General features: G+C 42.2%; 4 protein-coding genes and 2 long non-coding RNA genes across 7 annotated transcripts; 3 read left to right on the plus strand and 3 right to left on the minus strand.

Moving 5' to 3' along the window:
• Positions 1-243: 243 nt before the first annotated feature.
• Positions 244-17494, minus strand: med23 (mediator complex subunit 23). Of its 2 annotated transcripts, XM_030405928.1 has the most exons (31): positions 17309-17494; positions 16260-16291; positions 15971-16058; positions 15534-15658; positions 15081-15192; positions 14712-14810; positions 14522-14623; positions 14304-14373; positions 13938-14050; positions 13751-13846; positions 13018-13035; positions 8639-8845; positions 7890-8033; positions 7593-7738; positions 7206-7451; positions 6946-7088; positions 6225-6399; positions 5904-6067; positions 5666-5790; positions 5364-5569; positions 4443-4623; positions 4183-4353; positions 3860-4076; positions 3659-3768; positions 3342-3468; positions 2837-3002; positions 2597-2669; positions 2293-2507; positions 2068-2188; positions 1469-1600; positions 244-898 (listed from the first exon to the last, which is right to left on the minus strand). In XM_030405928.1, the coding sequence occupies exons 1-31, from the start codon at positions 17357-17359 to the stop codon at positions 677-679; spliced, it is 4197 nt and encodes a 1398-aa protein (XP_030261788.1). In that variant the 5' UTR covers positions 17360-17494; the 3' UTR covers positions 244-676. The 2 variants fall into 2 exon arrangements, with proteins under 2 accessions (XP_030261788.1, XP_030261789.1); XM_030405929.1 differs by lacking the exon at positions 13018-13035.
• Positions 17495-18942: 1448 nt separating this feature from the next.
• On the plus strand, positions 18943-27209 carry il20ra (interleukin 20 receptor, alpha). The gene is made up of 8 exons (XM_030405044.1): positions 18943-19046; positions 19135-19289; positions 20653-20776; positions 21130-21335; positions 21815-21990; positions 22102-22246; positions 22426-22562; positions 24027-27209. Exons 2-8 carry the CDS (start codon positions 19241-19243, stop codon positions 25170-25172), a joined length of 1983 nt encoding a protein of 660 aa, XP_030260904.1. The 5' UTR covers positions 18943-19046; positions 19135-19240; the 3' UTR covers positions 25173-27209.
• Positions 22398-28407, minus strand: LOC115573937 (uncharacterized). The gene is made up of 3 exons (XR_003982384.1): positions 28281-28407; positions 27388-27440; positions 22398-22526 (listed from the first exon to the last, which is right to left on the minus strand). It is a non-coding gene; the product is annotated as an uncharacterized LOC115573937 (long non-coding RNA).
• A 14-nt stretch (positions 28408-28421) lies between these two features.
• On the plus strand, positions 28422-44441 carry ehd3 (EH-domain containing 3). Its single transcript, XM_030405045.1, has 8 exons — positions 28422-29705; positions 33199-33375; positions 34103-34200; positions 38951-39092; positions 39240-39339; positions 39519-39689; positions 41238-41402; positions 41505-44441. Exons 1-8 carry the CDS (start codon positions 29479-29481, stop codon positions 42030-42032), a joined length of 1608 nt encoding a protein of 535 aa, XP_030260905.1. The 5' UTR covers positions 28422-29478; the 3' UTR covers positions 42033-44441.
• Positions 44442-55368: 10927 nt separating this feature from the next.
• Positions 55369-56372, plus strand: LOC115573652 (C-C motif chemokine 5). Its single transcript, XM_030404532.1, has 3 exons — positions 55369-55628; positions 55772-55883; positions 55983-56372. The coding sequence occupies exons 1-3, from the start codon at positions 55535-55537 to the stop codon at positions 56113-56115; spliced, it is 339 nt and encodes a 112-aa protein (XP_030260392.1). The 5' UTR covers positions 55369-55534; the 3' UTR covers positions 56116-56372.
• Positions 56373-63755: 7383 nt separating this feature from the next.
• Positions 63756-64204, minus strand: LOC115573653 (uncharacterized). Its single transcript, XR_003982319.1, has 2 exons — positions 64110-64204; positions 63756-64016 (listed from the first exon to the last, which is right to left on the minus strand). It is a non-coding gene; the product is annotated as an uncharacterized LOC115573653 (long non-coding RNA).
• Positions 64205-70821: the final 6617 nt, after the last annotated feature.

A 70821-nucleotide genomic window follows, 5' to 3' on the forward strand; every position in this document is an offset into this window, starting at 1 on the left:
GAAAAAGGTGTTTCTTCAGCGTGTGAGATGAGTATAAGCTGGCCTGACAGAGACGCTGTCGCGCTCACACCACAGGATATCACGACTCCAGAGCAACACGGAAAACCAGCCAAGGAGAGACACCTGTTATAAAAATGGTTAACAGATTTTGGGTGGATTAGTTCAGGGATGACAGGTGTTTTGAAAAACGCTAACCGGGAATGACGGAGGCTGAAGAACCATCAATAAAGAGCTGAACCCAGATTACCAAAATCTTTTTTTAATGAAGAGTCATAATGTACAATATAAAAATTGACTACAAACAGAAAAATAAAACAGATGGCATGATAGCAATGAGAAATTCTGTGTATTTGTGACCTTGAACGCGGCAGAGCGAGAGATTCTCCACTTCAAAGACTTCTGAATGTATCAGTACCTCTGAATTCTGTTCATGATTCATTTTGAGAGTTTCCTGGAGAGCAAAACAAATTTTTACACACTCATGAACAAGATTCAGTCTCATCTCTCAAAGTATCATCTCCATGGTTATTGTTTATGAAAGTATAATAGGCATAATTAATCCAAGTCAAGCAGAACAACGTCATGGCATAAATGTTTCAAAAACACAAAATATAACAGTCTGTGATGTGGTCACATGTAAAAGTCAAGTTGTCACGACTGTGGTGAGATAAGTCGCCTACATAGGTGTGTGTGTGTGCTGTGTGGAGGAGGGCGAGGCGGCGGCGGAGGATGATGAGAGCGAGGAGGTGGACGGCTGAGGGGTGGAGGAGGAGGAGGTGGAGGAGGAGGCGGAGGTGGCGGTGGCAGCCAGCGATGAAGTCTCTACGATGCTGCTGTGTGTGATGAAGCGCAGGCGCAGCTTCATGGCCGGACGTAAAGTCATGATGATTTTCTCCACCTGGGGAGAAAAAGAAACAGAGACAAGATGATGACAACGGGTAGAAGTGAGGGAGAGAGAGAAACTACATCAGTTCAGGGAAGAACAACATGATTCTGTTCTGGTGTTTGTAACCAAGTCAACACAAATCACATTCTGTAACATCACTTAATTTAATCACAGCTCCCGAATTGTAAAACATATAGCTCAGGTAAAGTCTACTGTCAGTGTTCAAAAACTGCTTTGTCTGTTAAATTAATTACTTGAAAAGTCATTTTTAAGTACACTTGTCTGAGCCTCAAGCACAAAGTAGAGCCACAGCTTCATCATCTCTAATTAACTCTGGTGTCAGGTCTGGACCTGGTGGGGAGTTGTCTTACTGCACAGGAGGTGACAGATTCAAACTATAAATGGAAACTGGGAACAGAAAACTGTCTCCCGAAAAGGCTGCCGGTTCATAAATGTCATCCGACTCTGAAGTCTTTGTGGCGTAGGTCTCCATTCGTCTCCATTTTTAGTTTCATGTCAGTTTGTTATTTTGCTGTACGAGCTTGTTGCCGTCTACTGTAGTTTAATAGAAGACAGCCTCACCTGCTCCTTCACGCTGTCTCCAGTGTACATGTATTTGATGTGATAGAGGAAGTCACAGATTGGATCCATGTAGCTGAGATGTTGGGAGTGCTGGTCCACCGCCTGGAGCATCTCGTAGAAGGCCACACCGATCTGAAATACACAAAGTAAAAACTTAACACAAAAAAATAAATCTTAAGATCTTTAGCTGCACTTGTTATTAGAACTTAAGCCAAGGCAATATCACACTAGTATCCAACCCTAATATTGCAATATTTGATAATACCTAACGCAGATCCAAGACTTTTACAGCTGCAAAAATTGGTTGACAATTTGTTTTGTCAAATAAAATAATCTATTTTGATAATCTATAATTTGTTTTTTTCAATTTTCAGGCAAAAGTCTCAAACATTTGCTGGTTACAGCTTCTTTAATGTAAAGATTTGCCACTTTTCTTTGTCATTCCTGACAGTAACTGAGGAGTGTTTAAGTGAGTGTAAGGACAAAATAACCAATTTGAAGACGTAACTGTGGACGTTTGGATAATAATCAGTAGATCGATAGATAAATAATCATTACTTTTGCCATCTAATAATCTATGGTCAAACTTCTCTGCGTACCTCCAACATGCATCGGGTCCTCTCCTGCTGGAAGCGCTGCAGGAACGGCCCCACCAGGTGATACACGTAGAGTAACTGGAACTCTGTCTGGACGACGGGCTTCAGCGTCTCTGACAGGAATCTACACACACACACACACACACACAGCCACACATTTATGATGACACCAGAGCCACAAAGAGCACATGAAGAGTGAAAAAGGAGCATAAAAAGAAACTTCCTTACTTGGGGATAAGAGACAGCTGTCCGATGGAGGAGTGGTGCCAGACAGCGTGCGCTAATGCGAGCACATAGCTGCAGTTCATTTCACTGTAGCTCTGGTGGCAGGCTGTGAAGTCCAGCAAGGCGAAGGGACAACCTGCCCACTCTGTCTCAGACGTCAGCGCCGGAGAGCTGATCACAGACACAATGCGGTCGTGGAGAACGATCCAGTAGGGCTCCTGGAAGTGGGTCATAGTGAACAAAATCAATGCTTATTCATCAAAACAGTAAAAGAATGTGATGATCTCCTAAGGACTGTTTCTCTTACAGGAAGTGCAGTAATCACAAGCCCAATGGCATTCATCCAAGCTATGATGCTCTCCCTGGGGACCAGAGGTTGGCTGAAAGGTGAAAGAAAACATTGTGTGACTCATCAATAATATAAACTCTTATAACGCCAGAACACACATGCAAAAAGTACGACAAAAATCACACAACGCTCAAAGCAATCTTTTCTCAATCAGAGCCGTTAACAGTCTAAAGATGGTTAAGCATTTGTCTGTCGCACCTCTTCAACACAACGTTGAGCAAAGCATTCCCGACATCTTTTCCCGGCACGGCCAAAGCCATCAGCTCCACACAGGTGACGTGCAGGGCGTGGGCTGCAGGGTTGGGGAACTCATTGAACCTCCAGTCACAGTTGGGGAAGGGGCCGGGTGACTTGCCAGCCATGGGTGAGAGAGAGAGAGTTAAGGAGGTCTACAGGTCACTGGAGGAGGGGCATGAATGAATAAAACACTTCCATCTGGTTTTCAGTAACTCTTCCCTATGCAACAGCTACATTGCCTGCAATAAAATAACCTTAAATTGAATTAACTACAGATGTAAAAGCTATTTCTACGTCCCTTTAAAGCAAAGAGGCACTTGGGGAAACTACAAGTATTGGCAGCAAGGTAAATATATTATTCAGGTGCCCCAGAGGCCTGTGACTTTTTATTAGCCAGTATTAGGGTCAGTTAGAGAGAACAGTAAAGGATTAAATCCGCCAACAGAGGGAGATTAATGAAGGATATTGTCCACCAGGCGTCCAATCAGCTTGCAGTAGTAGGTGTCATCAGGGATCCATACATTGTCCTCTCTTGGGTTCATGCCAAACTTCAGGTAGGTTTCACTCAGGCACCAGCCTGGGGTACGGTTGTCCTTAAAAAGAAAAAGAATGTAAATAAAACAAATAAAATAATACAAAATAATGAAAAAGTTGTAATTCAATTTAACGTTGCTACCCTTGCTGGTAAACAAGGCTTGTAAAATGTAGTATTTAATCTAATATCTGCATAAATTTAAGTTGTGACATAATGTCTGTGTGTTTCTTTCTTCTTCCTCTGCCTACCTTCAGTGACGACATGATGGCGTGCACAAGCTTCCTCTTCAGATTGGTTCTGTCTCTCAGATGTCGCTCGTAGTAGTGAAGTGTGTTGTAGAGGTAGGTGACTGGGCGGTCTGCACACAAACACATACATCATTTTTACATCAGTGCGCACAAACAATAGTCTTGACATTTCATTCACGCAGTCCTTTTTTTAAGACTCACCATGGAACTTGTACAAGCCTCCAAGATGATCGAGGAGCGTTTCCAGAGACTTGGAGACAGGGAGGAGCTCCAGGAAGCGGTGGATGACGATATCAAAGACGGGCAGGAAGCGCAGGCACACGTTGCCGAAGTAGATGGGCAGGTACTGAGGCTGGAGCTGCATGGGGGGGTTGACTTGGTCTGCAAGGCCCTCAAAGTACAGCTTCTCTGGGTATTTCTGTTAAAAAGAAAATCAGCAGAATACTGAATGTTCTGACCCGGATCAGATTGAGGTGTTTTAAAAATGAGATGGATGATTAGGGAAGGTTCTGTTACATGTGTACCTTGTGGTAGCTCATGTGTTTGGTGTGCCAGTCGCTCTGCAGCCAGTGCTCAGGAGCGTTCTCCTTGACAAAATCATTAACTCGGTTCCTGAAGTCGTTGGGCTTCAGCAGCAGCAGCTGGATTATGAAGTAACAGACTTGAGCCTCGTTGCCCTCGTGGCTGCGCATCGCCTGGATGAAGATGAGAGGAAAAGAGAAATGAGACAACTAGACCGTGTCAAACAGCAGACATGTTTCTCTGTATGCAAGTATCTCCTCACCAGACACAGGATGAGTCTGTCCAGGGTGACGATGTTGTATTTCCAGACCATGTCGTTGAGAATTTCAATGCACTTGTTTAGCTGCTGCCCGCCGGCAGATGTCGAGAACTCGTAAACAAGGAAATCTGCAAATGTTCGCACGTGAGCCACCAGTGCACGAGCCCCGATACGCTCCAAGACCCTGAGGGACAGAAACATCAGAAACACTGTTTTCTCCCGCTGGATTAATTAACTACAAATGTTATTTAGAGACTCGGGAATGCCCCACCTCGGGCTAATTAGTGGAAAAGTTAAAATGCCAGAACATCAGTGATGAGACACATTATTAACACATGCTTCATAAATACACACCCAGGAGTGTCACTGACTGTTACTGGTACTGTAAGAAAAATTAATTTGTAAGTCAATTCATACAGATTTGTTTTTAAGTGGACGTTTGACAATCTTGTTTCTGGTGATGAGCATGAAACCTAATTACTTCCAGTGGTGTTCAAAGATAAAACATGAAAAGGAACATGTTCTAAAGACACTGTTTGCACAATATCTGTGACTAGAGCTGCAGCAATTAACTGATTAGTTGACAACTAGTAAATCAATCAACTATATTGATAACCAATTTATCTTCTTTTAATTTTTTCCTTTATCAGAAAATAAAGTCAAAATACTCTGACAGCAGATTCTTAAATGAATATTTTCTAGTTTCTTTACTCCACTATAACAGTAAACTGAATATCTTTGTGTTGTGGATGTAACGAGACATTGGAGGACATCATGTTAGGCTGTAGGAAATACTGCTCAACATTTTATAGACCAAACAACTAATAAAATTAATCGAGAAAGTGATCGACAGAGTAATCAACAATAAAAACAATTGCTGGTTGCAAAGGTATATCTGTAGGACATAAAATAATGACGTCAAACCTGAAGCCTATCTGGTTTATGTGGTCCGTCTCCAGCAGCATCTTCCACAGCAGACAGAGGAACAGTGGGGGTGATCCCTGCATGGAAAAGTGGGTAATGATGTCATTCTCATTGGCCATGGACTTCCACTTTCTGTACTCCTCTTCCACGTTCTTCTTCAGGTTGAATCGAGACTCTTGAGGAACGTTGTTCTGTTTGAAGAACGCCTGAGGACAAGAGGGAGGTGATGGTTGTTAAGACTGGATGAATGCATCTGATTTGAATCCGTCAGTCTTATTCATGCCTCAGTGGCCACAGCGCACCTGTAGTGGAGCAGGGAAGCAGGAGAGTGTGTGTGATGCCCAGTTATGAGGCGTGAAGTTCATGATGGTTTGGAGGATGTCTTTACACCAAGTCCCATGGATGGAGTCGGACCCCGTGAAAAAATCTACACAGAAGAACACATAATGAAGAGAAAAAACAAGATACGAGGGAAAGCTAAAAGTAAAAGACAAAGACAGAGAGCAACTACGAATAAAAGAAAAGATTTGAGAGTGCTACCAGTGACGTGTGTGGCTCTGGCCAGGGTGAGGATCAAGGCTCGGTTCAGCTCCTCAGATTCAGCTGACAGAACCGTCTTTGGGTCGTTGAGGAAGCGCGTGAACTGTGGCTGCACTTCAGAGCTCCCTAAGGCTGTGATCAACCGCAGAGCTGTGCTCTCAACACTGGAGGAGGAGACATAGACAGCAAGATTGTCATTATGAAGATTTTCCCTTTGAGTTCTTTTTTTATCACCATCAGTGGAGGTGGACACAATATAAACAGTGTGTGTACAATGTGAGGATGATGTTGGATTTAGGTGACAGTGTTCTTCCACATTACCACAGATGCAGCTGATTCTGGTTGGTCTGAGGTACAGCCGCCAGACTGTGCAGATGACTTAGCAGCTGGACTCTGTAGTGTGGCTGGATGTGGTGCATCCTGTAGCTGAACATCTCCAGTAATGTGTGAAGGATTCCCCACGCGTGACACTTAAACACATTGGGCAGCAGCTGGCCTGAACAGACAGACAGAGTCACACTATTCAATATGTGTTCACTGCCCTGAAGGGAGATGAATTCATGAATAACTCAAATGTTCTGAGTCAATCTGCTCAAAATGCAACACAGAGGAGGAGCAGTGATGACTGAATATAAATTGGACTAAGAGATGCTGACAGACGTGCCAGATTTCTTTCTTGATCATGCTCATGTTCAGAAAGGCGCGTTTTAGAGACTTAAAAGCATAACTGAGATTATCCTGCTGCCACCTCAAATGTAGCTGAAGCAAGAACTTAAAAGTGAATAAATACTTATAAATGTGCATAGTAATGCATGTCAATCATGGTACACTGAGGAAAAAATATTAAATGGTAAAATATTATCATTAGTTGGGCTTCTAATAAAAACTTCACAGATTTTTTGATTGTTTTTCTAAAGGTTAGTCTAGCCTGTTTTACACTGGTTCAAACTATGACCTGTTAACTGTATAATTAAGACAAAGTGGTTAATTAAACCTTTTTTTCTTTGCATTCTGAGTAAATGAACATGTTTCAGTGACTCACTGATGAATCCTTTGATGCCCAGTGACTCAATCTCCATGTAGACCAACAGTCTGCTGTATGTTTCTACCAGTGCAGGGGCCAGGGCAATGCTGGATTTGGCCTGGGCCAGCTTTATTACCCGCGTGGCAATACTGTGGATCAGACTGGAGGCAGACAGACAAACAGAGTGGGACACAGAGAAGTTTAAAGTCATTGTCTATCATTCTTAAAATCATCAACGTATACATATTTAAACTCAATTTATTCATCTGCACATCTACCTCATCTTTGCGTGCACTGTGAGTGAATCCAGCAGGTTCATAGGCAGCGGGGTGACAGATCCTGATGCCATACAGTTGGTGCCGGGCAGGTTGATCCTCATTGATCCGTTCCCATAGATGGTCTCCACCAGGACGCCCATTGGCAGAGTGAAGCACTCTGAGTTGGTGCTGTAGGCGTTGCACAGCAGGGCGATCTTGTAATCGGACATCCCCAGAGTCTTGTTACGCAGCGACTGCTGGAGAAACCTAAGACATGGTAGGGAGATTAGCAGAAAGGCGTTGTATGAATGTACAGTTGTTGGGAAGCACTTGCATGTGGAGGTGCGCAGTTTTAAGGTATTTATTGATCTATAGCCCATATTGGTCCGGTTGTTTAAAGATGCATACTCATGGTGTAGTTTCAGAGAATGTGGTATTGGTATCTGGAGTTTGGAGTTGTCGTTCTGAGCTTTGCGGTTCAGGTGGATCCAGATGCAGGTCATGGCGAAGGAATGAGTCGACTGGGGCTTGTTAATGTCTGGAACTGGAATACACTGGAGCGAGAGAGAAATCAAAAATAAATGTGATGGAGCTGCTGCCAACAAAAAGATACACAGTACAAAAGGCAAGAAATAACAGAATAAAACGGGGCACCGGTAATAATGATCGTAGTAAAACCAAAATAATTTCTTGGCAGATGTGCACCTCTTTTTCTGGGTAAAGCAGGTCAAAGAGCTTCATGACAGGCAGGAAGTCGGCTAAGGCGTTCTTCTGAATGCTTCCCGATATAAACTGCAGCAGGACCCACATCAGGTGGTCTCTACCTTTAATGAGACCTCTACCTGCAAGCTAGAGAGAAAGAGAAAGACGTCAACAACAAGGGACACATCAGCTGACACTTCTTTTATAATTCAAACACTCACAAAATATTTACTTTTGTATTTGCCTTGTTAATTAAGCTTTATTTGTTGTTTTTGCTGCTGCGTGGTTTTGCAGTGAAAATGTATTTCCGATTAGCAGTTACCGTTTGTGGATGTGATATTCATTGTATTTACACATGTTGGGAGAGGCAGATGCATCACATGGATTTTATGACTTCTGAGTATGTGTGACTGTAATTAAATCAATTCTATACTTATCTTAAGAAGGGTGAAATAATTCAGTAATAACTCTGGAGCCAGGGTAGAAAACGTAAATCTTTACTTGAGAAATCGTTTCTCCGCCTTGGTGTCGTGGGATTGATAAGCTACCTCCTTTAATTAAGGTCAAAATCTCCAGACAGTTCTGACATCTGTAACAGTTTTTTTTGTTCCTATTTTCTTAATGTCAGATACTGAATACCTGTTTCCATTGATAAAGGTTGGTGGAGTGTGAACAAACCAAATCAAATCGGACCTAAATTACCTTTTATTTGATATTTAACTCTTCCCTCCTCTACATCTCCTTCCTCTTACCTTCTGATGCAACGACAGCACCATGTGAGGGAAGCTTGCAAACTGAAACAACACAAAGAAGATGAGCTGGGAGGAGAGGTGCTGCCACAGCAACTGGCTTGTGCCCCCGATATCGGCGTCAAAGTGTTCCTCGGTCTCGGAGCGCTCCATGGCGTACACCACGAGGTCCACCAGCTGCTCCTCTAACACCGGGCAACGCTGCTTTTGCTGGCAGGGGAGGAGGGGAGTGTTAAAGACAAAAAAAAGAGGGCAGGAGAGAGAAGTTAAACGGAGAAAGGGAGGGAAAGACGTCCACGGACAGACAGACAGAAAGAGAAGGGGTAGAGGAAATGAGGAGAGACAGCGGGAAAGGAAGGGAGAAATGAGAAGAAGATCATCGTTAAGTAACTTCACATACACATTTTCATGTCAAAAGATTCTCCAACAGTTGTCACACTTCAAAATCTTTTCACCCCTTGCATGCAGGACAGCAACTCCCTCCTGCTTCTGTCAGCTGGGTAAACATTCCTCTGGCCCCATGTCCGAATTAACTTCAGCTCCCAATGTCCTCGTTATTCTACAGTGATGTTACTATGCAAGAACAACTGCTAAACTTTAGAGTCCACGCAACTCCAATAATTTGCCTCATCGAAATTTGAACACAGTGAGGTTTTTGTCTAATCTTCTGCTAAAGTTCCAGTTGACGCAAAAGGTTGCAGCAACTTCACATGACGGTATTTCACAAAAGAAGGATCATGTGCTTTTTATGACATCTGAGCCTCAAGATCATCAGCGGATTAGCACTGAATTCATAAGCTCATCCTAAAAAAGTGATGAATATAACACTACAGTTGAAAGTTAGCTGGCTGGCTGATACCAACATACTTATAGAAATGGTGATGAGTGGTCATTGTCCTGACTAAATAAACCAGTAACTTAAATTACACTGTAATAATGTTGATGCATATAACATATAGTCAAGTCAAGCTCAGCCAGACGTCTAGTAAAAGCACTACCTGTTTTCTGAAATTATCCTATCATGTAGGAAATCATTTATAATTTAACATATGTGAAGCTCATTTGGGTCACCAGCCAGACTTCCATGTGTAAAAGGAATACTGATGAAAGACGGGAGCAGAGAGGGAAGAAGGGGAGGGGATCAAGAGAAAGCATGAAAATTTGCAGGGAAGGCAGGTTATCAAGATCCTGGGAATGATTGCGTAGACGTTATTAAACCAATGGACTGAAACATTCACAGAAATATTTCAGACCATATCATTGACTATTAACTGACATAATGTCATAACAAAACAAGACGGTGTTCATTTAAAAAATTTGGAATGACTGAGAACTGCTAATACTGACATTTCCTGTTAACCCATGGTGAGAAACTTATCTTCACCCATCAGTGACAGAGCAGGAGTGTCAATCTCTGCAATGGTTACAACGAAGGACTTAAAAGTGCGTTTTTCTTTTCACATAGCATAGCAAGGAACAGCACAGCACAGCACAGAGCAGTTCAATATGTCACAGCACAGCACAGCACTTAACACCAAACCAAACGGTGCAACGTGTTCCTGCATGCAGGCTAACGGGTCTGGAAAGGTGGGGAGGTGGTGTGACTGGGAAGAAGAAGAAGAAGAGGAACTGCGAGGCTGTCTGTCACCTCTCTTCCTCTGCCACCAAACACACATTTGCACTCTCACAGACAATCACGCACACGAAAAGAGTGAGGGCAAGAGAAAAACAAAGAAAAAGAGAGAGAAAGAGGAAGGATCCACAGGCACATCATTCATACTGTACAAAAAAAATAAGCCCATTGGCGAACCTAGTTATATATCCCAACCAGAATAAACCACAGAGAGACAGATCTACTATTCCATATAAATGTGAGTTCATGTATTTTAATGCAATTTTCACAGCAGTACATCTGGTAGCAATTTATTGTCTCTCGGCCCGCATTTATTTCAAAATGAGTACCGAACTGATTGTGATCACTGTGAGTCATCAGTTGTTATCAAGTAAACATGTCACTTATCTGCCACTGACATTTCAGGCTCTGTATTAAATTAAAGAATATATTGGACTAAGTCGTTGTTTCTGTAGAATCAATATTAAATCTTAATTATTACTTGATTGTGTGCAGTAAGTGTGTTGTATGAGTAGCCCGGAACAACATGACATGTTGATGACAAGTTACCCAAACACTAAACATCTAATTTGGGGCCTGTTGAATAACTTTGCTCATTCAGTAATTGGCATAAATAAACCAGATGTAAAATAATTGGAAATTAAGATGTTTATTGTGCACTGCAGCACAGAACCACCATAGATAAATATCTATTAAAGGTGCAAACTGGAGAAAAAAAAAAGAAGTCAACAACCACGCGCATCATCAACCAATGAAAACCACAGCACAAAGGTCAGACTACACTCATCCAGTCAGACAGCCAATCAGAAACACTCAGCAGACCTGGGCAAAACACTGTTCAATATAGAAAAACAAAGAAAATAAGCGTAACGCTCATTTGGCTTTCTAATCCACACTTTGCCATGTCTTCTTAATTCTGTGACCTGCTCGTGCTCATGCCATTTAAATCTGCACGCTGCTGTTCAAAATTTTATAATTACAAAAATATCATTCCATCTCTCTAACCTGGAGAGACTCTGGAGAATGATTAGGTTTATATAAGGATGAAAGTGAAGTTAGCAGAGCATGAACATTGCAAATTACAAGCCGCTTATTGAAGAAGCTGATACCACTTTGGATGTTAATTGACTGGATGGCACAAGTTGCATAGGAATACGGTTCACTAACATACTGCAGCATCGTAGCACAGAAAGTTTGTTTAGACTGAAAGTAGAAGACATGACAATCAGAAAATTGTTAAGGTCCACCAGCTTACAATGCCTACCTTTGCAAATAAGTTTGTTTATAATGAAAAACAGGCCTGCAGACTTCCTAATATACTGTTTGTTACAGTGTACTTGTTCAGTTTGGTTGATTGTGGTGTCCTGACAAGCCTGACCACTATTTAGTCAACATGGAGTAGTTTTGCCCAGGTCAACGCAACAGAAAGCAGCGTAAAAGATCAGACACGAGAGGACCTCACTAACAACAGGCAAGGACCAGACTACATTCACACATGCAGTGCAGCAGGACTTGAAATGTCGACAGCAGGGTTTAAATTCAGAAATATTTCATGGGAGCCTGTCAGCTGGGACCACAGACGCATGTACTGAATGGCTGGGACTTTCTTATAATGAAAACTGCAGTGTTGAGAATCTGTAACCAGCTCAGTCTGGACGACAGACTGTTATGTCATTATCAGTTGGCTCAGTTTAATTAAGGGTTGTAAATTTAAATCTCATTAAATGATGGAAACTAGGCCACAGCACTGCGAATATTCAATATAGCAAATGAGGTGTGTTAAACATGAACATAACAAGCAATTCCAATAATGCAGAAACATTACTGAGTATACATTTTATGCAGTAAGGCATCAACAACTCTCTCTCTATGAGCATTAGTGGTGATGAGTTAGTAATAGCTAATGCCTTGTTTTCATTTATAAAAGGCACTGTCATTATAGGCCATTAATTCTATTTTGGAGGAATCAGTGTTTTCCACTGAATTTTGCATTTTTAAACAAAAAAAATATACAAGTTCTTCTTATTTTCAGACCGTTATTAATGTCATGTATGTGTATAAATAGTTGGAAAAGCTAGAGAAACTAATAAATAATCAACACTTGATAATAAAACACTGCAACCATAAGTCATTTAGTTATTTTTGATGCTCTCCACATTGATTTCACATTCATCTGGTTTAGCTGGGTGCTGCGCCTAAGCCTTCTAATGGAAAGGAAAACCCCTGAGTTATGACTTGCATTTCCCAGAATATCGTCTTATATAAAGATACTGAATATCAACAGAAAATATTGGACATCTGTGGCTTTGGTCAATACACTTTTTATTGCTAGTGAATTTATTCTGCTGCATTAAAGACAGAGATAAGGCAGCGTATGACGCAAAACTGGAAGAACAGGAAACAATTTATTTGCACTCCAACCTATTATCTGAACAATTCATCTACGTTTAATGATCCGCAAACAGCCCACCTTCCCACCGAATGTTGATCTGCATGTCAGTCTGTGTGCCTACCCAGTATTTATCTGGCCACATCTGTCTCTGTCAACTAAGTGCATCTCTATGAAGCCCTGCTGTGACCATTTCAAGCTCTGTAGCATTTCTCTTTACTCCATTTAAGTGTTCTTTTCTTTTCTTTTTTTCATGTCCAGTTTTCAATATTTATGACATCAGAGTGCCTAAAAAGCTAAGCGTCCAATGGGCTGGTTAGTTAGGAGGTCGGGCGACCAGGAGGAGGAACAACGACATACCTGGGCAATGTTCAGAGTCTAGAGAGCGCATGGCAGAGAGACGGACAAACACAACACACAACCAGAGAGAGAAGGGAGAGAGAAACAAAGAAAGAAGGAAACAGAGAGGGGGGAAAAAGGAGAGACAGAGAGAGAGAAAGTGGTGACTAAGGAGCTAGGTTGTTCACTGTCTGTTCAGCACAGTTAGCATCAACTCAGCCGATTCAAAACAGACAAGATGGAGTCTGGGTGATTTGTTCAAAATCAGAGCTCTGGTCTGTGTAGATTATTCTGTTAGTGACATGAGAGCTGGTCAAACTGTGTCTCTGGTGCTCAGCGAGCTGGGCTGAGTTGAAACTGCATGAACCCAACAGGGAAAACTAACACCAGTGCATTATGGGTCAAGCACACAGCATAGGTTGCTTTATATATGGTTGTATATAGCTGTGTTACCAGGGCAACAAAGGAGGGGAGGGGAAAATGAGAAAAAAAAGGTGGGGAAGAAGAAGGGAAAACAAGAAATTAACAAAAAGAAGGAACTATGAAGAAAAGGATGACGTAAAGATGAAGAAAACAAGCGGCAGAGAGGATACAAGAACGAGGGAAGAAGGAAGAGCAAGAGCAGGCAGGGTAAGAAGGGATAGATAGGAATTAAAAAGAAAAGGAAGCATGAAGGGGAGAGGAGAAGTTAGGGGCAGGTGGAGGGCCTGGTGCAGAAGCAAAGGAGCAAAAGAAGAAGAAGAGATTGTCATACCTGTTTGTTGAGTCCTAACATGTTGCACACCATTTCTCTCGAATATGGTTGCTCTAACACGTAGCGCAGCAAGCCCGTCTGTGGCTCAAACAGGTCCTACATAGTGAAAAATATACAGTTTAATACTCTGTGTTTGTACGAGTGTGTGTGAAAATGATTGCGTAATACATTTATTTTAATATTGTACCTTGTCAAATGGCAGCATGCCCTTCAGAGGGAAGCGTAGAGTAGTGGGGTCTAATTTCCAGGAGTTACAGATGGCCCCGCTGTTATTCACTACTGGTAACAAGCTGCACCGACCTGCACACATTCACACAGGAAATAACTTCAAATTACTGCAAATTAACGACTTTCATTTTGGGGTTGGGTTGATCTTTAGAGTTGGAAACTTTCTAATGTTGTTCCCAGATTTCCCTTCATCCCCTCCTGGTTTCAAAAAGGAAGAGGAGAAACAGTTTGCCAATAACAGGAACCCTTGAAAACAACACAAGTATAAAAACTATTTTTTTCAATCAATGTTTTATCAGTTTGAATGTGCTAATGTTTCTCTTACCACAGATGGAGTTGATTCTGGCCGTGGGTCTGAAACTGTCCTCAAAGTCTGATATCAAACTGCCAAGAAGCTACAGACAGACACCGAATGACGGAGAGAAAAAGAGGGAGAGAAAGCAAGGATGGATAAGGTCGGGGATAAAACAAAAATATTTATTGGATACAGATGACACGACTGCGCACACACCACACATTTAAACACAAGAACCCCACACTTACCCAGTGCGATAACTGTCCTTCTGGATATAGTTTTCTGATTTCAGTGACAGCAAAGTAGGCAGGCAGGAGGCAGGCATTCCTGTCCAGGATATATTCTACTACCTGGAATACATACAGAGCAAAACATTAGAGTGATAGACTTGGTCTGCTTACAGATGTGTAAAGTAGTGAAAGATGGACAGAAAAATACCTCTCTGGCAGCCAGAAGCTGCTGGACGATAGCTGAGCTGACAGTGTTAGGAATGGTTTGAATTTTATCCAGTACAGGTTTCAACAGATCTCGAACACCCTGAAACAGACACACACTTTAACATGAAAACAAATCTGACGATGGAAGACTTCAATTTCAACAGGGGTCTGTTAAAAAACGTATTTTAAAAAGCCAATAAGTGTCTTTTTTGGGATTACATAGTGGAACTTTGAGAAGCACTCAAAAGTAAACATATATTGATCACCTTAAAAAAAAAAAAAGATAAAGGTACTAGAGGAAATTATCATCCAAAAGCTTCTTATCATTGAGCTTGTTGATGAATGCTGTGCTTGTGTGTTTGTGTGAGACCTTGTAGTCCACTCCTCCGATGATCTTGCGAATCAGTCTGAATGTTAACGCCCACAGTTGGGTCCTCTCCCACTCCAAACTATCTGAGCTTATCAGAGCCACACACACCATCCTTCAGACACATATGAAGAGATTCATTATAAAGGCATGATGACAAGAACCAGACATAATAGAAAAGAGTTTAACAGATTACCTGCAAAGACATGTTAACAAGACTAAGGTACCATATAAATGACAAGTAATACTTTCAATTTAAGAATTATTATAATCCATATAGAAGATCTGTTTTAACTGCACCTTCAAAGGTAAGAGACAGTGACACTGAGGCTTGAACAGGTATCTCAATTAATTGTAACCAATGAATGGGATTAATAGACTCTGTCAAGCCCCAGAATATAACTGAAGGTGTGCTTAACTCTCTAGGTGTGTACAAGTCTGTGTGTGTGTTTATACCTTGGCGTTAACAGACTGGTCTCAACCGCCATTGCTAGACAGTCATAGAGGAAGGAGATCCTTTTTGGACTGTGCTGGCTGTGTATAAACCGCACTATCCACTGTACACACTGTTCATGAGAGTCCTGCAGAAAGATACAAAGACAGTTAAAAAACAGAGTTAATAACTCATCCTTGGTGTAATCATTGATTCAGAATTATACTTTCACACTCAGGTGACTAAAGAGGTGCAATACTGCTTTGCACAACTGAGACAGCTAACCAAGAGTAGGTTATTTTTTTATTTATTTATTTATTTATTTTTTTTACAGTAAAGCGATTTGTAACTCTGTTTTTAAAGGTGCCATATAAATGAATGTATCATTATTATTATTTTCATTTTCATTATGATCAGTTTAATTATGTGTGAGTGTGTCTGTCTCTGCGTCTTTACAGACCTGTGGTAGTGTCCCCCAGTAATGCCTGAAGGCTCCGAGGCAGCTGATCAGTTTGGTCCTCTCATCCTCTGGAGTGTCCATAAACATCCTAATAAACACAACACACGTCATCTTAGCCTGCAGTGCTTTCAGATTACACAGTACACATCACACTGTACATTTTGACACATTATTGTTGACATATTATACATAAAGTGTTTGTCAAATCTACAATGAGTCAGACCCCTTTTAACTGCATGATAACAAAACAACAGGAGGTGTGTGTTGTGGATGTCTGGAGACAACTTACCCAGCAAAGGCCTCTTCTATCATCTCAGTTTTCTGCGTAGAAGAAGGCAAAATAAAATTTTGAAAGGGAATATGTGAAAGGGCATACAATATGTTGACCATGACCTCAACCAAGGCAAAACTGGTGTTGTTAACATTAGTTGTTAACAAAGAATTCTTGTTTTTATAAGGCAAGATTTTACAAAGAAGACATGACATTTCAGAGCAAGGTATATTCAACGATATTCAATTTAAATGTGTAGATTTACAAAATTATAATGCACAATAAAGTTTAGTGAAATAATAATTCTGAGCCTGAGGGCAGTAACGTTTAATCAACAACTCAAATAATCAGGAACATCTCATATTCATTTTTTTAATCTTTCCTTTGAAGGCTGCTCGAACAGCTTTCTGTTTCTCTAGGTAATATTAGTAAACCCAAGAATAACAATTCTCACTGCTACAGAACAACACCTGATGTTTCTACAGATTAAAGTGCCTTGCTCAGGGGCACTTCGGCAGGGTGGATGTCTGCACTCAAACCCCCAGCTGACAGGGGGTTTGAGTGCAGATGCAGTTCTATAAGTATGTTATTCAAACATAGTTATACAGCGATTTCTACTTTTATCTAGTGCTATTGCTCCCTCTTGATGCCTTTTCACCTTTAACTTGCAAATGAAACAAAAATACTAAGTTACAGAGGAGATGTGGATTGTGTGTTAACACTTCATGTGAAAATCTAATTTCAAATGTGACACGCCATTATAATGACTCACATTGTAAAGGAAAAATATGCAAGTAAATACTTTCAGTTGCAGACATAAAACAGAGTCTAAAACCTTCCAACTGTTTTGAAATATTAGGGCTACGTAGTCATTAAACCCGTAAATCTTTAGAGTAAGCTTTAACGTAACTGCATTTAGAAATAAAAGCTGCCTAGCTGTGTTGTTTGAATTCACATTTGTAACACCACTTCGGGTTCATGTTAAAATGTATTGAAAAGCGCTAACACTGTCGGAAAATGCTAACTAATACTAGATTTAAACCCCGTTAATAAAGATGCAAAATTACCACAACATCCTCAAAGATGCTCTGGAGCTGCGTTTCCATCGAGAGCGCCATGTTTGCATCAAAAAGTGTCCGTTTTTAGCGAAACATCACTCGAATCAATGAGGTTGACTACTGCTTCCAATGGGCGCAGACAGCGCTAACAACAAGCTACTTGCTAACAGGCACCCGGAATGAAACCGCCGAGATAAGCGCAACTGCAAAAACAGCCCGGAGACACAACAGAGACACACGGTGCGTAGTTCCGCTTCATTTTATCACTATATTATGCTTCGGTGATCAAAGCATATGATAATTATTTTATGTAATCGAAGGTTATCACAAAAATATACAACTTAACAAAACGACACAAATCTGTGTTATTCGAAATCTTTGGTGTAATATAGGCGAAGTGAGACAATGAGAGTAGTTGTCCGCCAGATGTCACTGTCGAAGATATTAATGAAACCACTCTGTACTCTGTGTGATGCTGTTCTCTAATTATTCCTGTCGTGTTTTTTATATTGCATTTTAGGAATGCCAGTGAAATTATTTGTGATTAAGGTGTGGCAGGGACAGTTTTCTGTCTAACCTGGAACCTGGAGAGTTGTGAAACACAGGCAGGTTTTACAGATAACTCATTAACCTGCTTCTTGGAACAGGTCCGAGAAGAAATATCACAAGGCAATGTTCATGTTCCCAAAGGTCACATCTAACATCAAGCTGACATATTTTTGTAGCTGCAGGAAGCCTTTTGTGGATTCAGAGTCTTTTTTCAACCTATTAGAACATTAACTAGTCTGCTTCAAGACTAAACTGATGATTATAATCTTATATCTTAATCTTATTTAAAGGGTTTTAGTTTTACATTTCATAACTCGTAAGTGGGCATAGTAAATTTGGTGTATAGTACATCAATTTACTCAAGCACAAGAATTGTATAACTTTGATTTACTTGTACTTGTATTTCTACCTTTCCTTTACTACATTTGGGAGAAAAATACTGGACATTTTCTGTACAACATCATCTACAACAGCTGTAGGGGCCTTACAGATTAAGATCATCAAGTCACTATGTATGTGCAAATAAATAATATAATTATTAAGAAATATTGTATTTACATACAGGCCCACTCATTTAAAGTAAAAACAGGCTTGTGTAGTACAGGTAGCTGTACAGTTTATATAAACACTTTTTTTCTTAAAGCTCAAGGCGAGTTTAACGTTATTACATTAAATAAAAATGATAAGGGATGGAAATAAATGTAGTTTACTGTATTAATAGATAATATACATGTATATGGTGTATAATTATGATCAACCTCTAAAATATACTGTATTGTTATCAATCAAACTTGCCATAAACGACATAAAGTATACATTTGTAAATGCTTACATGTTGCTTAATCAATAATAATAAACCACACAGGGGACATTTTACATTAGCAATGTCATGTATTTCTGTTGTGTTGGTGATGTAAGTCACCGCTAGAATGACTCAAATCTGGAGTTTTTTTTATGGTCTTCTGATGAAGTAGCTTAATGGCGCGGTTTACTTCTTCCAGCGACGCACGCGCGTTCGCGCGCGCCTCCACCTGCACAGGTGTAATGTGAACAAACTAGTGAGGTCACATTCCGTCCTCGTTCACGGAAAGCTGTCGCGCGGCTTGTTTTACTAGAACCATAAACAGTTTAGGGTTCAGCTGGCTGCCACTCACCTTTATCCAACTATACGGCCTTAATCCACTCTTTCTGCCTGGATGTAAGTGCGTGTTTGTTTTGTAGCTGTTCGTTTCTTCTGGTCTGTTTGTTTTGTTTTATCGTGTGGATTAACACCGGGCTACCGACAGCTGAGCCGCCGGAGCAGGTGACCGAGCCTGCAGAGCCGACAGGCCGCTGGAGGAGGCGAGAAGCTGCCGGAGAAATGTTGTGAAAACATGAGCGCCCCATGCAGAGATGTGGACTCTGTTCATTCTTCTCAGCCTGGGGGCTCTGCACTGCTCAGGTAACTTGATGAGCACTCTGGGTTTTGTATTTTATTTGCATTTTTTTTTACCTCACATTCTTGTTTCAACAGGTCATTGCTAAATATTGATTTTTTGTAAGGTAAAACCTAAATTGTAAGCTTTCCTCGTTATGTAACAGGAAATTAAAACATCAAAGTTTGCTGATTTTTAGTAATGCAGTGATGACGACACTAAGTTATGGTTTGTTCAGATCATGCGGACTGTCACTGAGCTTTGTGATGCTATAAAATGGTGCTAAATGAACTTTGGTTTGGACTGGAGCTTTATTGGGCTATTTGGTTTCTGTGAACAACTGATTCCACTGAACGCCTGTGTGTGCGTGCATGCGTGTGTGTGTGTGTGTGGTGGCCTGATGTGATTCCAACCACATAAAACCACAGAACATCACTCATCATCCAGTAAGTTTTAAGATGTTTAAGTAGGTTCCCATAATAAAAAAATGATTTATCATTACAACATGCAAACAAATGAATGTATGGTGTCTTAAGCTCACACATGGTGGACATAGCTGGATGACACAATAATAAAGACTTGACTTATATTACATCAAATATTCCTGTACATAGCTTGTCGTCATGGTGTCATGGCCTCTGTAACGTAGGTACAACAATGGATCACAGCTGTTTTTTGGGTGTGTATGTGGCATTAAAATCACGTTAATTAATCATGTGTGGAGTTTCATGTTAAATCAAACAGCAGGTCACATGTCTGCAACCTACCTACATGGTTCTCACAATGAAACTCTCATCAACTGGGTCTGAAATGTAATCTAAGTACATTTACTCAACTACTGTGCTTAGGTGCAATTCTGAGGCACTTGCACTTTACTTGAGCGTCTCCATTTTCTGCTACTTTATACTTCCAGTCCATTACATTTTGGAGGCAAATACACTTTTACAGCACTACACTTGTGGATTATATGATCAAAAAAATGCTGAGTGTCACATACAATAATTGTCCAATTAATGGTTCGACCAAAAGTATTTGACTGTTATCAAAATGCTATTCTCATGGGTGACTCGCTTTTACCAAAATAATATATGGCCACTAAATCTGGACTTTTACTCAAGTATGACTTTTGGGTACTTTTCACTACACTGGTCTCGTGCAAAGATAGTTAAAAACGCCAGGGGTTTCATTGCACAACAATGTCATGTATTAAAGAGTCCTTCTGTGGTACAATAACACACAAGAGGAAGTTAACCGACGAACCACCGTGTGAGATTGAATTGTGTAACCAGAGGCTTGTAGAAAATCTAACAACAAACAGAATGATTTCATATTACAGTAAACATGTGTCTCTTATCCTTCTGAATCTCAACTTTCTTTTTTCCTCCTCAGTCTCCTCCGCTCCTCCCAGCCCCATCAATGTCATCTTCTCCTCAGTGAATTTAAGGAATACACTGCAATGGGTTCCAGGAAATGGCACACCGGATGACACACACTTTACAGTGCAGTATGCCATGTAAGTGAAGATTTTGGAAAAAAAAACGGTCGAGGGAACAAAGATATTGTATTGCATTGGTAATACTACTTTACCTGGTTAAAGCTGAAATGAATAGACTTAAATTTGCCTTTCTTTAGAATGCCTCAAAGGTATCTGCTGACACAAAGAAACAGAAATAAGAGAGGAAGAAAAACAAAAGAAAAATGTAACTAGATCTAACAAAACAGCCTACGTAAGCTGGAGTTTTTCTTGCTTGAGGGGGGATTGAGTGAGGAGAGAGGAGTGTATTTTCAAGTTCACTCCCTCGGTACTTGTTGTCCATGCTTTTGCCGGTTTTCAAAGCAGACATTCTCTGATCTTGTCTTTCCCAGCTATGGGGACAGCGTTCAAGACAGGAAAGGAAGACGGGCGCACTGGAGGGCAGTGTGGCGGTGTACAGAAACGGTGCGGCGCTGGTGCGATCTGAGCAATGAGACATGGGATCTGGACCATGGATATTTTGCCAGGGTTCGGGCTGTGAGCAAAAGAGCTTCATCCAAATGGGTCATGACACAGAGATTCGATCCGAAGTGGGACAGTAAGTTAAAGTGACATTCTGTCAAAGAATATTAGCTGTGACATAAATAAAAAACAGACAGACAGGAAGGCTGGACAAAAAGACAGTTGAGATGTCCCCTACTTCTAATCTTTTACAAAATACTACAGATTGACCCATTGAACTTGGCTCCGATAGTGCCCAATGGTTCAGTCGGAATCCTGTATGACATTCTGGAGACAATGCAGACAAGCTCTGTTTCCGCTTTCATAATATCAGGCTCCTCGAGTAGAATTTTACAAATTCTAAATCAATCCTGTCCTGATTTTTCAGTTAGTTTGATGTTCAATTCCAAGTAGAGCTGCGTCTCCTTTGCAAACTATCTGATTTTATTGGCCTTTAATGTCTGCCTCTTGCCGTGTTTGTGTCTAACTTGAATTTTATATTAATTTAACATTAACATTTCAACCTAAAATATTCGTAATCTTTCAAAACTGAAATATTTTTGCCTATCTCAATAGCTACGTTTGGTCCTCCACTGGTTTCTATTGAAATTGAGAACAACACCGCCGTCGTCACTCTGAAGGGACCAATGAGATATCAGCCTAACAACCACACCCCAGTGGTTTCCATGGCAACACTTTACCCCCACATGAGATACAACCTCTCCATCCACAATACCCATCGTGGCCAGATGGTGAGTAAAAATATAGCTTGTCTCATACCGTCTTGCACAGAGAGGCTGTTAAATCAAGCACACATGAAGTTCTCCTACAGCACGGACTAATCTATGAGTGTTTGTTCGTAGAGCCATTTCCCAGAGGTCTCCGGTCCGTTCAAATATCGCCTGATAGACTACAATACACAGTACTGCTTCTCTGCCAAGACAAAATTCCTGTCTATGCCTGTCCAGTGTCAGTCCTCAGCATGGCACTGCATAACCACACCTCAAGGTACAACCACACTGACAGCAAATACTTTCCTCCCTGTTTGACTGGTAGAATAAAAGGAATGCGACTCAACCTGATACAAAAGTGAAACAAAGATTGGTGTTTGTGTCTGGACCTCTTGTACTGTTTGTGTTTGTGATTATCAAGCATTTGTGTGACATTTTCTTGATTCACCTCTCCAGACCCTGTGATTGACCAGCTGAAGAGGGTGGTTGTGGGTATTGTTGTCCCATCTGCGTTCATATGTATTATGGTGGTGGCTGGCTACCTTCTCCATCACTACCTAGCAGGGAAGGGACAGAAGAGCCCATTATTCCTGGTAATGCAAACAAACACATTCACACTTTTACCCACACTGCCTTTTGTGTAATTATTGTCCTTAATGTAATTACAACTTGTCAACTTGGACATTTAACCCTCCACCACCTGCTGTTCCACCAGCAGGATGTGAGCACAGTGCAGATTTTAAATGAGAACTTCGGTCGATTTAAACATGCAGCTTCATTGCTCAAGCTACCCTTGACTTGCCAGTACCGAAGACGCGAACAAATTTGGTCCAACCATTACAGAGCTCCGTGAACGGAGACTTCGCATTGAACGCTAACAGCATGGGGTCAGAACTTTGCACTGTGTTTTAAGTGTCTTAACATGCTCCACATCTCACACCAAAAGTTATGCAACATCAGCAGACACCTTAGCACACAGCACTGTAGCGTGTATGACTCAAAATGAATAAAAAAGTAGTTAAAACAGAGTGTTTGTGCAAGGAGCTACTTACCTGTTTGTTGACATCCGTGTCTTCCGGTAGCTAGACCAAACTAGTCAATCCGTCGAGCGTGCACTTACTCCCTCACTGGCGGAGACGGAAACGTAATCCAGCTTTTTCGTGTTTATGTTCAAAATGTACATGTCCCTGTTACAGCCTGTCATGAGCCATGAGCCTTACAATAGCCTGTTAAGCCTGTTAAGTGCACACTCGATGGATATGCTAGTTTGGTCTTGCTACCGGAACACACGGATGTCAACAAACAGGTAAGTAGCTCCTTGCACAAACACACTGTTTTAACTACTTTTTTATTCATTTTGAGTCATACACGCTACAGTGCTGTGTGCTAAGGTGTCTGCTGATGTTGCATAACTTTTGGTGTGAGATGTGGAGCATGTTAAGACGCTTAAAACACAGTGCAAAGTTCTGACCCCATGCTGTTAGCGTTCAATGCTAAGTCTCCGTTCACGGAGCTCTGTAATGGCTGGACCAAATTTGTTCGCGTCTTCGGTACTGGCAAGTCAAGGGTAGCTTGAGCAATGAAGCTGCATGTTTAAATCGACAGAAGTTCTCCTTTAAAACCAGTTTGCTTGCATGGTTGTAAAACCTGAAAAAAGAAAAAAGTTGGGACTCTGTGTAAAATTTAAATAAAAACAGAATGCAGTCCCACACAACTTCCCCAGTCTTTTGTTGCCCCAGTCCCAACTCGTTTGAAAAGCGTTGCTGGTATCAAATTCAGAACATGCATTTATTTACAAAAAATAATTTGATGATCTAAAACATTAAATATGTCAAAAAGGACTGTTAATTCTGTTTTATTAATGTTTTCAAAAGCGTCCCAAATTTTTTCAGAATCGGGACTGTAAAAACAACAGGAGCTTTTGACATGTCATGAGAAAATATCAGCTTGGTTTCAAAGACAACAGATGTTCAATTGAAAGCCAGCCTTAGAAATAATCTAAGCTAATAAGAAGCTAAAGGTCGATTTTTATAATGCCACACTCTTTTAACTTCCAGAACCAGTCTTCTTATAATTGGCCTTCTCTGACGTGGCCCCCTGTGACGTCCATCCCTGACAATCCTGTCATCCCCATCGTATCAGACACTGAATGGCCCAAGCAGCAGCCACCTATCGCAGGTCCCCCACCAGGATACGCCCCCCAGAGGTCCGAAACACCCCAAGAACCCGAGGGACCCTTGGATGATGTATCAATTGCCTATGCGTTTGTTGCCGTAGCTCCTGTCAATGACAGAGATTGGCGGCATGACGACGGAGAAGTTGGACATGAACATCAGAATGGCGGATCAAGAGACAGTTATGAGGGGAGAGTTGAGGACGGTGACGCCTCTGGAGTTTATGCTCCTCAGAAAAAGTCCCACCACTCGCAGATATCCGCACAGACACGCTCACAAACACGTGCACAGATGGAGATGAACACACTTACACAGGCGCGTGCATGTTCACAGGTAAGTTCAGTTCCTCCAACCCAAAGTCAGACACCATCACTGTCTTTTCAGGGAGAGGTGGATAGAGAGAAGGAGGATAGAAAGATTCCAGGTTTGTTTATAAACAGAACCCCACAAAATGGCCTCTTCCACATTCCTTTGAATGTGCAAACGAAGGAGGGAGGAATGGAGGATGAAATGAACCAAAATGTGAGAGTAAGAGCAGATGGACAGAGCAATGGAGGTGTGGAGGAAGTAAGTGAGAGTGAGGGGGTACCTCTTCTCTCTGCTTATGCCTCTCAGAACAACAAAGTAAGGTCTTCCTCCCATGTTAACCAATCAAATTACTTATCAGATGACTACAGTGTTGTGAGACTGGCTACAGCAGATGAAACTGAGAAAGATGAGGAAGAGGAGGAAGGGGAGGGAACTATCTTTATTGATTGGGATCCCAACACTAGGAAACTAGTGTTGCCAGACATGGCGATGGATTTCACCGAAGTAGTAGAGTCGGATGGGTCGACGCAGGGAGAGAAGGGGAGGGAGAACAGAGCGGGAGGAGAGAAGGTGAGTGCGATGAAGGGCGAGTTGAGGTTGGCAAATGTGTTTGTCAGACAAGGGTCAGAGGAAGAAGCAGAGGCACAGAGAGCAAGGGAAAGAGGGGAGGTGGATGATATTTTCACCAAATGGAACTTGGTAATCTCGATGGACCCGTAGATGATATTCATCAATATATTTACCACATTATTACAGAAATGCTCGTCTTCTGCACTTAAGACTTACACATCATGATGAAAATATAAATCTTTAGAACTGAATTGAAGGAAACCAGTTTTATATAAAATACGCGTGATACTATCAAATACTAAGGAGCACTTATTAGTGTTGTAGGTTTTGTTTTTGTATCTGTGAATGTTGATTCATTATTATTATTTTCCTGTTGATACTATTATTATTATCAAGATCGACAGTTTTAAATTGGAATCAACTTTGAAGGAAATTATCGTGCCTAGAGAGAAGTGTTTGCCTTGACTTTGAGCAAAATCTGTTGAGACGTAGTCAATGTACTCTGTGTTTTATTTGTACTTGATATGAAGACAAAGCTCTTCTTACCTTGTAGCAAAGTTTTGTTACTGATATACCATATACACCATGGTCACCAGTGCAATAGCTCTCAACCCAAACAGAGCACTAATGTACTATTGTGGATCGGCGTCTGTGACATGATTTTTCCAAATTCATACTTGAAATAACATATTGTGGAAGATTTTGTGGTCAGGTTGAAAAATCTTTAGGATTTAATCGTAGTACAAAGGCCCTTATAAAGACACTATACCTGGGTGTTTTCTTTTACTTTTGCAGTTTGTTTTTAATATTTTGTTCGCCAGTACTCCATGACTGGAATATATGTGTTTACTTGATAATAAGTCAAGCAGAAGTAGTTGTGGTTAGTTTTGATTTACTCTGTTCCTGTTTTTGTCCCTGGTGAAGCACTTAAATTGCGCTTATTAAATCACCCTGGGATTTGTTTGTCTGTTGGCGGCAAATTGGTGTGATTCATAACGTAATTAATTCCTTCTTTCTTCACTCAGTATTTGAAGCATCAGTTTCGTACTACCACACCATTTTTTTTTAAATATATATATATGAAGGAAATTCAGGTGTTTAGATGAATGCAATGTGCGTCTTTGTGTCTGTGCTCTATTACTGTATAATGAAGTAAAAACGACAGCACTGTACTGTTTATACTTTTTCTACTCAATCTAGTGATTACGGTTGCACCAGTATACAGTTTTCAAGGTATATGAAGATAGGTTATTAGAGTAACATGTAGGCTATATTTGCTTATCTGTGATATTGAATTCTACATATTAGTGTTATAAAAATGTAATATTTTACGTTGTGTTAAGGTTTATGTCTGACAAAACATAATATTTTAGTGAAATTATGATATGGAGTCTGTTCGACCAAAAAACCTCCTCATTCTGTCAAAGGCCATTATAACTAATTATAGCAAGTGTAATAGTTGTGTAATACCATTTACTTTAAAACCGTGATATTATCTGAGATGGTTTTCGTACCGTCAAAACCTCATACCATTCTACTAGAGAGTCTATAAATAAGGGCTGGGATTGTCAGGATAGTTTATGTTGTCTCGTCTACAGGTTGTTATACTTAATTATTTACTACTTTCCCTTGTGAATTCCATGAACATAAATACTATTTAAAAATATGTATTGATTGAAGCACAGTTAATACTTTCACTTGCACTTTTGTACCTTTGTACCTTTGTTATTCAGAAGACTGCCTTATAAATGATGTTTCGGTACGTAGTAAAAGAGGAAATCATTCTGCTCTTTGCTGTTCTTCTTTTTTGTTTGTTATTCTGGACGTCTTGATCTTTCATTATACACATACAGTAGTTACCAGTGTTTTGCTTCCTCATGGTCTGACCTTGGAAATTTACTTGGCAGTAAATTACAGTAAAACCTCTTCCTGTATACCAGTAACATGCGTGTATCCAAAGCCACAGCAAACATGAGTAATGAAAGTCTGCAGGTACATGCGGTTTCAGGTTTATGTTCCTTAACTCAGGTTATCTGCAATCTGATGAGAAGTACAATACTGTGTATGAAGTTGTATCCGTTTTGTTAAAATGATTTCACTTAGGGAAAGAAGTCAGTGATATTTTTGTCATAGTTTTGTATGATTTAAGAATGATTGTATATTCAAAATAAAAACTAATGAAGTCAACTTGTCAGCTGTTCTGTTTTGCTATGTATTTATTCTTTCACCAATGTTTTCTTTTTCTCACTTAAGGTTTTTTTTACTCACTAGATTATATATATTCTCAGGAAGAATCTACAGTTCTAAAATATTCTCACAATTTTTGCATGGGCTGACGCTGACCTTTGTTTTTCACTTTGATTACCTTCTCATCCAAAAGCTGAAACACGATGAAAACAGAGACATCTGCTGGCCAAACTGCAAACACATCATGAAATTGTATTTTATATCACCACTACAGAGATCAACACTACATTTATAATATATTAATATATATGAATGAATAATGTTTTTTTTACATTCATGAACCTGTGGTCCATGCTTGACATTTCTGGGAAAATATGTGTAATTTGTCATTTGACACTACAGAAAGGAAATACAGGACATCACCACTTATACACCACTTTGGACTGAATATATAGAAGGAAGATGGACATTATTGCAGCCAATATTTCCAGAATGACTGTAAACTTTATGAAATGTAGCAATGACACTGCTGGAGAAAAATATGAATTTACTTATAACACACCCTAGAAACACTTTATAACAAATGAAAGTCCTGCATAGAAAATGTTAAGTAAAAGTCTACAAGTATTATTATACTCAAAGTGACAAAAGTAAAAGTAATGCTTATGTAACATTAATGGATTGGTAATAACAAAGCATTAATATTTAAGTAGCATTTTCCTGTTGTAGCAGCTTAAGGTGGTTAAAGCTCATGCTACTTTGGCTACATTGATACATAACCCTTTTAAAACGTGTTGTAAATTAAAAATCTCAATATGAAAAGAAACTGGTAATATTTGTCAAATGTATTTTAAGGAATTAAAAGTAGAAAGTTTCAACAAAAGTGAGATATTCAAGTACAAGTAAGTTTTTCATTAGCTAGTGTTAGCTAATTAAATATGGCTACATTCCATCGATGACATGGGTTATTTCAGTTTTAGGGAAACCATTGATAATGTGCTTATTTAATGTATGAAAATAAGCTGTATTATCCCCTCAGAGCAAGAGACATTTGAATGTTTGTATCTTTACCTTTAGGTGGCGCGCTGTGCCTCAACGGAAGCTGCACCTCCATCTCTCCTCATCCATCATGGCGTCGTCCCGCCCGGCTTCAGCTCCAGCATCATGGGCGGGACCGCGGTGGGTCGGACTGCCAGCCGTTGGGCACTTCCGCCGGGCTCGGGTTTCCTTCGACTCGGCATTTAAATTGAGCTGCAGGACATCAGCTGCTGCTACATTCACCGCCGTGCTGTGACAGAAAACCGCCCGTTTCACCACCAGCCAGACAGGGCTGCTCTTATTTTCTAGACACGAACACGACAGAGTTCTGGTCGGTGTGAGGAGGTCCGGCTCGGTTTTGAGAGCAGGACAGCGGGAGCCGTTGAACAATAACGGCGGTTGCGCTCTTGACAGCAGCTCGGTGCATCATTTTTTGGGGGATTCCTCTGCTAGCGCCTGGACGAAATTGAATCGCGGTAACGTGATGTTGTGCATGTGAACGCCACGATTTAGGCTTTTGTTTGTTTTCCCGGGCAGTGTTTGTTTACTGAGAGATATTGGTAAACAACAACAAAGTCATTGAATGCGGTGGTTTTCGGCCCAGCAGCACAAGTGGCCTGGAGTTGGGAGGATCGATGGACTGGATGATGAGAGTGCATTTAAAGGGTCACGTTTACGGTAAATTCAGATAAAATACACAACAAAATTCGATTATTTTCAGGTATAGACATTAACAGAGACAGAAAATCTGGAAACAGATTTCAGCTAGGCTGAAAATAACATCAGCTCCGATCAATATCACCATCAATAACAATAGTCACCACCCAGTCAGTGCAGCAGGACAGAAACACTGACTATTAATAAATCTATATTTTCTTCCTGAGACTGATGTGAGATCAAATATCTTAGATTTTAAGATATTTTTGTGCATTTTATTTTTCAAAACAGACTTTTTAAATGATTCTAATCTATTTTTGAGAACCTTTCCAGAAATACAACCTGGAGGAAACTTCAGTATAGATTATTTTTCAGTGTGTGTACGGCACTTATCTTTTTTTTGTTGGGATTTAAGGTGGATTATGAGGGTTTGTTTTTAATTAGGTGAGATTTTCACACGCTTTTTTGGAATTAGTTTTAATCAGTCAACGACAGATTAAACATCTTTGACCAGTTACACCCACTGGAGGCTTTACTAGTCTAAAAAAAAAAAAGGAAAAAGCAACCAGCAACGATGTTCAGCTGGCTTGGAACCGACGACCGGAGGAAGAAGGACCCAGAAGTCTTTCAGACGGTCAGCGATGGACTTAAGAAGCTCTACAAAACCAAACTCCTGCCACTGGAGGAGAGCTACAAGTTCCACGAGTTCCACTCTCCGGCGCTGGAGGATGCTGACTTTGACAACAAGCCCATGGTCCTACTGGTTGGCCAGTACTCCACTGGCAAGACCAGCTTCATACGGTGAGAAATACAGCACACGCACACGAAGAGCTTCATATATATATAGAGAGAGAGAGAAATAGAGTGGGAGAATGAAGGCAGGGGGGCCACCAGAGAGATAGGACGGGAGAGGCTGACACACCCAAACTGACTCTTGTCAAGTTCAGGCAGTGAACACAACTGGCATAAAACACTAGATAGAAAATGATGAAAACACACACAGATCAGGGTGAAAAGAGGAAGATAGCTAAAAGGTCACACACACAAAAAACACCCTGAGGAAAACTTGTAGCAGCCACACCTCTGCAAGCTTTGTTAAATCCAGTAAAGAAGAGTTTATATGACAGGCAACAAACTTTAATCATATATACGTTATAGACAGATGGGCATCTTTCACATCAAGCTTTTATCATAAACTTTCTTCTTGTTTTCAGCTGAGGAGGTTTGAATTAGATCTGTAATCCAAACACAACACGTTTGATATCAGAAAAGCCACGTTTCTTTGAAGGATCACGTTGTGTTCCCAGAGTTGTATGAAGAGCAGCTAATGACCTGGAGTATATCTGTGTGTGTTTGACAGCGGGAGGCATTAGCAGTTTGGTGTCGGGCCTCTTTTGAACTGCGGGGCAGCTTCTAATGACTTGTCCCTCTCACACAAACACTCACCCACTCTCAGAGCATAGTGGGTAATTAGTGGGGTTAGCCTTTTGAAAGCCAGAGAGAGGATGCTGTTAGTGACTTCCTGTTGGAAGACAGGACAGCGCAGACATCCCCGATCTCTTCTCCTTCTCCTTCTTCTTCCTCTCTCTGTCCCTGGTTTCCAGTCCTGCTTGCTTTCTATTTGTTCTTCTACTCTTCCACTGATGACAACACCCACAAGTCAGCAGCATGACCGACATTGTGACAGTAAGATGCAGAATGTACAAACTGCTGAGTAACCCCTCAGTCAGAGCTGCAACGAGCTACAAGATTTCTTATCGCGGGTCTCGGGCCCTGAAAGTTACGATGATGACTTATAAAAGTGATGGAAAGCAAATTGATGTCTGTCTGGCAGCTAAAAAGGAAGAGAAAGTGGATGTAAAGATAAGAAATGCTGGAGGAGGGAGCTATAATCTCTCATCTCTGGCAGCTATTCAGAGATCAGTAACGTGAGTCTGTCTTCATTTTAGGGCGGAAAAATGTATTGATTTTCCACTTCTGTCACACATCTGCAAAAGAGCCGAACATGACAGCAGCATATGTTTTCCTTCAAGGTGACTAGACTGGTATGCACACACAAACGCGCAGTATAGAAAGCTGTACATGTGCGTGGTTTTGCATTTGCATTGCACAACACTCCCCACAGACGTGCAGACAGGATGGCTCGAACTACACAGACACGTTTGCAAAGAGACGGCTCTACCAGGCACTGCTAGCTCCTCTGACAAGGTGTGTGTGTGTTTTTGTGTGTGTGAGGAGAAGATGTATACGTGAACTGCTCTTACATCTGGGAGCACTTTAAAATGCATTCACATCCCGCACTTTAAAATTTATGGCCCTTTTAAGCTGTAAATCTTTTTTTTTTGCCTGCACGTCTTTTTCATGGGCGACCTTCATATAGTCGGAGTTGTGAAACCCGACAGAAAAAAGACCCACTAATCTTCGTTTGTATCACATGTGATGTCACCGCATTTTATCAGATGAGATATCTGCACTTTCACACCCAAAAACATATGTGTTGTTTTTTTGGGATGTTGTTATTGTAGGTTCCCTCCAAAAGGGGTTCCTGCCAAAACCGTACGTACATAATATTTAATGGTTGGTGTCCTCCTTAACCTTTCACCCCTGTCAGCTGTTCCCCATCTTCAGTAAGCATCTGGCAAGCAAAACATATTTGACCGTTCATCTTGACCACACTGATAGAAGTCCACCAAATTCTTGTACTGATTTGTCGTCTGAATCCAATTTTTATTTGAGCCCCATTATGTGTTTAAGGTCATTTGTCCCTTAAGAGCACTTAAGATTTTCCATCTTACAGTTACACTCAAAAACATTTATTCAAACATACATATATGGCATTTTCGCCAAGTGTTTTGTAGGGAATAGCCGCTGGTCAGAGGTGGCAACTTCTAATTGGACTCTGTTTGGATCTGGAGCAGTTTACAGATGGGAGGAGAGCTCAGAATATTCTTTTTTTTTTTTAGGGATTAAAAAGTGGATTTACCTTCAATCCTATCAACCTGACCGCAGCAGCAATGTCTGCGTTTATGTCACCTTGCCACGTACTGTGAGTTGACCTAAATATTAACACACAGACAAACGCACACACTCTCCTTGTGTGCCATTGCTGGCTAACAATAGCTGAGGGCTAATGGAGTCAAGTAATCAGGCTATTAGCGGTGGATAAACACTGCATGAGCAAGGCGAATAAACACAAACGATTCTGCGGTCAAATTCATTTTTGCTGGTCGTGACCACGCCATTAAACAACCACCACTGCTGCCGAAAATCTATCTGACGCGACTCCGACACAAACGAGACGATTAATGTTTTTAAAGTTTTAGTCACCTTGGATTTTGTCTCGTTCACTGACTTCCCTATCCCGGGAGTAACGACAGGTGACCCTAATGAAACGTTCCCTTGCTTTTGTTAGACTTTCTCTGGGTTTGAACATTGTTTGGAACAATAGGGCTAATGAACCTACACATTACAATGTTTTAATACAGAATTCCCGCATAATATATCTTGAATCTTTCCATGTGCAGTTTGATGAGCTTGCAGTATGTCGGTAAGAGTGTGATGCTGTTCCTTGTGGGGTTGAATACCTCACCATTTTCCCGACAACCAGATTTTTCATCCTTTAAGTCCTCTTCTGGCAAAACAGACTCCACCTCAACTCTCTTACAAAATATGAACTTAATCAAATGTTATGCTGCTCATTCTGGAGCTCGGCAGCTATCCTGTCTACGATGACGTAAAAATTCCCCTAATCTTTGTTCCAGTAGCTTCTAAATCAAGGCAGACCTGTTTTTCTGATGATTTATTCTTAACTGTCTCCCACCATCCAGACCAATTTCCCTTTTCAGATTAATCGCTTTGAAAAAGGCCTCGCGGCACTCGTTTTCAAACTAGAGGCTGGGGAGGTAACGCACATCTGTCCTGCTACTTACAGCTGACTGTCAGGATTCACTCAACTCATAAGAATGATGGAACTAAGCAGATGGGGAAGTGGTTGGTAGGCATTCTCTAGCTTGAATGCTTAATGCAATTTACAATGACATCATTTTCCTCCAAGACAAATCCTTGGGATGCTAACATCTTAATAAAGTCAAATGAATCTCTTGTATTTTCATTTTACAGTATGCTAGCTACACACTGCCCTCCACACCATTGTTCGTTGTCTTTGGTAGCATCTTCTTTAAGGATCAACTGTATGTACGGTACATCTATTCTTAGACGGCATGTAGCTGATGAAAAACATCTCGTATCTCGGCTTGTTTTCTTTAACGCTACGTCACACTATCTTCCCCTGCAGCTACCTGTTGGAGCAGGATTTCCCTGGAATGCGAATCGGCCCCGAGCCCACCACGGATTCCTTCATCGCGGTGATGCACGGCGACACGGAAGGAGTCATCCCCGGCAACGCTTTGGTGGTGGACCCCAAGAAGCCCTTCAGAAAGCTGAACGCGTTCGGAAACGCCTTCCTCAACAGGTAAACGCGCAAACGCACACCTTGGGAGAGTGCTAGATAAAGTGGACTGATGGCAGGTGCTGTCAGATGTCTTTTGGAGTGGTGGTGTGTGTGTGTGTGCTATAAAAATGCAAAGTGGTGTACGAAGGTGAAGCATGTGGACGCAGAGGGGAAAGTGTGGAGAAGAAAGAGAGGGTGAGAGTGCTGGTGAGAATCCACACCACAGCTCTACATTCCTGTGTGATTGAATTTCCCTCTGCTCACTGGTCAGGCTTTTCTCTTCTAATGGCTGGCTCTGTGTGTGAGAGAGAGAGATAGAGAGAGTGAGAGACACAGCCAGTCATCTTTGCAGAGTCATCCTTCTGGAAAAGGAAAAATGCCAAAAAAACTCGTGCTCTTGCGGTAGTGTCCTGGCTGCGAGGGCCCACCGCTGCAGAAAGGAGACAGAAGAAACGCTGACTGTCAAGAGGGGATTAGGGGGTTCAGAGTGAGGACGACTGCTAACCTGTTAGTATTTATACAGCTGGAGACGAGGGGGAGAGCTGCAGAGATGGAGGAGAGGGGGGCGAGGGACGACCGGAGTGGGATGATGTTTGTTATTCAAACGTTTTACACTTCTGTCCAGTTTCTTTTAACTCTCATCTGCTCGTGTGTGTGTGTGTGTGTGTGTGTGTGTGTGTGTGTGTGTGTGTGTGTGTGTGTGTGTGTGTGTGTGTGTGTGTGTGTGTGTGTGTGTGTTCTATTCTAGGTTTGTGTGCGCCCAGCTGCCTAACCCAGTGCTGGAAAGCATCAGTGTGATTGACACACCAGGGATTCTGTCTGGAGAGAAACAGAGGATAAGTCGAGGTAAGACACACACATTTTTATCCTCTTCTGTGTGTGTGTGTGTGTGTGTGTGTGTGTGTTGTGTGTGCGTTTCAGTGTTCGTTCACTGGACCCATTCAGCTGCAGCCCCCTTCATCCCACTGAACTCTGGACTACCATGTCAGCGTTTCCTTTGGATGTTTGCGTGTGTGTGTTTATTTTAGCTTTTAGCTATCAGGAGGATTATGCTTCATTCATTTCAAAGAACCGGAAGCAGCGAGTAAAAAGATGAGCTTTGAACGCGCTCTCTCTCTCTCACACACACATGCATGCACACAGTCCCGACTTAACATTTTCTAACAATGCACCGTTGAGTGCTGAACCCGGGAGTTTGTGAGACTACGGGACACTTTCACAGAGATATTGGCTATGTTGATTTAAAGCAAGATGCTAAATTCTTGGACAGGTTTTCTGCAGCAGCTCTGCAGGCCACCGACACATTTCTGACAACATTTTAAAACCTGACCCTCAGAGACATGTGATGCATTATTCATCCGCAAAAATCTGAGCAGATTAAGACATTCTTTTATGATGATCTTATTTGGAGGACAGACACAGATTTCTTTTCATGAATTGATGTCTAAATACATTCCAGATGTTTCTTTCCGTAATGCAGGTGTGCATTCATTGCAGTGAAAAAAGGGAAATACTGATATTTTTTTTATGGCTTGTAATAAATGTCCCCCATCTGTCCAAATAACTGCAGATGGAGGGCAGGAAGTGATTTATGATACATGTAGTGTAACATAGGAAGCACTTTCACAAACTCTGCAAATGTAAAACGCAGTTTGCGTCGTTTGTTTAGTCGCCCCAAACCTCCAACTGCCCTCAGGGAGCGATGTCGGATAATGTTCATTTGTGCATTGAAAGCTTTGTCAAAGATAACTTTGTGGTTTCTACGTAGCTAACGGTGTCCTTACCTTGTAACTTTAAAGGTGCACTTTTTTTTTAGTTTGTGTAAGACCTGAAAGATAATATTTATCTTTCCATAACTGCATAAACAAGCTGTTCTCAGAGGGGAAGTAAATTCTCCAGAACACAGTTTGAAGCTAGAAAGGAGGCAGTTTTTGATTCAGTTCATTAACTTCAGTCAATCAGTCAATGAAGATTTTCTTTTCCAAAACTACGTCGTGCACCTTTTTAAAGTTATTGTTTTTTTCTCCTTTCCTCCGCTGGACTTTGTCCCCCTGTAACTGAACAACAATACAAAGCAACAATAGCTAACTTTCTTCCATCTCGTCCATTCTGCGTTTCCCCCTCCATTTGCATGTTGCTGTTTATTTATCCACCACTGCTTATCTCAGGTCAGCTCATGGGAATTTACTATAACTGAACATTTTTGATGGAAAGATTATTGTCCTTATCTATGAAATGAGTGAACCCGCTGTGCACAGATCCCAGCCGTAGTGCTGAACTGAATGCAGAAACCACAGTGTGAGGAGAAGTTTAGATGTGAAAGGCTTTCTTACAGTCTGATGTGTGTCCAGCACGGCCGGCATTCCCCGAGCTGAATGCTGGCATTGCCATACCAACAGCTAACAGGAACAAAAGAGCTGGGATAATTAACAACAACTGTAATTTAGTCTCACCCACATTCACTCACTCCCTCTGTCGTCGTCCGTCTTTGAATTTCTTTCATTCCCTCCTTTAGTTTGTTCTCTGCTGACAGAAGCACATTTGCACAATTTCTTATGCTGAGTAACTCCCACATGGATTGTTTCTCTTTAACAAAACATTGTTGACATTTGTAATGTTGACTGTCATCACAGTACACTTGGCATCAATAACACCTCAGAGTATCACAAAAAAGAAGCCGGGTAATTGGGAAATGTCCTTGAAATTGAATTACTGATAAGTAGGGACGCATGTATTAATGCTTGCTTCTTGTTTGTAATAGTGCTTTTATCAATATTAAATGATTAATAGATTATTGCTCAGTGTCAAATGGGCCTGAGTGCATTCAGATCAAAGTTAAACGTGGATTATTTAATTTGTAAATTGAGGTATTGGCAGTCAAAACAGTTTTTAAGGGCAAAGTGATCATTTCATTTCCTGATAATGTAATGATTGCATAATGATGTGATAATGTGGTTTTTCCATAATATCTGGCTGTATTTCAGCTGCGCCTGTTGCACAAAAAGTTGCAGAAGGACGATATCATTAAACAAGTGTTGACATTATAAAACAGATAAACACACTTGTGAAGTTCCAAAAGCTAAATAAGAACAATGAGCATGTTCTGGTCATCGAGTTCAGCACATTACTTCATAGCAGGGCTGGGCCTGGATTAATGTTTGACATGAGAACCTTGTTGTTGTCTCGAACACTCTTGTCAGCACCGGCTGAACTTCAGATGTGTCGTTTACAACAGTGATTCATTTGATTGAAGCAGGCGGACATCATCTCCGCTCTACTTTGTCTGTGTTCGGCCGGGCTGCCCTCTGAATGCTGTCAAACCAAATAAACAGCACCGAGAGGTGTGACCCTGCTATTGTGGGTTGGATATAAAAAAAAATACAGGCTAACATCAATCTCTACTGAGTCAGCACAGCTGTGTTGTCTCTAGGGACGGAGTGAGCGTGTGTGTGTGTGTGCATGTGTATGTGTGTGTGTTGCGGAGCTTTGGTTTGTGTGTTCATTTTCTTTTTTTTCCATCCCTTTCTTTATTGCATGTCATGTATATACTTTGTACACGTTTTCTGTATGTGTGTCTCATTCTTTTCATTCTTTGCCATTATTATGTTTCTTTCACCCTGTTGCATTGTTTTATCAATGTCTGTATTTGTGTGTGTATGTGTATTTGTGTGTGTGTCCAGATGAGGAGTTGTCAGGCTATAGCTGCCTACATAGATGTCCTTATGGAGGTATTGTAGATAAACAAAGCTGAGCATCAGCCAGCTGCAGAAAGGCTTATTAAAGTGATACTTTGAAGAATTTTATGGACTGCTACATGTTCTCCATCAGGCTCTTGTCACATGGTTCGGGAGGGAAAAATAAGTGTTTGTCCCTGAGTTTACCTTGTTTGCAAGCCAATTGGATAATTTCGTCACATTTTTCACATGGACAACTTCAGCTACAATGTCTGTTTTTCCCAGTCCGCCCAACACTATCAGAGCTGGATATTTCAACATTTACTTTCCAGCTGCCTGTGAGGTTTATATTACTGATTCCCAGAAGGAGAAATCATAGTTTTTTGGGGGGTGGATTTAGTGATCTTGTGGTTTTTCTTCTCCGCCACCAAATTATAAATTCCCCCTTCGAGCAACACTTCTGTCCTTGACCTACCCGTATATTTTTATTCGTGATCCCCTGACCTTTACTCTTCCACCACTGTTAGAACAAACTTCCAACTTCAACTTTTTCCCCCTCACACCATGTGAAAAGTACTTTGTGTGAAGAATTGTCCACTAAAGCTCAAAATATCGAGTCATCTATCTCTCTTAACCCCTCCACAGCTTTGGCCAAGCAGCAGTGTGCCCCCTGTTTCCTCTCAGCTGTGCTCCTACGGGACACAAGGACGCAGCTTGAACCAGTTTCCACGCTTTACGTACTTATTGCTGCAGCCGCTGAACTGCTCAAATCCCAGTCATCTGTTCTGACCTTTGTTATTGCTGATAAAGGAGCTTTTGAGACATAATTTCAACATTCAACATCTTGCTAACACTAGAGTTTGAGAAGTTCTGTTCAACAAATAAACTTGTTTATTGAAGAAATCATTCACTGCTCTGTAAACTATTGCGTTACTGGGAGGAGAAGCAGTGCAGCCACAGCACAGCAGCAATAGCAGGTTGCTTCTCTGGAAGCAATGAAGGTGAATCAGTGTGAAAAAATGTTTATATCGAATTTAGAGAGAGGTTTCCACAAACGTAGCTCCTCAGGGAATCCATTTGACCTTCACTTGACTAACATAAAGCTTGTAACCGCTGACAGCAGATGCCTCCTAGTTGCTGTCCCATAACTCCAGCTGTAACAGGTTCACCACTGACTCAGCGTCTCTTCTGCGTCCTTCAGTTTTGGTTGGAAATCTTAGCTCACTAATCCTCCGTCCTGTCCTTTGTCCTTTGTTCTCCTCTCATATGCTGTGGAATTTCTGCAGGTAAGTTTTGTCCTTGTGTAGGATAGAAAGTCAAAGGAGGCAGTGATGTAGTCCTGCTGACAGACTTAACCACTAATTTGTTTATTCGTGCTTTCATTACTCTGTTCATTCATTTAAAAAGGCCATGAATACGTTGAACTTTTGCCTCTAAACCTGTTCATTAGTGATGCCAATTTAAAAAGAATAAATCGGAGCCAGATTTGCTGATAAAATATCAATGTTTTTGGTTTCCCCCCTCATTATTTAGTCTTTAAAAGCCTCTTACTTGAACCCTGGCTGTGCTGCCTCCATCTGTAAACAGACATTCTTTCCTCTCAGCATGTTGTAATATGGGCGTCCTTCTTGTTGCCTCCTTTATGACATGAAGCCATTGTAATGGTTTTCCTCTTGGGAATATTGCAACATCACAGTTGAGCTTCATGGCTCAGGTCATGGATAAGAGATCATGTTTTACCACAGATTCAAATGCCTCTGTTTAATGCTATTTTCACACCGGTATGGGATGGGAGCAAAGAAACAGCAAGTAAACTGATGCACAGTTGACTTACACTCACTTATCCAAACCTCCCCTGTCCTTCATCTGAAATCTTAATTTCACAACATCGCCCCCCCCCCCCTTTCTTGTCCTCCTCTCAGGCTATGACTTTGCCGCTGTCTTGGAGTGGTTTGCAGAGCGAGTGGACAGGATCATATTACTGTTTGACGCACACAAACTGGACATCTCTGATGAGTTCTCCGAGGTGATAAAGGCCCTGAAGAACCACGAGGACAAAATCAGGTACTGTAGGGTTTGCTCCGCCAGAAGAGACGGGAATTCTTTTTGTACATGCATATCAACGTCAATGGATGTTTATGCAGCTTAAATGTCCTCCACTCTGTCTTTGACACAAATCAACATGTTTCTCTTGTGCTGATTTATTTGTAGGGTTGTGCTGAACAAAGCTGACCAGATAGAGACCCAGCAGCTGATGAGAGTGTATGGTGCACTGATGTGGTCGCTGGGGAAAATAGTCAACACCCCTGAGGTACGGTTCAAGTCAAAGCCTTGAGTTTGGGCTCCAAACTTTCCAGCTGGGGGAACACTAGATGCCACTTAATCCTACACACCGGACCTTCACATTTTCAAAAATGAAATATTGGATTGTGGACCTTTTTGTTAAAGTCCCGCCCACAGTTGATTTCTCCTTCTTCTTCACCCTGACAGGTGATCCGTGTCTACATCGGTTCCTTCTGGTCCCACCCTCTGTTGATTCCAGACAACAGGAAGCTGTTTGAAGCGGAGGAGCAGGACTTATTTAAAGACATTCAGTCTTTACCCAGAAATGCAGCACTTAGAAAACTCAACGATCTGATCAAGAGGGCAAGACTAGCCAAGGTAAGGGGCAAATCAAAGAGGGGTTTCTTTGTCTGGAGGTGTAGTTAATAGTGGATGTGGATGTTTAAAGCACTGTTGTATAGCTGCAAACAACTTTTCTTACCTCTGAAGAAGGATGATCAATTTGGTATTCCATTAAACTGTAATCCAAAACATCATCTTATTTACAGTTGTTTTCCAGGTGTGGGTGTTTCCTATTTATGCTTCCCATCACTCACTCCCTCGCCCCGCCCCGTCCAGCTGTTAACCTTGACAAAATAAACTGGTCACTGTCACAGACCCAATACAACCAGACAAATTCTCTAGGCTGTGTTCTCCTCTGAGTGAATTGTTTCCTGTTTCCTCGCCGGACAGGAAGTCAGGTATGAGAGGCGACTGTCTGCTCTAGTTTGAGGAAACAAAGAGGATGTGCCCGTGCACACACTCAAACACACACGCACACACAGATTTATCAAACTGAGAGTTGAGCGCAGTTTTCCTGTTTGACAGCTGATGGGCTGAGCGTGTGATGAGCATCAAAGGACACGAGATGGATTCAGGGAAAGGCTTGCAACATGTCGCCACAGCAACATAACAAATATGGGTTTTCCCGTCCCTTTTTCGGAGGAATATTAAAAACAAATGTAAACAAAGGTAATGTGAGAGATTCACTGTATGACTAATCCGGTCGAAGGAATGTTTGGTGTCCCCAGACTCTTGAGTTCAAACAGTCCGCTGCTTCTCTGTTCATTTATTCAGAAATTTGCGTCATCTTGTCATGAAGGTTGAGAACTGAACAATGATAAAACACAAAGAACGTCTAAACTTTGTTGATCCTTTATCTGAAGGTGATTTAATGATTGAATCTTTCATTGTGTGTGAATTAAATAGCATTTTTTGCAGCTTTTAAGATTGGTTAGCACAGATATGTGTTTATTTGCCTGTATGTTGTGATCTAAATAGCATACATACATTTGGGTCCCATTTAAATCTTCTTACATTTAAAGTTTTAGTAGTGATGCACTAAAAAACATTCAGTCAGCAGGGGCCACTGCATGTGCAACAGATCTAATGGGTTGATGGTTGAACTACCACAGGTCACTTTTTAAAGCAACAATCCTTATGTTCCCATATCAAACCCAGTTTTGACACTATTTCAGGAATTTACCCTTTCCCATATATCTATAGTCACCTCTCTATCTGCAGCGGGGTCCACCATTCCCGTGGAGAATTCAAACGGTATGTCTTGCACAAAAGATACACAGGAAATGGCCCATACATGTACTGGACGAAATTCAGAATACCAGAGCATATGTTGCACAACGACTGGAACAGCAGAACAGCCGGTCCCGGGTACTCTGAAGTGGAAACATAATTGCGTTGATACAAGCAGAGCTACATCGATATATAAAGACATGTCAACAGATACATGTGTTGGTCGTCTTCTACTGACAAAGTCGCATTTTCTCCCCCTTGTGATCAAGAATGGATCCTTTCAGAAGTAAATCTTTAACTTCAAGAAGCTGACTTGCTCTCCCACTAAATGCATCTTTCCCTCTCACAATGCAGGTCCATGCCTACATCATCAGCGCACTGAAGAAAGAGATGCCCTCGGTGTTTGGGAAGGAGAACAAGAAGAAAGAACTGATTGCCAGTTTGGGGGATATTTACAAACGCATAGAGAGAGAGCATCAGATATCACCTGGAGATTTTCCTAATCTGAAGAAGATGCAGGTAAACGGGAAAGGGCAAAGGAATGTAGATTCACAGATAGAGATGGTTAAGATGGATAAGACCTAATAGTGCTGTTTTTGTTTTCTCTATTTTCTCTTCCAGGACCAACTCCAAGCCCAGGATCTCAACAAATTCCAGCCCCTGAAACCCAAACTCCTGGAGGCGGTAGATGACATGCTGGCAAACGACATCGCTGGCTTAATGGTCCTGGTCCGCCAAGAAGAAACCCAGCGTCCCAACCCAGTCGTGAAGGGCGGTGCGTTCGATGGCACTCTGGACGGCCCGTTCGGCCACGGGTACGGCGAAGGAGCCGGCGAAGGCATCGACGAAGCCGAGTGGGTCGTCGCGCGTGACAAACCTGCATACGACGAGATTTTCTACACATTATCTCCCGTCAACGGGAAGGTGACAGGAGCCAACGCCAAGAAGGAGATGGTGAAGTCAAAACTGCCCAACACAGTGCTGGGAAAGATCTGGAAGCTGGCAGATATCGATAAGGACGGGATGCTTGATGATGAGGAGTTTGCGTTGGCCAATCACCTGATAAAAGTGAAACTGGAGGGACATGAACTGCCATCTGAACTGCCAGCACACCTGGTACCCCCTTCCAAGAGGAAAATACCCGAGTAAATGCAAGATCGCACCTTTCCCTGCCCCCCAAAACCTGTAAGTACACCCCAACCTCCTCTACCCAGAGAAAAATATCCCAATTAATATAGGAATATTCCTGTAGCATTATAGCAAAAACCACATTTCCAACTCCAACATTTGCAACCTTTCCTTCGCTTCAAGAGCAAAATAGTCTGTTACACTTCAATAAAAATCAAGATAAAGGTGCAATATGCAAGTATTGTAGTTTTAAACAACAGCAGTTTTGGTGTTATCTCAAAGACGTCCATGTATTGTTTTGCAGAGATATCTGCTGACGTTAGCATGCTAACCAGATAGCCGATAGCCACTTTGCACTTCAACAGGTGACAGTCCTGATAGTAAACAAAGAAAGTACTCCCAGTCTGAGCTAGCTACACAGGTTACTGAGCTTACAAGCTAATGGTAGCTACAGTAAGCAGCAGTTAGCGGTTACTCTGGTGGTATGCTGTCCTCTTCTATGTTTGGCCTATGAATTCGACAGGTGACCAATCCTTTCATATTGCACCTTTTAATGAATGCTTAGCAACTGATTCAAACGCTCCATTTCTGCAGTACTAAAACACCTTTTACCAGGATAGAAAAACTGGATATTGACATGTCTGCGATAAAGTCACAGAGTGAATAATTTTGTATTTAGGGGAGATATACGAGGAGTTTTTAGGTAGGACAGATGTTAGAGATGTTAGGACAGATTATTAGTGAAGAATAACAAATGAAAAGTCTAATAAAGAAACACTGGAAAACAGCTAAATGTGAGTCAATCCAAACTACTGGAGGAAAATAGGAGAGTGAATATAAGATAAGAGAAGAAGAGACTTTCGTTCGGAAGACTGAAACATTAAAATGCAAATGAACAGCTCACTCCCATTAACACTTTATATATATATAATAGTAACTATTTTATTGACTCTAGTATTTCACACAGCCGGCAGAACATTCCTCAGTTCTTTTCTCTCCTCTCTCCTGGGCTGGCACGGCTGAGGATTCTGGCTTTTGTTTCATGGCGACACATTATAAACAGCTACAGAGACTTCCTGTGGTCTGAGAATATACACATACAAACGTGTAGAAGCACACGCGCAAACACACACACGCACACAGTAAGTAAACACAGGTCTGGTTACTAACAGGAGGAGAGGATGGAACATGGGGAGCAGTTCACATTCGGTCACACACCTGATCTCATCATAAAAAGGAAAACGGCCGACATCAACTTTTTAAAATTGTGAACGTGATATGCAGTTGTTGATTTTTGTGTGTGTGTGTGTGTGTGTGTGAGGTGGAGTTTATGACATCACTTATTGTAGCACATGGATTCAACCCGCTGCGTTGACTGAGAAAAGGCTGATGATTTTTAAAAATATCATTAACAACATTTGGAAATACTGTGACTCTGTATTCGGGTATAGTTCGGACACGTGCTGTATGTGTGCTGACGCTCTCAGTATAAATGTATTGTAAGGACTGTATTGAATGTTGAATGTGCAGACGTTCACAGCTCTGTGTGGGCACATCCTGACTATTTGTATGTCTACGCATCTGACCACATGTATCAGTGTTATTATTTGCAACATATATGTATTAAGTCTCGAGCGCTCCACAGGCCGCTATTAATTAATAGAAAACTGATGAATCATGTCACCTTCTGAAAGTTATCTAATCTAACACAGCTTATTTTGTGGCGATAACACGACACTAATTGACACATATTTTCGAGTGTTACCATTTCATGTGTTTAAATCGTATACATGTAAGAAATGTAATCTGTCTGATTTACTGTAGCTATATGCCAGTATGTATATATACTTCATGTCAGGACCATGTTTGTGGTTGTTATCGGTGAGAGCTGGTGATGAAACTAACTAAATTTGGGTTCCCACATGATAAGAAAGTGTTCGCTGTGTGTTTTATGAGTGAGGCTGTATTCACCCAGTTCGAGCCACAGAACTGAAACATTTTCCAGTTTGTTTTCCCCCCTCCTTCTCCGTGTGTCTCTGTGCTGTTACTGTGAATCTTCTGTACATAGTAAGACTGTTTGCGTTCCATGAGCACAAATTGGGAAATCATCCGCCTCCATCTTGGGTGCTTTTATGCGTCACTGGCTTGTATTTCATAGGCGAGCCAGATCAGATCAACGGAATAAAGATGTAAAAAAAAAAAAAAAAAAGGATGCTTGTTAAATGTGTGACTCTGCAAAACAAAGTCCTTCAGATTCACAGGTTGTTTTCATAATCAGACGGATTGCAACATGGAGTCCTGTGTGAGTGGAAACACTGGTGTTGTGTTTTTGCTGTTTTGAGATGATTATGCATTGCAAAATCTGTACTTAACCGCTTTTCTGTCATCATAAACAGTCCAAAAGTGTAATAAAAAAAAGACATTACTCAACTTTTTTTGCCCTGCTTTGTGTCTGTTGGAAGAAACTGAAACTTGGCTGTAACAGATTTTCCTGGATTCAGCTGTGAGAATAAGAAAACATCTAACAGTTAAATAGTAGAGTTACATTTGGAGACTTTGTGTTTTCCACTCTCATAAGATGTCTTGTCTGAGAAACCAAAAATACTAACTCAATAATGAGGAAAGACTTGAAAATGTTGTTATATAATTAACTATTTTAATGAAATTAGAGTAAACTCAGAAATGTTTTTTCTAATCTGCAAGTCATGAGATTCACATTGGACAAACTTAACATCACCAGTAATGTAGGAGGCAAAAAAAGTCCAGACATTTGGATTTAAATTCTTAGAGAAGCATTAGATCATGTGTTTATTGACCTGGCTGATAATCAGTTCAGATTTTCCTTCTTCTGATTAATGTAATCTGTGTTTTTTGGTCCGATTGCCAATAAAAATCATTAGAAAATGTACAACGTTGGCTCTTATCCAGCATGTAACATGCAAAGTAACTAGTTACTAAAGTTATCAAGTAAATGTAGTGGAGTGAAAGAAAAATGCATAATAACCTCTAAAATGTTGTGGAGTGTAAGTATATGAAGTTGTAGTAAGAAAATAGAAATAATTATGTAGAAGTATCTTAAAATTATATTATAAGTAAAATTCTTGAGTAAATATACTTAGTTACATTCCATTACTGTTCATCAGTTTGAAGCCTATAAACCATCTGGGCTCAGAGAGGAGCATAATCCTCTGTTTGTGAATTAAATAAAACAAAATTTAAAAAAATTCTGCTCAATAGAATTGATATGAAAGATAAATGGCGGGAAGATACTATTTCTCAAGGGGTTCTTCCTTATCTTGGATTAAGTTTAGGGAGGTTTTCTGTTACAGTAAATCAGCGAGAGTCATTTGTGCTCCTCATCCAGCATCAATTTGTTTATGCAATGCCCCTTTAAAGTGCTCCGTTCTGTAGATAAATGAGGAGCAGATTTATTGCACAACATGACATGAGCCAAAAATGACAGGAAACATAGCATTAATATTAGCACGGCATCCTAAACATGACTGTATTATCGAGGGACTTCCTGTGAGTGTGTGTGTGTGTGTGTGTGTGGCAGGAAGTCAAAGCATCCCCTCTGACTGTTACTCAAGGACCCCTTAAGGATAGTCACAAACACACACACACACACACACGCTCTACACAGGGAAGAAGATGCCGCACTCTCTCCTCTCACACAGGAAGTTCTGTTCTCGTCTGCCGTTTCCTGCCTGTCCCACCTTGACCCTTACACACACACAGACAGACACACAAACTCACCCACATCCTCCTTTTAACATATATATATTAAAGTTCATGTTTTTGGTGAATGTGGATCAGTCGTGCGTGAGTCAATTCCAATTTTGTTTTCGTCTTATTATGCAGGTTTTTGATGATGGAAACACTGAAAGATAAAGCTGAAAGTGAAGCTTTTAATGCCGATATCCTTAATTTTTTCAGATTTTTCCTCTAGAGAGTAATTAGAAGCCATCAGAGAACGTACAGGCGACTATTGTTGGGTTGTTTGGATGGTACAGGAACCGTCCTTGGATCATAAAATGGACCAAAATAAACTAAAAGTAAAAAACAGGACAACTATTTTAAGAGTAGTATTTCAGTCTTTCCTGGAAAATGTAGAAAAGTTAGATGGAATGAGAGAGCGAGAGAGCGAGAGAGAGAGAGAGAGGAAAACACACTGGAGGGAAATAGACAGACAGAGGGAGGAAGAAGTCTTTGGAGTTGGAGACAGCTGAAACATGTTTGTCTGGAGTTTTGGATGGTATCTTATCTATGCAGGAGGCAGAGCAGTGTATCGTGAACTGGCACGTCAGAGGTAATAAATGTGGGACGTCCGTCATCAGTGATGTATGGACATTAACTTTAACATATATATGTATGGAGGATATGTGTGTGTGTGTGTGTGCAGTGGATGCATGTGATCAATGTGTGTTTTTGTCCGGCGGAGAGAGGAAGCTATACATCAGGATTAAACGTATACAACAAGACGCACAAGGCAGCTAGTATCTGAGAACACTGGGCGTGGATGATGCTCACTCTCTCACACACACCCAAATACACACACACACACACACACACACACACATCACTGCTTAAGTCATCGTCCAACTTCAGGATCGAAAAGATCACAAAAAATAGAAAAATAATCTCAACTCAACTTTTTTTGAGCTTTCAGCTGCATCTCACGTGGAAGGGAGTTGGCTCAGTTGTCAGGGAGGAGAATGGACTGTTCTCTACTGTTCTGCTAATTAATGATAATTAAAAAATGATGACAAATTAGTGTCATGGAGCATTTTTGTCTTAAATAACAAGATAGTTGTTTTGTTATTAAGCTCTCATTAGTTACATCATTATTTTTCTTTTCCTTCAATCACTGGAATATTGTGTTTTAGAGGCTTCAGAAATGGCGGTCACCATTGTACACTTGTAAAATATTAACGTTTATGTATCATAAATTGCAACATAGCTTCTTGATATAATATAAATGCAGGCTGTGCAGAATGTTTGACCTCTGCAATGATCCTCGACAAAGTGTTGAGCATATAAACTTATGATACAACATTGTTTATAATGTGTGACTTCAATATTTCTTGGGTTATAATCTATGTTTAAACAATCTAACTTTGTGTGCCTGTGAAGCAAATTCATATGGTGGCCCCGAGGGTCAAAATTACAATATTTTGCAAAACACAAATTATATTCAGCTGTTGTGAGAGACTTGGGTTCTGTTCAATCACAAAATGTATTGTTCCTCCTTTTCCGTAATAAGACAGTTGTCTTGTTTCTTGAAATGTTGTTGTGTTTCGAGATTTTTAATGGTGTTTTGTGAAATGTTGTGTTTTGTGAAATGTCTTATTTTATAAAAGTTGTTTTGTGATATACTGTGTTTTGACCTTCAGGGCCAACATAAATTCTTGCCCTCTGAACTCCTTGACAGTGAAAGCCTGCACATGTGTGAGAGTCAGACAGATGTTCTTCTGTCTTAAAACCAAACTTTAAAGTCTTAATCCCGAAGATTTTCATTCGGAATGCCGATGGTAAGTCACCATTATGAATTGGATGTCTGTGGCAACATTCCTCGGAAAAGAAATCCCAAGCAGCACACAGTTAGTGACGCATGTTCCATCACCCGGCAGTGGTCGGTCTGCCAGAGATGCTACGTGTAGGCGAAGCCACCGCAACTCACTCATCAACTCATTTGCGTGTGAAGCGATGTACTGTTTTCTGTGGTTTCTGCTAGTGCTGCAAGTAAATGATTACTATTGCCTAACAGGCAATGAAAAGATTGATGACTACAGATGATGAAACAAGTGCAAATCTACAGACGGCACACGGGTGAGGTCCCAAAACACACCTGCAATTGCCGCTTATCGCCATAGGTGTTGCCAAAAAGAACAAAAGGGAGAACTTTTAACTGTTGTGATTGGTAATTTCAGTTAAACGTGGCTTCCCCTTAATTTTGAATCTCCAGTTCACTGCTGTCAGACCTGAGAAGGCCTGCAGACAGACGCATGCTTCTTCTGTGACAGTTATAGTCGTCATCTGTTTTGTTTCACCTGCCAGTGTTGAGCTTCACCAGGAGGACACACTCACTCCTCAGATTAACCCCACTGTGCAGCCAGCGGAGTGGCAGTAGGATCCCTCACCAGGGAGATCCCCCTCCTACTGGGTTAGCCGGGTGCACTGACACATCCACTTGTGACTCTCTGTGACTCACCGCTCACCGCTGCCCTGATGCGTGGGTGCTCGAGGGTGCAGCGGTCACAAGGCGGCCGAGGGGTGACACCCTGCTGTTAATTGCCCGATGTCTCCATGGCAGCAGAGAGTGTGAGAGCAGGACGTGATAACAAATACAAAAAAAGAAAAATCAGAGGATCAGACACAGGTAACTTGGTGGCAGTCCTCATCACCCTCAGTCCGTTTCAATACTCTGATTTTAGTCAGGTTAGTTTTAGTCAGACTTTCTGTCTCTGTTCTGCACGATGTTCGAGATCAGATCCCAGAACAGATGATTATGTTTGAACGGGTGTCAGGTCAGCTATTTCTGCCATGTTTATATCCTGTTACTCAAGTGTGTAAAAGGTCTGTGTGTGTGTGTGTGTGTGTGTGTGTGTGTGTGTGTGTGTGTGTGTGTGTGTGTGTGTGTTAAAAGTAACCCTAAGTCCTGGTGGTCATTCCTTGAACCCCTTCCTGGCTAAAACAGAGGCCATGGTCGAGGTCAGCATCCTGTGAAAACACACACACACACACACACACACACACACACACACACACACACACACATATCCACTTGTGCATTCATGTTGCTTTCGTTCATTTATTTGAATGCTCCAAAGCACGTCCATCTCGAGCTGTTCCTTTCTCAGAGATTCTCTCGTGGCCCGACCTTCGACCTTTGAAATAACAAGCATCATTGTTCATAAACCAGGAAACATTTCAGAAATACACCAACTTCTGACCTGAGAGCGAATTTAACCGAGCCGTTTACACTGTTACGATGCTATTTCAGTATCTCAGGGCTGACAAATAAATGTATTGTTGTGCTAAATTAAGGATTTCTTCCCAAAGTGATGCGCAACATCTCAAAATAAGTTAGCCTTTCATCATTTTATTGTCTCGATCACTTGTTTTAATTGTTCTAAAGACTCCTGCCCGCCTCTGGGAAAGAAAACAACATCCCTCTTACACAATATGATAAGACAACATATCACACTATTATGATCTAATATTTCCTTTAACGTATTATAGTTTCCACCGGAGGACCTTCAGGATGTTGCTGTACGAGAACTTCAGATAAAATGTCAAGCAAACGTTTTTTTTCATCCTTTATTTCTGGTCAAAACAAGCCACACCTCAGATATTCTACATTCTCACGAGGCAATCGTTCTACTTGACATCATCAGTCTTTCGTTACTGCGATGTCAACTCAAGAAGCGGATTTAAATGCTGATGTCCATTTATTTTCAGCCTAATGTTCATGTGCGCATGCATTCGAATGGAAGCCGGACCGACATGCAGGAACAGAGTTTTCATCATTCTTATGTAAGAGTTGTCTGAATGAGGAATTCTGCGATACGTTATCATGTTTTTTTAGGGAGAGCGGGCTCCAGTCTGACGCAGCTGTCGACAGCAGAATGCAATTTTTTTCAGGCGTGGACGTAATAACAGGTCATCACTATCTTTCACACCCAAGTTATTACAGTACAGTGAGTACAAGGTGCTCTAGGATCTATTGGCAGAAATGGAATGCGATGTCAATGATTAGAACCAAGAATCATTGTGTATTTGTTGCCTTTTATATCTTCTTTTATGTCTTTTGTTTATCTACAGAAGCCCAGAAAGGACAAACCAAACACTTAGCCACAGAGCCAGAAATTAGCGAGACAAGAACTATTAAGTTAAATGCTAGATACCATTAAATCCAACACACTGGACCTTTAAGTAGATTTTACAGCAGTATTGTATTCAAATGAAACCAAAAACAGTATTTACTCTGTCGCCCTCATTGTTGCTGTAATGGCACGACCAGGAAGATGTACCTTTTAAAGCTGCAGTATGTAAGAGTTGGCCACCACTCCAAACAAACAGCATATCACCAGAGTAACCGCTAACTGGCGCAGCTCACTATAATCTTTGCTGAAGTTATCTACAGCTGTAGCTACTAGCTGCTGTTAGCTAGCTGTTCGGTTTAATTTTTTCAGTTTAAAAAGAAAGAAAGGTGTCAGAATATTCCCTCTCTTGATGTGTTGTGAGTTTGTTTTATTAATTAGACTGAAAAAGCGAAGAGAACTCGCCACTAGCATACATGTGCAAATTATGGCTACTGGAGGCAGGACAGGACAGGACAGGGCTAGCTGGTTAGCATGCTAACCTCAGTAGATATCACTGTAACAAAACATACAGACGTCTTTAACGTAACATCAATACTGTTTTGTTAACTTTTTAGACTAAAAATCTTACGGAGATTTTACATATTGCAGTCTTATTTTAAAAGATCTCAGGATTCTATGGTGACCACCTGTAACAGTGACTGAGTCATCGTAGTATCAAACTCGAACAATCTCACTTGAACTTGATTTATGTGAACAGTAATCAAATTTAAATACATTATTATATCACTTCCTATAACTTCTTCAATTTCTCTAACTTACTATATGAGATGTGACGTTTCCAGTCAATGTGTCCTTTTCATGTTTGCAATGCAAAAACACGTAAGGACTGTCTCAAATTAAATGCAGTGTAGTTCATTACATGTAGTCAAAGGTTTTACTCTCCACAGAGCATTCTCAGATACAGTCTGGATCTCTTCCCACCATCAATTCCTGCTCCACTTGTGACTTAAACAAGCTTTTACAGAGACAAATGGACGTATTGTGCCTTAATTGTCTTATTTTGCCTTTATGTCGGTTTGTGTGAAGGCTGAGCATTTTTCTGTTGGTAGTGTAGTCGTCCTGGGGAGGCAGCACGCTGATAGAAAACAGGGGGGAGAACAGTGTACCACTTGATGAATGAGCGTCTGTTATCTGAACTGGTCAAGGGCCAGGATGAGGAGAGGATGTGCAGAGAGGAGATGGTGGTTATTGTTTGTTAAACATGCTCCTCTTTAACAGACCAGCAGGATGTACTCTCCAAAAAACTTATGGATATAAACACTTTAGTCTTAAGAGCATGGTAATCCAATTCTATTGATTCCTGATATATATATAAAGTAATCTTATTTCAGACTTCCAAAAGGATTTCTGTGGAATTCATATTCGACACACCACAAGGTGAAAATATGAGAGCTTCAAATGTCCCACGAGCTTTTATCTGAGACACAATTTCCTCAGCGTAATCTATTGGCTTCTCTGGCATTAAACTTAACAAACAAAAAAATGCTTAAGATCATCTGTAAACTGTTAGAATGAACTGAAAAGGAGAAACAGCAGCGACTAAATTCCTCTGTAATTCACCCTCAGTCTTAATTTAACTCTGCCGCCACCTAGTGATCACTGCTTCACGTTCAGAAATCTGAACCAGTTTAATATTCTCTTATTGAGGTAAAAATCACGTCGATTGAAGAGCACTTTGTTCTACTAAAGATATGATTTCTTCATAGTGATATTAAGACGGAACACATTTGGTTGTCTTCGATGTTTAAACCTTTCTTAATGATCCAAGCTGATTGTCTTTGTTGAGGTGAAGTCATTACTGATGATCGTAGCTCTGCTTCAGTGGTTTCCCCATGAAACAAGTTAGAACTAACCTCTTAAAAAACAATATTGGGATATGTCTTTCTCCCCAACTTCTATCTTTACATCTGCATATAAATATCACTTCAGCCTACTTCCCAAAATCTCAAAGATTCACATGTCAATTTTTGTTTCAAACCTTGAAAGGCTGCGATAGGAGGAAAGAAATAGTCGGGTCAGAAGTGTTAATCCAGATTGCTCACCCACACAGTCTTGAAGTGAAGGCCTTATTAGGCAATGAGTGACAATGATAGTGTTAGTGATCGTTAAGTGATCTTTAATATCTAATCCAGAGGCTCATAGATTATCAACCTGTTGTCAGTCCAAAGACAAACAGAGCTGTAGGTGTTATTTCTGCCTCAAAAGACACGAGAAGTGTTGGATCATCAGGATTGTTGTTTTCATTGTTAAACAAACACTGGCGGTGAGGAAAATCAACCTGCTCGACTCAGGCAGAGATGTTCAAGAGCAAGGAAATGTTTTAAAGCTGAACTCAGGTTACGTTCCGTCTCGTTCGGTGACTTCCTTCTACTTTCCCCGAGGTTGTAATGAGAGGAGGCAGAGTGAAACGCAGCACTATCTCATATACACTTTGAAGATTGTTGGAAACATTTGGGATAATGTGAGCACGCAACTCAACAAAATATATATTAAAGGAGTGGCTGTCGTTTTTTGTTTTGACATATATTCATGCAGTCATATTATATATAATATCTTTAAACCTTTAGAAAATGTTTCCCTGAAAAACATTGAAACTTTCTCCCATGTAGGACTCATGACGGACCTGAGCTGAGTGTTTAGTGTGCGATACAAATTATTATTTCACCTCAGACTCGCAACTTCAATGTTTCCCTGCCGGTTAAAAGAACGACATACACTCTGGCTCAACTGTATCGACGTGCCGGGGTTGTCAATTTCGACACCCAGCAAGTCCCACAACTTGACTTTTGCAGGTAGTTTGCTGAGGTTGCCACGAGCAGAAAAGTATCATAAAGGTCAGGCGAAATGCTGACATGAGCTAATTTGATCTGTGATGCTGGCAAGTAACGCCCTCTTCTTCCCACTTCCCTCACCGCCGCACCACCTCAGGGTTTATGGTGGATTTTTTCTTATCTCACTCTTTCCAAACCACATATAAGTATACCGAGGTGCTCAAGTGAGAAAATTTGACCACTGATTCTTCCACAGGAAGCCTTTATACAACTTTTCACCCACATTTCTACTACCCGTGATCAGTAAACCGTAATGTGTGTTAGTAGAATTGGTGTTTGAGAATATTGAATTCATTTCTTAAGATAATCTCAGGTTGTTTTAATAAATACATCCGATTTTTGTACTCTGTTGGTTTTCACACGTTTAAGTAAGTGCAATCGTCGCTGCTCTGTTCTCCTGCCTCGCTACAAACCACAGGTTTCAGTTTGAGTTAGCAGAAGGTAGATTTCTGCAGTCGTCAGCCTCTGAGGTTTTATGTTCTGAGTGTGTGTCTGTATTAATAATCCGTACGTCTACTGACAAGCTATATTTTATGAGTTGTAACCAGAAGAACACACACTCAAGCTTTTCTTCTCAACGTTCTTGCAGCAGAGGTGACTTGGTGCAGTGCAAGACAAGTTTAAACAAACAAATCGTGTACTGTGAATACTAACAGGTCAGACACAGATCGATCAGCCTCAGTGAGCTGTTTGAAATGAGGTAGATGTGTAATCACTGAAAATATTAGCAATACTTCTCTATACATGTAGTGATTGCGTCAGGATGATCTGATATTCAGAAAGTCAATTTTTCACAAATGAATTTTGACAATGATTTTTTTTTTTTTTTCACTTGATATTGACCTACATGGTCTGTTATGTGTGTCATGTCATGTGGAAATGAAACTATTTGAAGAGGGTACATCTGATACGTCCTTGTGGCTTCAAGGTGAAAGTGTTGTTGACCATTAACCACAGCATCCTCTGTTCAAGTCCGTCTGGGGGCGTCGTGTGTTCCTCACGACTGTCCCCTCGTTTCCTGTCCCCCCTCTCGACTGTCAAGGAACAAATACACTGCCTGCATTTTGATCTCAACTACACGCCAGGAAATGTCATGACTGCATCAACACGAATGTTGAGTGTGAACTCCTTAATAGCAGCACGGCAGATTTTGAATTTGACCTTCATTCGTCTTCTCCTCAACAGCAGTCCACAAATCACACTGACGAAAATCTGTCCATAGGCTCGACAGACATATAAACACGTTGCAAATAACTCAAAACTGCTTCTGTGACAGTTTTCGTGACCGCAGCTTGCCATGATGACACACACACACACACACACACACACACATACGCACACACACACACACACACAACGCCGTCACTGCAGGTAATAACTGAAAATCAGTCGCTTGTCTAGTGCAGACAAGACAAACGCCAAGTTTGACACAATATTTATTTTCTAGAAGTTCTCTTATTGCTTCCAGGCAGGAGCAACACTCCAGCAGCAGGTAGACGATGACTGAAGAGAGGCAGTCTCTCCTCATTCATCATAATAACCCAAAACAATAAAGCATCATCCCAATCATCTCAACAACTGCCTCATGATACACGTAAGACTTCTTATACACTTCAACCATTGTTAAGGGTCATACGTCAGCCTAAAGATAAAACACTTATACACGTAGGAGGCTTCACAAAACCCCCTTCAGGAGTAACTCCTTTACCGTAGTTCATTATGTTTTCATGGCACATTATACCATATAAAATACATTAATACATCAGTTCATACTCTCTGACCACATAACTGTCATAAGACAGAGCTCATGTCTGAAGCCAACAGACATGGGAGTTCATTTTACATAAATAATGATGTTGTATCTATATATTCCTAAGTTTCATATATAAGAACAACATATCAAAATAATAAGGGACATTTGAAAATTTCTCTCACAACCACTAGAGAAATGTGGCGGAGCGATTGTTAAAAAACTGCATCATTATATTTAAAAAATGCCCTTGAATATTCTTAAAGCGCCTCTGAGGTTCACACAGATCTCGTCCCCGCCTGTTATCCAGCTCCGATGTGGCTGCTTTGTTTCCACTCCGCCATTTAACATACAGCACAGAAAGCGCTCTGGTGAAAATATAGAACGCATATGGTAAATAAACAGTCATAGTCACAAAATCTCTGTTGTGAGGCCTTTGATTTTCAGTCTAGTCGAAGAAGATTTGAAAATAATACTTTAATAAAAGTTTAGTTTCATCAGGATACGAGAAGAAAGACTGATTTTAACCAGGCTTTGTAACAGCTTCTTAAAATAGACATTATTGATGCCAACATGTTCACACTCTTTACAGATAAAAGCATTTAATTAATCGCGTTTCATCATGGTTTAAACGATATCCTTTAAAAAAAACCACATGAACTAACAGCATGGAGAAAGCTTAAAACCACAGTGCATCTGCAAACACACACACACACACACACACACACACATTAGGTGTGTGAGGTACAGACAGTGTTTTCTGTTCGACTCACCGCGTCCTCCGCCCCCCACTCCTCTTCTACACCTCTTCGTACTGAGAAAGCGTTGACCACATGACCGCAGTTTGTTTGCATGCATGCTGGGTAGTTTCAGGTTATTTCTTTCTTTATTTTGTCATGGAAAGTTTTTTTTACCACCTGTACTTACACACACACACACACACACACACACTTGCATGATAAAAGAGAGGGACTGCGAGTGAAGCGGGCAGAACGAAGACGGACACCTGTAAAGACAACGAGACAAACAGCCAGGTCACAGACAACAGGCTCAAGCATGATGAAGATGATGTTGATGATGATGAAGAAACCCGTCGTTCTGGTGGCCTTTGTCGTGCTCGTCTCGTCTCTCGCTGTCCTGGCATCAGACAGTAGGTTGACTGCGTCCCACTTGTATTTTTTTCTTCAGGGGCAAATCTTGGCTTAATTTTTTTGTTACAATTTTTCAAATATACCTCATGGTCTTGTGTTGAATTATCTCCATGATATGTCTGTTTCTTTCTCGGTTTCCCAGGCAGTTCTGCTCCAACCGAATGCTGCTTTGAGTTTTTCTCCCGCAGACTGCGAACGAACAACGTGGTGAGCTACCAGTACACAGATGACCGTTGTGCAAAGAAGGCTGTGCTGTGAGTAAACTTGTTTTTTTTAAATTAATGTAAAAGACCCCGGCTATCTGTCTTCTGACTGCTGAATACAGCATCAACAATCTTTGTCTCTGTCTGCAGTTTCACAATGAAGAGAGCTTGTTCTGTGGTCTGTGCCGACCCGTCCCTGCTGTGGGTCAAGAACATCATCCATGCCAAAGAATGGACCCATATCAAGAAAGGGAACAGCTCTGAGTCCGCGGAAATCAACTGACTGACTCACTGCGTGTGAAACTCACTGGAGAAATCTCAACCTGTAATTGGTCTTCTCAGCTTTTGCAGTTTTTATACAGAATTATTCTTTATAAGCCTAAACAATAACTCCTAAAATGACTTATTTTTATTCGTCTGTCTGTTTTAAGTGATTTCAAGTGATGTATTGAAGGATTGGATAAAAGCTATTTTAGAGTTTGGCATGTGTGCAAAATGTTTTCTGATATGTTATTAAAAACAAAATCATGATGAAATGTATTTTCTCTTTGTTCTGATTTTACCAAACTTCGATAAAGAAAAAAAAAATGACCAGAACAGAACAGAACAGAACAAGTGATTAGCTGCACAATTAACCTAAAAATTGAACATCCAACAATTCTACACATTAAAGTGTGTTTTCCGGCCTTGAGGAGTACAAACGCGTAAGTGAAAAAGTAATATGAAGCCTTTCGTGGCTCCAGAGGAAGCTGCGTGTAATCGGATGAATTTCCTCCAGTGATGTCACTCAGTGGCTGAGTTGCATTGTGGGTAATGTATGCACCAGGTTTTGAACAGGAAGACGAATGCGGGGAATTAAAAAAAGACACGATATCTCCCGTTCTGCTACGTTTGCTGATTTAAACTGTCCATAATGATTCATAGGATAGTACAGTGCTCAACTTACTTGCCTACATTACCCACAATGCAGCATAGCCACTGAGGACGTTAAAATGAGCGACTTGGATGCATTTTGAGCCGATTATTTCCTGTGAATGTCGCATTAACGTTGAGTTTTCCTGATTTTTTCAGAACTTTTTTTTTTGCAATTCACTTTCTGTATTGTGTGTGTATTTGTAAAAACTAAATATGTAAAGTTAAAAGGCTTCTTTCCTAAATACAAGTGTTTTCTTCTCCCTGACACCTGGCCAGAGGTCAACCCACACATTAACCTTTGGCGACCCCTAGAGGGGATTGATTTCCAGTGTAGTGTGTGGTGTTGTTCTGTGACCAGCAGATGGCGCTCTTTTCCCTGTGACACATTCTCTGACGTCCAAAACGTTTCATGGTGGTTTCTAACGCCTGTTTGGTTATTGCTTTGTTTTGACTGCAGCAAAATGAGGAATTGTTAAATCTCCCTTTTGTAATTGCGCCCCGGAGAACAGCAGCTCACTGAGATCGTGTTTGAAGTGTCTAAACTCAACCAAACCACGGCGCAGTCGATCATGGAGATATTCTAACTGTGACAGCATCATGAAGACAGAAGGACAATTTGTCTATTCAGTTTCCGCACTAAATGTGTCCATTTTTGCATTATTACCTTTCTGGCGTTTGAATTTATATTGCAAATCTACATAGTGCACCTTTAACTCCTCGTGCTCTTATTTTGTTAGGACTCCTTTGACAAACTGACCCAAAAAAATCCTCCTCCTGGCCCAGAACGACTCCTCAAATGACGTCAATGCAGCGACATCATCACCCGGCCTCCATGCTTCATGTGTGTGTGTGTGTGTGTGTGTGTGTGTGTGTACACAGTGTTGACAACCCACTTACTCGACGAGAGCTCACTACAACGGCTTTACACTCAGACCACAGGTGACCTATCAGAGGAGACGATCTGATTAGATTTTGGAGGACCTCGCTGCATACATTTGCATATTAATAAGCAGATAAATCAGGCATGAGACGGGGCAGCTCGAGTGCTACAGTACTTGTTTACAGTTGTGATATCATCAACAGTCATGTTACTAAAATGCTGATTAAAAGCCACCATTTATCATTATCATCTTATGTCAGCGCTCCAGATTTGACAAAGGTATTCACTCAAGAGACTCTTTGAGAAGTGACTTTGTACAGTGCAAGACAAGTTTAAAGAACAAATTGTGCACTGTGAATACTAACAGTTCAGACACAGATCGATCAGGCTCAGTGAGCTGTTTGAACACATTTAGGTTAGAGTCAAAATATTAGCAATACTTGTCTATAATGAAGTGATTGCATCAGGATGATCTGATATTCAGAAAGTCAATTTTTCACAAATGAACCCTTTTCATATGTGATTTTTTTTTTCACTTGACATTGACCTACATTGTTTGTTATGTGTATCATGCCATCTGGAAATGAAACTATATGAAGAGAGTACATCTTGCAAAGCCTTGTGGCTTCCAGGTTAGGGTTAGGGCTGTTGACCATTAACCACAGCATTGTCATAGTTCACTTTGTGTTATGTTTTGATATGTTTGTGTGTCTTGTGTCTCTTTGTCCTTTCAGTGTCTCCTGTGTATTCCCCTTGTTGCAGTTTGTCTCCCTCTGTCTGTCTGTCTGTTTACTCCTCTGCTTCTCCCCTCGTTACCTCGCCTGGCCTCCTCCCTCCTCTCTCTCCTCACCTGCTCCTCATCCCCTCATCAGTGTGTCTCTGTATTTAAGTCTTTGTTTCCCCTTCACTCTTTGTAAGTTCGTTGCGTCTGTATGGTGTTATTGTGCGTGATGTCACCTCCGAGTTCCTTATGATTCGTCTTCAGTTTTTGGTATGTTTTTTCATTTTTGATTTGAACTTTGCTTTTGATTTGTACATTGTACAACTGTTTGATTTGCTACTTTTGCCTTTTTCTTTTCCCCTTTTTAGAATAGAATACTTTCATTGTCATTGCATTTAAGTACAATGAAATTGGAGAGCTGCTCCAGTGAGGTGCCTCATTAATCATAAAAACTCATTCCATGCTTCATTCAATGCAAAACATTCACACAATACACACACCCACACCTACACAGGGATGTATCTCCTAAAACATAAACAAATAGTAGATAATGTAAAGTGCTGAGTGTCATTCAGCGCAAACTGCATCATTAAAAAATAAGTTTAGCTTCATTTAAAACAGTTATTGTCTTAGGAAAGAAGCTGTTCCTGAATCTACTAGTCCTTGTTTTTAGACATCAGTAGCGTTTCCCTGAGGGCAAGAGTTCACACAGTGAGTGACCAGGGTGAGAACAGTCCTTTGTGATTTTGGTGGCTTTTGAGAGCAATCTTGTTTAGGCGATTTCCTCTAAAGAGGGAAGAGGACAGCCAACGATCTTCTGTGCTGTGCTGATGACTCTCTGTACCGACTTTTCGTCCGCCGCCTAGCATCCAGCGAACCACACAGTCATACAGTACATCAAGATGCTCTCTATAGTGGAACGGTGGAAGTGCACCAACATTTTCTCGGACAGGCTGTATGATGGTGGATGTTTTCAGGCAGGAAGGAATGGCAGCTTGGGCAAGGGACAGGTTGAAGATGTTGGTGAACACCGCAGCAACCTGGTCAGCACATTCTTTGAGTACTTTTCCAGGTACTCGGTCTGGGTCGGTAGCCTTTCCTGGGTTCACTGATCTGAGCATCCGCCTCACGTCATGCTCCTGCACTGTGAAAGGGTAGGAGCTGGAGGCAGGTAGAGACTGCACATCTGGTGTTGGACTTTTTACCTCGAAGCGAGCAAAGAAGCAGTTCAGCTCCTCTGCTAGCGAGGCATCTGTGTTGGGTGGCGTGGAGTTGTTGCCCTTGTAGTTTGTGATGTGTTTTATTCCCTGCCATGCCTGCCTTGGATGGTTGTCTGTGAAGTGTTCTTTTTTCCTTTTGTAGTCCTGTTTAGCCTCCCTGATTGCCCTTTTCATGTCGGTTCTGGCTGAGCTCTACCTGACTGTGTCCCAAGACCTGTATGCAGCGCCCCGGGCTTTAAGAAGAGTCTGCACTGTATTATTTATCCAAGGTGTTTGGTTTGGAAAACCCTGACTTCCTTGTTCACGGTGACAGTTTCCCCACAAGCTGTGATGTAGAACACTACAGTTTTGCCTTGCCTTGCTAGTTAGCTTACAGTAAACAGTTGCTCTGTTGTCGTCGTTTAGATGTTCTTTTAAAAAGTGTAGTTGAGTTCAGGTGTGGTCCGCCAAATCAGACCGTGAGGCGTTAGTTGGGGTGGGAGGGGTTACTGCAGCAGTTATAGTGGAGAACCTGCCAAATTTATACATGTTGTATGGTTTCTCTTCTTCCGTTTTGAGTTTGCAGTGATTTGTAAATAAATATTTTGTTTTGTTTCTTTGTTTTTGGGATTATTTGAGTGCAGTGACCTCTGCCAGAGCTAGCTGTGGTAGTCTGCCTTTCTCTTCCTAACTGAACCACTGTAATGGAGTAGGTGGAACATCACATGTGTTATTGATTAAAGAAAATAACTATATAAATGTCTGTTTTAGAGACATAACTTGATAAATGAAATTGTTTTATTGTGAGTAATAAAGTTGGTTAAATCATCTTACATCGTGCCTGTATTCATTTGTGTACGAACCTGTGTATGGGTTGTTTTTGGGAAACCCTCAGAGAAATTAAAGTTAAAGGAGTATACTCTTTAGGTGCAAGTCCTAAGGTGGCGTTGTTGGTGTTATATCGATTCTCTAGATCTGCCACTCGCAGTTCAACTGGTACCGCCACATATGCATCCAGGTCTGGTTGTTCAAATGTGTCCCAGTCAGTTTGCTTTACACCAAGTGTTGTGCACATATAAACGAAGTCCTCCTTCTCTTGTCTTACCGGAGTCTTTGCCACGGTCCTGTCGGTGGGTGGGTACATCCTGTTAGCTGTACCGCAGTGTCTGGGATGGCCTAGTGGAGCCGAGTTTCTGTGATAACATCACACTGCAGTCCCGCATAAAGTTGTTTTTCGCCAGCTGCAAATCCATCTCATCCATTTTGTTGACAAGGGACCTGGCGTTAGAGAGGAATATGCTTGGTAGAGGTGGCTTGTTTGGTTGTTCCCGTAGCCCTGCTAGTAGTCCGGCTCTGCATCCCCGCTTCTGCTTCCTTCGTCTGTGCCGTCTCCGCCGCTTGACAGAGCCGACAACAATCCAGGGGCAGCTTGGTGGTCTCGCTATGACCGTGGGAATGTTGTTCGCTTGGTGGAAATCCTGGGTAATAAGTCCACTGAGCTGTAATCTATAGTTTGAGTTCTTGAAGACTATAGCTGTAGTTTGCCTGACTCTGCACCAACATATTTCCTAACCAAATAAGAAAAATAAAACTCCATACTGAGAGCCATACTGGATAGCCGTAAGCCGCTGCACTCGTGCATTGGGTAACTCTGTCTCCCTCTGGAGTGAATACTGTCCGGTGTTGTATAGTGCTAGTTTGTATAACTTGCTCCCTTGGTTTGTCTGCATTCAGCCTTTTGTTAAATAAAGCCCACTTTTTGTTCCCTCTGATCCTGCCTCCTGTTCTAATCTGCATTTGGGTCCATCTTAAGTTTTCCCTTTTAAACCCATGACCGAACGGACTGACCTAAAAAATGGACCTATCAGTAACTGGCCTTGAAAAAATTCACTGGTCTCAGGACTTTATGGTATCAGGACCCCCCCCCCCCCCCCCCCCAGAAAGGGACGTTCCCGGCTCTGTCCTGGCTCCCTGAGTTCTGGTTCAGCTTTCCAACCCAAATCCACGCCTCAACCCCAATCCTGCTACCAGCCCATGCCTCAGTCTCAACCCCAGCCCAGTGGGCCCTTTTTGGGGAAGCCACCTTGCCTACAAGAAAGCGACGTTCCTGGCTGCGTTCTGGCTCCCTGTTCTGCTGCTCCTCACCGCAGCCCGGGGTTTCATCTTCACCACAGGTCAGTGCATCAGAACCATGCCTGCCCAGAGCCCCAGCTCCAGAGTTGGCGGCCCAGTTGACATCTGCAGAGTCCTGTCCCTGCCCATTGGTCAGAGGCCCGGCCGAGTTCGGTTCCTACCAGCGACCCTCCGTCAGCTCCCATGCTGACACCTCCTAGTGATTCTCTGTCGGCTCCCAGGCCGCCAACAACATTTATTTTCCATAAGTAGTCCAAACTTCATATACTGAACTCAGTACTTCCTAGACTACTTGTATAAGTAGTATGAAGTACTTTTACTGTGTACTTTTTAAGTAATTGCCTTTGTAATAAGCCTTCGTCCTAGCCGTTGGCCTCCTGAGGGTCTCAGCCTTCATCTTTGCCGTCGGCCTCCTGAGGGTCTCAGTCCACGCCTCCACCCTTCGAGCTTCATTTGCACTTTGCTTTTGATTTGTACTTTGTCTTTTTGTTTGCACCTTGCTCAACTGTTTGATTTGCTACTTTGCATCTCCCCTTTTTTACTAGTTTGTATATCTAGCTCCCTTGGTTTGTCTGCATTCAGCCTTTTGTTAAATAAAGCCCACTTTTTGTTCCCTCTGATTCTGCCTCCTGTTCTAATCTGCATTTGGATCCTTTAGTTTTCCCCTCAAACCCGTGACAAGCATCCTCTGTTCAAGTCCGTCTAGGGGCGTCGTGTGTTCCTCACGTCTGTCCCCTCATTTCCTGTCCCCCCTCTCGACTGTCATGGAACAAACACACTGCCTGCATTTTGATCTCAACTATATGTCAGTAAATTTCATTACTGCATCAACAAGAATTTTGAGTGTGAACTCTTTGGTAGCACCACGGCAGATTTTGAATTTGACCTTTATTGTCTTCACCTCAATGCTGTCATGGCAGGTAATAACTGCAAAGTCAGACGATTGTCTCGTGCAGACAAGACAAACACAAAGTTCGACAATATTTATTTTCTAGAAGTTCTCTTATTGCTTCCAGGCAGAAGCCACACTCCAGCAGCAGGTAGATGATGACTAAAGAGAGGCAGTCTCTCCTCATTCTTTATAATAACACAAAACAATAAAGCATCATTCTAATCATCTCAACAACCTCCTCATGATACACGTAAGACTTCTTATTCACTTCAGCCATTGTTGTGTGTCATACGTCAGCCTAAAGACAACACACTTATACACATAAGAGGCTTCACCAACCCCCTTCAGGATGAACTCCTTTACCTAAGTTCATTATGTTTTCACAGCACATTATACCATATAAAATACATTAATACAGTGGTTCTCAACCGGTGGGGCCCGCCCCCCTGGGGGGGTGCGGACACACTCCCGGGGGGGCACAAGTAGGCTACAGGATGGGAGGGAAAAAAAAAAAAAAATCACGAAAATCCCCCCATGTCGAAATGAAAGTGGTTGGACTATTATAACACACAAACAAATCATCCTTCTGGCTACTTTTTTGGTCAAAAGCGACTACCGACAAATCTAGCGACTTTTATTGGTGTTATTGGAGACTTTTGTGGCATTTGGAGAATCTGACTTGAAAGCACGTATCACTCTGCAGTTACTGTGCTCAACGAGCAGCGGGTGCTGCCGTGAGTCCCTCCCCCGTCCAAAAGCACTCACAGGCGGTCAGTCTCTCAGTAGCCTCGCGCAGCAGTCCAGCCTGCAGTCAGAGCAGAGAGGAGACACACTGCACTCTGCGTCCAGGCTGCAAATGCCCAACTGCAATGAACCAGTTTTGGGGGGGCCCAGCTTGCAAAAGTTTGAGAATCCCTGCATTAATACATTCATTCATACTCTCCAACCACATAACTGTCATAAGACAGAGCTCATGTCTGAAGCCAGCAGACATAAGATTTAACTTTATATAAATGATAATGTTGTATGTATATGTTAAGTTTCATATGTAAGAACACATATCAAAATAAGGGATATTTGACAATTTCTCTCACAACCTCTAGAGAAATGTGATGGAGCAATTGTTAAAAAACTGTTACGGATTGGTGTTGGATCAGGACCCAAATGCACGGCTCGACTCTGGTTCAAAGTGCTACAAACAGTTTTTAATGTTCACAAGGTGCAAAAATAGGTGCGAGGTGGAGGGGTGGTGCGAGGTCCCAGGATCCTGATGTGGGTGGCGAAGTCACCGGTGAGTGCGTGGAAGAAGGTGGCTTGACTTGAGGTCCGCTGTAGGGCAATGGCGATGCGGTGTGAGAGCTCCGGGGAGCTGGTAGCAGGCAGGCAGGTCCACAGGCAGGCAGGGAGGAAGCAACGCTCAAGACTGCACAGCAAGCACAGTAATCTTAAAGAGTTGGCAAAAACACAAGGGGATTAGCTTCACAAGCTAAGCACAGAGTATAGGGCAAAAATACAAAGAAGCCAGGATCCAAACAACCACGTAGACTGACGAAACGATCTGGCGATGAGCAGGAGAGAAACCAGTGGCTTTATGGGAGACTTGATTGTAGAGTGAGTTCACCTGGTGCTGCCTGTGGAGAAGGAGCCCCGCCCACATGCACACACACACCGCACAGACAGGGGGAGAGACACAGGAGGAATACAGACCGAGACACAAAAACACACAAGGAAAACACAGGGCTGCCACGATGGAATCATGACAGTACCCCCCCCTCAACGACCGCCTCCAGGCGGTCTACCAGGTTTGTTGGGATGTGCCTGATAGAAGTCAGTGAGAAGAGAGGGGTCCAAGATGAGACCCCGGGAAATCCAACTCCTCTCCTCGGGGCCGTATCCCTCCCAGTCGGCAAGGTATTGGTATCCCCGCCCCTGCGACGCACGTCCAGGATGCGACTGACTGTGAAGGCCGGGTGTCCATCGATGAGCCGGGGGGGTGGTGGGGCGACGGCAGGAGGGCACAGAGTACTGGTGGAAACAGGTTTAAGCTGGGAGACATGGAAAGTGGTATGTATCTTCAATGCCGCAGGGAGCTTGAGGCGAATGGCAGAAGGGTTAATAACGGACTCAATTTCATAGGGGCCAATAAATCTGGGAGAAAGCTTTTTGGAAGTCACACTGAGAGGAATGTCCTTGGCACTTAACCAAACCTTCTGTCCCGGCTTGTAGTTGGGAGCTGGAGTACGCCGCCGGTCCGCCAACCTCCGATTCTGGTCCTGGGTGCGCAGAAGAGCAGCCTTGGTTTCTCTCCAGATTCTGCGGATCCTTCGGAGGTTTAGCTGGACCGATGGTACGGCGATCTCCTGCTCTTGGGAAGGGAACAGAGGTGGTAAATAACCAACAGAGGCTTCAAAAGGAGTCAAACCTGTAGCTGCAGATGTCAGAGAGTTATGTGAGTACTCCACCCAGGTGAGATGTGTACTCCAGGAGGCAGGGTTCTGAGCACATATGCAGCGCAGCGCAGTCTCTAGATCTTGATTGGCTCTCTCCGTTTGGCCATTGGACTGTGGGTGGTATCCTGAAGACAAGCTCACTGTAGCGCCCAATGCCAGGCAAAATTCTTTCCATACTTTAAACGTGAACTGGGGGCCTCTGACACGATGTCTGATGGAATGCCATGGATCCGGAACACATTGTTCACCAGTAATTCAGCAGTCTCTGTGGCTGAGGGAAGCTTAGGCAGTGCCACAAAATGTACCGCTTTGGAGAAGCGGTCCACAATAGTAAGGATAGTGTCATTACCTTGGGATAATGGCAGTCCGGTGACAAAGTCCAAAGCGATATGGGACCAAGGACGACTGGGCACAGGGAGCGGACGGAGGAGACCTGCAGGTGGCCGATGAGTAGCTTTCCCTCGAGCACAAACAGTACATGCCTTGACATACTCACGGGTGTCTGCAGCCATGGTTGGCCACCAGAAGTGGCGTTGAAGCAGGGACAAGGTGCGAGAAGTACCAGGGTGGCAGGCAAACCGGGATGTGTGGCCCCACAGGAGGACCTGAGGGCGGACAGAAACAGGAACAAACAAGCGACCCCGGGGACCACCACCGGGATCGGGGTTATTCTGCAGAGCGGTTTTAACCACTGACTCAATCTCCCAAGTCAGGGAGCCGATCAGGCAGGAAGCGGGGAGAATAGTGTCTGGGGCTGTACTGTCTCTGTCATCTTGGAACTGTCGAGATAATGCATCCGGCTTAACATTCTTGCTCCCTGGCCGATAGGTGAGATTAAATTTAAATCGACCAAAGAACAGAGCCCACCGAGCTTGGCGAGAGTTCAAGCGTTTGGCATTTTGAATATAGGCTAGATTTTTATGGTCGGTCCATACCGTAAATGGTGAGTCCGTCCCCTCCAGCCAGTGCCTCCACTCCTCAAGCGCTAATTTCACAGCTAGGAGCTCGCGGTTTCCCACATCGTAGTTGCGCTCCGCAGGGGACAGTTTCTTAGAGAAAAAGGCGCACGGGTGTAGTTTGTGGTCATCAGCGGCTCTTTGAGATAACACAGCGCCAACACCAATATCCGATGCGTCGACCTCCACCACAAACTGGCGAGCAGGATCTGGCTGAATAAGGACTGGAGCCGAGGTGAAGCGATTCTTGAGCTCTAGGAAGGCCTTCTCAACTGCTGGAGACCAAACAAAGGGCACAGATAGTGATGTAAGTTGTGTTAGCGGGGAAACTACCTGGCTGTAATTTCTGATGAATCTCCTGTAGAAATTGGCGAGCCCAGGAACCTCTGGAGTTGTTTTCTTGACTGGGGAGGAGGCCAATTTGTCACCGCCTGGATTTTGGCCGGGTCTGCCCGCACCTGACCTCTCTCCAGAATGTAGCCCAGGAAGGAAACAGAAGGGACATGAAACTCACACTTTTCACCCTTAACAGTTTATTCTCCCACAACCTCTGTAGAACCTGACGCACGTGCACAATGTGCTCTTCAAGGCTGTGGGAGAAAATCAAAATGTCGTCAAGGTAAACAAACACAGAATGGTTTAGAAAGTCTCTCAGGACGTCGTTAACCATGGCTTGAAATATGGCAGGTGCATTAGTTAGTCCGAACGGCATCACCAGATATTCAAAATGTCCCAGGGGAGTGTTGAATGCCGTCTTCCACTCATCGCCGTCCTTAATACGCACCAAGTGGTAGGCGTTCCGCAGGTCCAGTTTGGTGAAGATGGTAGCACCATGGAGGGGTTCAAAAGCAGAGTTAATGAGCGGGAGAGGATATTTATTTTTAATGGTGATGTTGTTCAAACCCCGAAAGTCGATACAGGGTCTCAGCGCCTTATCTTTTTTCTCCACAAAAAAGAAGCCAGCACCAAGAGGAGAAGAAGAAGGGCGTATGATACCTGAATTCAGGGATTCCGTGATGTAGGTCTCCATGCTCTCACGTTCAGGGGCAGAGAGGTTGTAGAGCCTACTGGTGGGCAGCTGGGCTCCAGGCAGTAGCTCAATGGCGCAGTCATAGGGTCTATGAGGTGGTAAAGATAGCGCCCGCTGCTTGCTGAACACCTCAGCTAGATCGTGATATTCAGGTGGTACAGAAGACAAATCAGGGGGTTCTGGTGGTGCAGCACTGGATCCCTTTGGGCATGGAGATAGAGCAGACTTGAGATAAGAGGAATGGCAAAATAAGCTCCAACTAGTAACCTTACCAGCAGACCAATCAATAACCGGATTATGTTTTTGGAGCCAGGGCAACCCGAGTACAAGCGGGGCATGAGAGGATGACATGACGTGAAAAGAAATAGGTTCACGGTGGTTCCCAGCTACCAACAGAGATAATGTTTCAGTTTGATGGGTTATGCGAGCCAACACATCCCCATTCAGAGCGTTGACAACCAGAGGCATATCAATGGGAAAAACGTCAATCAGGGCTTGTTTAATAAAGTGTGAATCAAGCAGATTGGAGTCAGAGCCAGAGTCCACAAGTGCCTCAAGTCTCAAGGTTTTACCATTTATTAAAAGACTAGCATCAATATTGATGTGTTTACGGGGTAACATGGGGACCACAGTACTACTCACCAGAACCCCGACTGCGACTGGTGAGGACTCGAGTTTAAACGCAGCGGGCAGGTGGCGAGTAGATGTCCAGGTTGTCCACAATAGATGCACAGTCCTTCCTTGAATCGCCGACTGCGCTCTGCGGGTGTCAGCCGATGTCGACCCAGTTGCATGGGTTCCTCCTGTCTTGTAGCAGATGCCAGGTTGTCAGTAGCAGAGGGGTATCCCGGTGGTCCAGAAGGAGCAGGGGCTGTAGCGGTCCTGAAAGAAGTAGCAGTACCAGGGGAAACAGCGAGCGGTCCCTTCTCTCTGCGCCTCTCCCTTAGCCTATTGTCTACTTTGATGGCTAATGCGATTAGCTCCTGCAAGTCCTTGGTCTCAGCCCTACCCACTAAGCAGTCTTTAACAGCTTCATTAAGACCTTTCAAAAAAATGCTCTGGAGAGCCGCGTCATCCCACCCGAGTTCAGCTGCTAGTGTGCGAAACTCCACTGAATAATTCGCTGCACTTAGGGAGCCCTGGCGTAAACTGAGCAATTGGTTGCTAGCATCTCGGCTGGAGATGGGATGATCAAACACAGACATCATCTCGGTAGAAAACTGATCAAAGGTGGATCTGCTGGTAAGAGAGTTATGCCAAAAGGCTGTTCCCCAGGCTCTAGCCCTCCCCGTGAGTAAACCCAGAATGTACGCCATCTTGGCTCTGTCGGTACTATAAGTCTGTGGCTGGAGTTCAAAAACTAAGGAGCACTGGAAGAGAAATGACTTACAGCTCCCTAGGCTTCCGTCGTAACGTTCAGGAGCAGGAACGAACGGCTCGCGGGGGTGAAAGGCGCCCGCTGGTACTGCTGGAGAGAGAATAGACACGGGTGGGTTATTGGGCTGGAGTTGATTTTCCACTCGAGCGAGGCCGGCGGACAGGTTGGAGAGGGAATCCATTATCCCACGTAGCGTCTGGTCGTGATGTCCCAGCAAGGCCCCTTGGGAGGACACAGCATGTCGCATGTTAGCTATCTCGGAACCAGAGTCCAAGTTGGCTGGGTCCAACATGGCCAGATCGTTCTGTTACGGATTGGTGTTGGATCAGGACCCAAATGCACGACTCGACTCTGGTTCAAAGTGCTACAAACAGTTTTTAATTTTCACAAGGTGCAAAAATAGGTGCGAGGTGGAGGGGTGGTGCGAGGTCCCAGGATCCTGATGTGGGTGGCGAAGTCACCGGGGAGTGCGTGGAAGAAGGTGGCTTGACTTGAGGTCCGCTGTAGGGCAATGGCGATGCGGTGTGAGAGCTCCGGGGAGCTGGTAGCAGGCAGGCAGGTCCACAGGCAGGCAGGGAGGAAGCAACGCTCAAGACTGCACAGCAAGCACAGTAATCTTAAAGAGTTGGCAAAAACACAAGGGGATTAGCTTCACAAGCTAAGCACAGAGTATAGGGCAAAAATACAAAGAAGCCAGGATCCAAACAACCACGTAGACTGACGAAACGATCTGGCGATGAGCAGGAGAGAAACCAGTGGCTTTATGGGAGACTTGATTGTAGAGTGAGTTCACCTGGTGCTGCCTGTGGAGAAGGAGCCCCGCCCACATGCACACACACCGCAGAGACAGGGGGAGAGACACAGGAGGAATACAGACCGAGACACAAAAACACACAAGGAAAACACAGGGCTGCCACGATGGAATCATGACAAAAACTGCATCATTATAGACAAAAAATGCCCTTGAATATTCTTAAAGCGCCTCTGAGGTTCACACTGATCTCGTCCCCGCCTGTTATCCAGCTCCGATGCTGCTGCTTTGTTTCCACCCCGCCAATTAACATACAGCACAGAAAGCACTGTGGTAAAAATATATAACGCATATGGTAAATAAACAGTCATGGTCACAAAATCTCTGTTGTGAGGCCTTTGATTTTCAGTTTAGTCGATAAAGATTGAAGATTTGAAAACTTATATTAAACTTATATAAAAGTTTAGTTTGGTCAGGATACGAGATGAAAGACATAAGCAGGCTTTGTAGCAGCTTCTTAAAATAGACATTATTCATTCCAACATGTTCACACTCATTACAGATAAAAGCATTTAATTTATTGTGTTTCATCATTTTAAAGGATATCCTTTTAAAAACCACATGAACCAACAGCATGGAGAAAGCTTAAAACCACAGTGCATCTGCAAACACACACACACACACATTAGGTGTGTGAGGTACAGACAATGTTTTCTGTTCGACTCACCACGTCCTCCGCCCCCCACTCTTCTTCTACACCTCTTCCTACTGAGAAAGAGTTGACCATATGACCGCAGTTTGTTTGCATGCATGCTGGGTAGTTTCAGGTTATTTCTTTCTTTGTTTTGTCATGGAAACTTTTTTTACCACCTGTACTCACACACACACACAAACACACACACACACACACACACACACACTGTGACGTGCATAATAAAAGCAAAGGACTGTGAGTGAAGCGGGCAGAAGGAAGACCGACACCTTCAAACAGCCAGGTCACAGACAACAGGCTCAAGCATGATGAAGATGATGTTGATGTTGATGATGATGAAGAAACCCATCGTTCTGGTGGCCTGTGTCGTGCTCGTCTCAACTCCTGCTGTCCTGGCATCGGACAGTAAGTTGACTGCGTCCCACTTATTTTTTTCTTCAGAGGCAAATCCATCCATCCATTGTCTGTAACCGCTTTATTCCTTTTATGGGGTCGCGTGAGTTTTGCCGGAGCCAATCCCAGCTGGTTCCAGGCGAGGGCAGGGTACACCCTGAACAAGTCGCTAGCTCGTCGCAGGCCCCTACACTGATGGCAGAGGATGCCATGCAAGATAGCAACCGACCGCACAGAGGTAAATCTTGGCTTCATTTTTTTTGTTACATTTTTTTTATATACCTTATGGTTCTGGTTGAGTACCACTCAGTCTCTCTTCATGTCTATGACATTTCTTTCTCGGTTTCCCCAGGCAGTTCTGCTCCAACCGAATGCTGCTTTGAGTTTTTCTCCCGCAGACTGCGAACGAACAACGTGGTGAGCTACCAGTTCACAGATGACAGTTGTGCAAAGAAGGCTGTGCTGTGAGTAAACTTGTTTTTTTTTTTTTTAAATGAAAGTAAAAGACCCAGCTATCTGTCTTCCTGACTGCTGAACAGCATCCACAATCTTTGTCTCTGTCTGTAGTTTCACAATGAA

The sequence above is a fragment of the Sparus aurata genome, chromosome 22 (genome assembly GCF_900880675.1).
Source record: "Sparus aurata chromosome 22, fSpaAur1.1, whole genome shotgun sequence".
In the NCBI taxonomy this organism is placed as follows: domain Eukaryota; kingdom Metazoa; phylum Chordata; class Actinopteri; order Spariformes; family Sparidae; genus Sparus; species Sparus aurata.

Coding starts and splice junctions, on each gene's coding strand:
- med23 (XM_030405928.1), bottom strand. CDS start 17,359: ATGGCGCTCTCGATGGAAACGCAGCTCCAGAGCATCTTTGAGGATGTT. Junction 7,089..7,205: donor ACAGTGCACGCAAAGATGAG/GTAGATGTGCAG, acceptor GTCTGCCTCCAG/TCTGATCCACAGTATTGCCA. Junction 6,400..6,945: donor GGGCATCAAAGGATTCATCA/GTGAGTCACTGA, acceptor CTGTCTGTTCAG/GCCAGCTGCTGCCCAATGTG.
- il20ra (XM_030405044.1), top strand. CDS start 19,241: ATGTGGACTCTGTTCATTCTTCTCAGCCTGGGGGCTCTGCACTGCTCA. Junction 21,336..21,814: donor ATTCGATCCGAAGTGGGACA/GTAAGTTAAAGT, acceptor CTATCTCAATAG/CTACGTTTGGTCCTCCACTG. Junction 22,563..24,026: donor AGAAGAGCCCATTATTCCTG/GTAATGCAAACA, acceptor TTTAACTTCCAG/AACCAGTCTTCTTATAATTG.
- ehd3 (XM_030405045.1), top strand. CDS start 29,479: ATGTTCAGCTGGCTTGGAACCGACGACCGGAGGAAGAAGGACCCAGAA. Junction 34,201..38,950: donor GAAACAGAGGATAAGTCGAG/GTAAGACACACA, acceptor TCCTCCTCTCAG/GCTATGACTTTGCCGCTGTC. Junction 39,093..39,239: donor AACCACGAGGACAAAATCAG/GTACTGTAGGGT, acceptor ATTTATTTGTAG/GGTTGTGCTGAACAAAGCTG.
- LOC115573652 (XM_030404532.1), top strand. CDS start 55,535: ATGATGAAGATGATGTTGATGATGATGAAGAAACCCGTCGTTCTGGTG. Junction 55,629..55,771: donor CGCTGTCCTGGCATCAGACA/GTAGGTTGACTG, acceptor TCGGTTTCCCAG/GCAGTTCTGCTCCAACCGAA. Junction 55,884..55,982: donor TGTGCAAAGAAGGCTGTGCT/GTGAGTAAACTT, acceptor CTCTGTCTGCAG/TTTCACAATGAAGAGAGCTT.